This window comes from Lissotriton helveticus, chromosome 2_1 (assembly GCF_964261635.1).
Source record: "Lissotriton helveticus chromosome 2_1, aLisHel1.1, whole genome shotgun sequence".
Taxonomy (NCBI): Eukaryota; Metazoa; Chordata; class Amphibia; order Caudata; family Salamandridae; genus Lissotriton; species Lissotriton helveticus.
The window spans coordinates 1,802,693,672-1,802,765,760 of NC_136059.1; positions in this window are offsets into that span (position 1 = coordinate 1,802,693,672).

The following is a 72,089-nucleotide window of genomic DNA, read 5'->3' on the forward strand; positions in this document are numbered from 1 at the left end:
ATACGCAGTTCACCTCCATACTGGGAGCATTGTAAAAAAGAAATATTTGCAATGTTAAGACAATTAGGAGTTCCAACTTTTTTTTTAACTTTATCAGCAGCAGAAACAAAATGGTTTCATTTAATTAACATATTATTACGTATTAACAATAACAGTCAATGCACTCAAGAAGAATTTGCAAATATGTCATGGGAAAGCAAATGCACATTAATACAACAAAATCCAATCATATGTGCACGGCATTTTGACTATCAAGTACGGCAATTATTTAATAGTATACTATTACACAAAAGTAATCCAATTGGGAAAATTGTCGATTACTTTTATAGGGTAGAATTCCAACAGCGTGGATCACCACATATACATGCCTTGATTTGGATTGATAATGCACCTAAATATGGTGAAGCAGAAGATGAAGAAGTAATACAATTTATTGATAAGCACATAACATGTACTAAAAGTGAAAACAGAAACATACAACCTTTACTACCATTACAGAAACATGGCCATACTAAAAATTGTCGCATAAAGCATAAAAGGACATGTAAATACCAATATCCTAAATATCCTATCAACCATACGGTAATACTAGATCCATTGCAATTAGAAATAAATGATGACATCATTAAGCAGCATAAAAAAATAATTCATACAACAATGAGCATGCAAGAATTTCCTAGTTATACATTTGAACAATTTTTAGAACAAATGCAATTAACTGAAGAACAATATATAACATGCATACAATATAGCATAGAAAAAACAACCATACTTCTAAAAAGGACACCAGCTGAATGTTTTATAAATAACTATAACAATATTATACTACAAGCATGGAAAGCAAACATAGATATACAATATGTACTAGATGCATATGCTTGTGCTGTATATATTGTATCATATATAAGTAAATCACAAAGAGGATTAAGCAAAATAATTGCACAGGCTACTAAAGAAGTATCTAACAATCCAAGTATCAAAGAACAATTAAGACACATAGGGAATAAATTTTTAAATTGTACTGAAATTAGTGCGCAAGAAGCAGCGTATCTCATATTGCAAATTCCATTACGTAAAACTTCACGATCATTTGTATTTATAAATACAAATAAACCAGAAAAAAGAACATACTTAATGAAAGATATAAATACCATTAAGTCTTTACCAGACGCATCTACTGAAATACAATATGACAATATTATTGTTAAATACAGCCAACGCCCATCAACATTAGAACAATGTACTCTTGCTGACTATGCATCTAGCTACAATGCAAAACAGAAGCACAAAAAAAAGAAAATCACAAACACATACGATAGTTTACTTTTAGAAACTAACTTTTATAGCTCAGATGAAGAAGAACTTCAGATTCATAAAATACAAAACAAAACACAAAGCATAGTATTTACAAAACGAAGACAACAAAAAATAATCCGCTACTGCAGATTCAGCAAATTGAATGACTCAGAAAATTATTACAGAGAGTTATTATTATTATATTTCCCATGGAGAATAGAAAACAATATAATTGGTGAAAAAGAAACATACTATGAAAGATATCTACAAGTTCAAAAAGAAGTAGATAAAAACCATGACATGTATAACAAACAAAAAATAATACTTAAAAAAAGTAATATCTCAACAAACAATGATCCAATGCTAACACCTACATTATCACCTATGCCAGATAATACAGATGACACACAAATATATAATCAAGAATTGCAATATGACATATCATTAGATTTAGGAATTAGAAATACCACAGAAGAAGAAACATTAATTAATAATATGTTACCAGAAGCTCAATACAATGAAATCATGCAAAATGTAACATTAGAGCAAATGAACTTTATATACCATCACTTAAAAGCCATTAAAACACACAATGTACCATTTTACACTTTCTGTACTGGAGGAGCAGGTGTAGGCAAAAGCTTCCTCATAACTGCATTTCACCAAACTTTGTTACGCTACTACAATACTAAAGCAGGAGAAAATCCAGAAAACATTCATATATTACTAACAGCACCTACAGGTAAAGCAGCACATAATATAGATGGAAAAACACTACATAGTACTTTTAAAATACCAATATCGCAAAGTTTAGCATACAAACAACTAACTCATGAAAACAGGAGCATACTTCAAACACAGCTTATGCATTTAAAAGTATTAATTATAGATGAAATTTCGATGGTAGGTGTTAATATGTTTAATTTCATACACAATAGATTGCAAGAAATTAAAGTTTCAAATGAACCTTTTGGAGGTGTATCAATATTAGCAATTGGAGATTTCTATCAATTAAAACCTGTTTTTGACACATACATATTTCAAAATTCAAAACATTTATATGGCCCATTAACCACAAACTTATGGCAAACACATTTTCGATTATATGAGCTTACAAAAATAATACGGCAGCAAGGCGACCCACAATTTGCAGAAATGCTCAATAGACTAAGAATAGGTAAGCACACAAAAGATGATGTAATAAACATCAAATTACGACAAATAGAACCTCCCCTAAGTATTATAAAAAGCATACCATATATAATGGCAACTAACATAGAGGTAAATGAAATCAACAAAAAAGTTTTAATGCAGCATATACAGCAACATGCATTTTATACAACAGTAGCAATAGATACAGTTGCCTCCGATGTTAGTGAAGAAGTAAAACAACAAATATTGCAACAATTGCCAACAGACTCAACAAAAACAATGGGATTACCAAAAACACTAATTATTGCAATTAAATTACGTTATGATTTAACCGCTAACATTAATGTTAATGATGGATTAACAAATGGAGCTACAGGAATAATACAATATGTTGATCATACAAATAACATACCAATTGTAGTATGGATACATTTTGATAACTGTAATGTAGGTAAAATATCAAGGCAACAAAACAAACATCTATACCATATTAATATTTCAAAAAACTGGACTCCAATACTACCAATATCAAGACAATTCCAGTTTACAAAAAAATGTATTACAATAATAAGGAAACAATTCCCATTACGGCAATCATCAGCACGTACAATACATAGAACACAAGGCGAAACAATAGAACCACTTTATATACACTTTAATAATAGCAAAATACATCATTTACATTATGTAGCTATTAGTAGAGCCAAATCATTACAAAACATATATATAAAAAACTTTGATGAAAGTAAAATACTAATACACCCAAGAGTACATGAAGAAATGTTCCGTCTAAGAACATATATGCCATTAGAAATATCTATAACACAAATAGCACAATTTACAAACAACTTTACAATAATAGTACAAAATATACGCTCAATACAAAAAAAATTTAAATTACTATTAGCTGACAGTAATATATTGAATGCTGATATTCTATGCTTTACAGAAATAAATACAACACATAAAGCACAATCTAATGCGTATCAAATACCTCATTACCAAATGCTAATATTTGATAAATACCATGGCCAACAAACTAATCATGGAATTATAATATACTACAAACAAAAACACATACTACACCCAGTATTCACAACTCAACAGCACATTGACATTTCACAATTTACTATTCAGATAAAAGACAATACTTACCTTATTTTAATTGTATACAAACCACCAAGAGTAGCAATACAAATACTACTGCAAATATTAACTAACATTTTAAACACTTACCCAGATCATCAATATATAATAATAGGTGATTTCAATGTCGATCTGCAAAAAACAACACCTACTAATAATCTATTATTAAACTACATGGCAACAAACTTTCACTGCATACAAAAAATAAGTAGTATTACCACAGACTACAATTCTTTATTAGATCATCTATTTACAAATGCTAATATACAGCATTATGGCACATTAGAGTCATATTACAGTGATCATAAACCAATATGGATAGCTATTTAATGAAAATGCATTGTAATGTAAAACTGTCAAATGTATAAAGTGAATGTTTTATTTAATATTAACAACTACTTTATTCAATTCCACAGATGATTTCCATTCAAGAATTAAAGGATATGAAACAAGATAACACCAAGCCATACCAAAAAGCTATTCGTGTAAACATTATTACATGTTCAGGAAAAACATACTATCGAAATGCAAAGCAAGAAAACAAAGTAATGTATCACCTAGCTTTAGCAGATCAAACTACATCAATCAAAGCTACTTGTTATAATGAGGAATTTTATACTCAAACAAAAGAACAACAAGGAATGTTAATACGCAATTATCTTTTCAAAAATGATGTTTTAATTATGACAAAGCAAACAAAAATTTCAAGGATGCCACCAATTCATTTAACTGAGGATATTATTCAAGAAGCTACAAAAATTTTGCAGCCACAAGCGCCACCACTGTCCCCCCTAAAGACAGTAAAGGATGTAAATCTAAAGACACTAATGAGTGTCTCAGGAACAATAACTGAGGTAAGCACCATTTTAATGTTTTATATATTTATTGTTATTCTTTGTTCTATAACAAAAAAAAACGCTATGCAACTAACTGTTACAACTTATGTTTATAGGCAAAAAATAATATATAAATATTAATGTATGCATATTAATAACTGTTAATACAACATTTTGAAAAGCAAAATAAAAGCAAAGTGCATAACAGTATTCATATATAGTTTGGATATAAGAATAATTTTGTATTGCTTTTCATTCATTTGCATCTTATATTGTTTATTGTATGCTATAACTTATAAATTAAAATGCCCAAATGCAACATAAACTATGTTAATTATGTAATATAATAATGCGACCACTATCTCATAATGAATAATTATATTTTACAGGTAAGTAAAATATCCCCAAAAATGTATACTGTTGGCATCTTTAAAGTATAATATAAAAAATAGCTATATATAATAGGTAAGTAAAATTCTATACAATAATAATATTTAGCATTAAATATATTAACTACTATACAGTTAATACAATACTGCACTATTACCTGTATCAATAGCTACTAATACGATAATTGCAACACGTTATAAAAGGTAAGTACTTTTATTCACATTATTGATAATGCGTTCACAATATGTATATTTGTGTTTTATGAACTAAAAAAGATGGTACGCAAAAAACAACAATTGAATCCTCTACACATGGGTACTCACAAACTTTCTCTCGGGGGCCAAATTTACAGTGTGGTTTGTGGCTAAGGGCTGCACTGATGGGGGTTGGGTCAGAGAGAAAGTAAGCGGAGCTAAAGCAAACAAAAATATTGACCATGACATTAAACACAGGTCCCTGCAGCAGACATCTTCATCCACTCAGCCACCAGACCTGGCATACACACATCTTTCTCTTTCTCCCTCCTTCTCTCCCTCCTTATCTCTCTCTCCCTCTCTCTCCCTCCCTCTCCCTCTGTGTCTCCCTCCCTCTGTGTCTCCCTCCCTCTGTGTCTCCCTCCCAGTGTGTCTCCCTTCCTGTCTCCCACTCTCCCTCTGTATCTCCCTCCCTGTCTCCCACTCTCCCTCTGTGTCTCCCTCCCTATCTTCCACTCTCCCTCTGTATCTCCCTCCCTGTCTCCCACTCTCCCTATGTATCTCCCTCTCCCTCTGTGTCTCCCTCCCTGTCTACCACGCTCCCTCTGTGTCTCCTTCCCTGTCTCTCACTCTCCCTCTGTCTCTCCCTCCCTGTCTCCCACTCTCTATTTCCCTCCCTCCCTCTCTGTCTCCCTCCCTCCCTCTGTGTCTACCTCCCTCCCTCCCTCTGTGTCTCCCTCCGTGTCTACCACTCTCTTTCTCTCCCTCCATCTGTGTCTCCCTCCCTGTCTCCCACTCTCCCTCTGTGTATCCCTCCCAGTCTTCCTCTCCCTCTGTGTCTCCCTTCCAGTCTCCCACTCCACCTCTGTGTCTCCCTCCCAGTTTCCCACTCTCCCTCTATGTCACCCTTCCTGTCTCCCACTCTCCCTCCGTGTCTCCCTCCCTCCCTCTGTCTCTCCCTCTCTGTCTCCCACTCTCTGTTCCCTTCCTCCCTCTGTGTCTCCCTCCTGCCCTCGCTCTGTGTCTCCTTTCTCCCTCCCTCTGTGTCTCCCTCCCTCCCTCTGTATCTCCCTCCTTCCCTGTCGTCTCACCTGTGTGTGTGTGTCAGCCCTCAGCCCGGGCTGAGACAGCATCCCTGGCCATGCGCACCAAGTACTTCATGGGTCTTTAAAAGACCATTTAAATGTTAATTAAGCTTTGTTGAATTTCACCTCTTAGGCCCCTGCAGCTCCCCTCTGACAATCACTGGAATACCCCAGGCCCCCACAGACTAGAGTCTAAGTCCGCGCTGCTGCAGCTGTATTTGCAAACACTATTTAATTAATTTAATTTTAAACACAAGTGTCTGCAATGTCCGCGGGCCGCCCAGAAAAGCTTGCCAGGCCGCCACCGGCCTGCAAGCCGTACTATGAATACCCCTGCTCTACCCTATACCACACCACCCGAAAACCATACTATGTATTAACAAGTAAGTAAATTTGCAGAAATATAATAAATTGCAAATAAAATGTATGAATTATACAACAATTATTTGCCTGTTGACATAAATCATATTAAAGTTTCATTAATGCAAGTCTATTATACAAAATAAAAGGTAAGTAAAATGAAATATACACATTACTATTAGACACCTGCTATTTACTATTAGTTTTGTTAAATAAAGGTAAAAATAACATCTCATTAACAAAACTAACCCTTGTTTTCTAGAAACAAATATTACAACAAACTAACACCTTGACAACAAACACTAATATAAATGGCATTACACGCTACCATACAGTATACTACTCAAAATTAACCTATAAGTACATATACAAAAAACACAATAATTAACACTGAGTAACACAATTATTTTTCATATAACATCTACTTGCTCTACTACTATGCACTACACATAGTTCTACACAATATAGTGCTCCTACGTACTTCGCAAGTTGTAGCACGCCCCAGTTTCTAGAAAACTGGGATGGCCCCAATGATGAAGCATGTCACTGTGGGGCAACCCCAGTGAGTGAGGGGACTCTAAAAAAAACCTTTCTTTTTCATATTTCTCTCAAAACGCTATCTACTACCAAAAATATACATACATACACATAAAACAGCTTTTTACCATTTACTAATACAATCTTATCCAAATCACACACACTAAATAAATTACATAGCACAACACATAGCCCATTACAATATAACATTTTGCAAACTATACAACTTACAACACATACTACCTAATCAAAACTATTATAACTACATCGCAAACACATTATTTTTCAAAACAAATACACCTGCTTGCCAACACTATGCACTACACATATAACTCACACCAAGTACTCCTATGTACTTCATAAGTCATAGCATACACTAATTCATACAACTAATAAAATTAATAATAAAGAATGCCACTATAGAAGAAACAAAAAAGTAACACAACTCCAATACATTATATCATAACTGGTACTATGCATTTACTAATACTAATTCAAACATATTCTCTGTGCCACTAAATATTAACAAACATAAGAATAAACTACTTAAAAGGTAAGTAATCTAAATTCCTATTATTTTTGCGCCATTATATTATTCTACTTCACATGCATCATTTTAATAACTTATGTTCACTGGAAACTTCCATTTTGCATTATACATCTATCTCTACATGCAACACTAACAAAAAAACCTTTTTTCAACAGGAAGAAGAACCTAGAAATATAATAATTAGTGGACAAGAAACAACATTAAAAAGTATCACATTAAAAGATACAACAGACTCTGTAAAGATAACTTTATGGAGAGAAGCAGCAGAATTTCCAATAAGAATTGGACAATATATACAGCTAACACACTTAACAGTGCATGAATTTAATCAAGAGAAAATCCTAAATACAACACGCCATACTAAACTACAAGTAAGTATCATTTATTTATTATCTTACCATAAAAAAATCACAAATAAGTACAAAAATAATAAAATAATGTCTCCAACAGGTAGTGCAGCCACCAAGAGAAAATATTAATGTTACAATATATGGATTAGAAAAAACAGGACAAGAAATAAGCACTATAACTGTGCAAGTTGAAACTACTGAACATTTTCAATCTATGGAAATTGACAACATAACATTGATGGACTTCTTAAGCATAAGTACTGAAACTGAGGATTTTTCTGACGCATTGATGGATTACCTACCAATTTCTCTAAATGTAACATTTTGTAATGGATACATCATTGAAATAATTCGGAAAAATTAGTATCCTTTATAAACACAAAAAAAATAACTATTGCATATTCTAAAATAATTGCTGTTTAATATAAAAAAAACCTTCTAAAATGTGAAATGACTATTTGCTATGTACTAATAAGTACAACTACTTGCACAAACTTACAATGCATGTAATACGTCAAATGTTTACAACATTACAATCTTTTCTAGGAAATTATTTAGACGGTGCTGTTTTTTATGTAATAAGTTTGCTATTTGCATAAAAAAACTACTTCTTTAAGATGGTCATTACGGTTTACTATTTTTTCCCATGCTTAAATATATTTACGTATATACTGCCTTTACAGTTCATTGTTTTTGAGAATGTTTTCACTTACAATGTATACAGTTTCAGATTGTATTATTTTTTATGTATGATAATTTTGCCATATACATATATATCACCAATATATACATAAGTTTCATTTTATAATTGTTATAAAAAAAACTTACTTATTAAAATTTAAGAAAGCAACAACAAAATTGATAACGTTTTTATTTAGAAATCACTAACACAATTATTAATAACATTGTTCACTATTAGACCACTAACTAACAAAGCAAAACAACTTCACTATGACTGTGTTTCACAACATTTTCTATAAATTAACTACTAACGACTTGCAAATAAGCATCAAACATACAATACTGAAACAAAATAATTTATGCAAGAAATTATTATATACAATGCCAAAAACTCAAACTTTAATGCTGCGAGACCTATTGCATTGTAAATGCTTGTTCCAATTTGAATGCGTGCTGTGCAGTGCAGCACATTTGCAAAGTCCGAAAAGTTTGGAGAAATCAAAAAATGTTTTCCTTTTTACTGCCTTCCTCAGTGAGATGATTTTTTCTTATGCAAAGCAATGGTTATCATTGTTAGTAGATAGAACTTTGCATTAAAAACCATGATTAGTGGGAGGCGCACACAATGTCCCACCATTGGAAGGCCCCCTTAAAGCAAAGCGTCATGTTATTTTTGGGTTAGTTTCCAGCACAAATGAAGTTTTGCTCTAGAAAGTATATCACAAAGTAACACTTTGCCCCAGTTTGCATCACTTTTCTGACACAAACCTAGCACAAAGTGTTTGTAAATGTGCCTGTAGTGTGTATATGTATTTATTTACTAAGCACAAGCACAGTTAATAAAAACCATTGCATACAAAAGAAGCTTTAAAAGTAGTGCAATCATTCATATCATAGACCAATTATTAGGCTTATGTGGCTGCATAATATACCAAAGAGATACATAAAACTGTGCGTTAAAAGTTTGGGAAATATAATACAAGCAAAGGAATACGACTCAATACTCTATTAATAAAGCCATTACATACAAATACGCTGACAATATTTCAGTGGTACACGTGAGTGCCATACCTATAGAGCTACTTTTGTTTTTATCAATTCATAAAATCAAGTGGCTAGGGAAAAAGTGTGACAGTAGGATTCTAAAAGCCACGTTATCTAAGTAAGGGAGCTAATAGGCAGATTGGTGTGGTGATCATCTTTTACTCAAGTTTTTCAGGAAAACGCTGCTGGTTAGTCTTTTAATCTCTTTGCTGAGCAAAAACAGGAATTTGACAAAGTGAGCAGTTAGTCTAAGAGATATGGCTAGCACAGACTCAAACACTGCTCTTCCTCATGACCTGATTTCTCTTGTTATGAAGATTGATTTGAGCCAATATCTATGCTCTGTCAGTAGAGCAAGGCAGGGGCATGTTATGTGTTACATCGTTTCCCAGTGGTGGTTACATAGCTGGCATTTCTTCCTGCCGTTTGAATTCCTCCATCTTGGAGACAAGTCTAGAGTTAATAGGTCTCCAAGTAGATACCTGATGATCTGCCTTTTCACCATTGAAAAGAGGTCAGCTGCCAGATAGTGTTATAAGTGGAGGGCCTGGTAGCTGTTTATAACCAGATAAGCGTGTGATCGCTTTGCCAGCATGCTCTTGTCAGTAATGAAAGAGACACTGTGTGACTTTATTTACTATGGTTTTAAATGCCAAGAAAGTAACTGCCTGGTTATATACAGCAACTACTTAAAGAATTACGATTGCCTGATCCAGGTATGCCGTGGTTGCGAACAGAATTTTACAAAGGAGCCTATGCGCATTACTTTTTGGTTGATGAGTCCAAACTCCAGCTGCATTTGGGATTGGGATACCCTATGGGGTAATAAAACAATCTTCTTATAAGTACTTAAAACCTGAGTGTTGAGGAGCTGCGCATCCCCACCATACAGGGCTTATGAGCAGTTTGAAACTGTTGGTATCAGTTTTGCCCTGAGTACCGCTAAAAAAGGGCTTTGAGGCAGACCCAGGCAGGTGCTTTGCCAAGTTTCTAAAGACATGTAAGAGAGATCCTGCCCTGTTATGAATGTTTTTTTTCTATGGCAGGTAGGATCCTTTGGTGTCAATTTGGACACCCAAGTACATACAGACTACCCTTATGCGCACCCACCTATTTGTATGCAGCTCCATAATTGCCTTGTGTAGATGTTGTGGAATGCAGAGGGCAACCAGTTTTGTCATACAAGAGCTCTTCGGACAGATTCAAAGGGTGCCTTGAAGTCTACAAAACAACAGTGGAGAAGGGAGTGGCTTAATTTTGGGTCTCAGTCATTAGTGAGATGGCCACTAGGTCAATTGTAGTGCCCATTCCTTTTCTAAATCTGGTCTGTTTTGATGATGTTGCTGTCATTTACCCAGGTCTTCAGATCCTCTAGGAGGAGGCCCTCATAATATTTTGCATTGTTATCGAACACCAAAATGTGCTGGTAGTCACCTGGGATTAAGGGATCTCTGACTTTAACGATTGGATGTATGAGGGCCCCTTGCCTGAGTCTGGGATATGACCATTCATGAGCGCTTGGTTGAAAAGCAGTTATAGAAATGTGGCCCTTTAGGTGGGCTGGCTTTAAAGAATGTCACAGGCAGATTGTTGAGGCCGGGAGCACTGTCTGCCTTACTTTTAGTGATAATGCGCTCTATTCTTAGTTCTGTGCACATGATGGTTAACGTAGGTCTGAGAGGGTGGTAGACAGGCTCAGATGGAATCCTGGTGTCCCTCAGATGCCCCGAAGATCAAAGATGTGAAACCCATGCGTCTTCTGAAATGCTGGTATTTCAAGATTGGTTATAATCCCCCAGAAACTTTTTTGAAGCTATGACTTCTACAGGCTGCAAGCAGTTTGGCCCAAAAGATATCTGCATGGTTATTCTTGTACTCTCAGATCTTGCATTTATAGTGTCTTCTTAACACACCGACCTTTGCTTTGTTGGTTCTTTTATTAAACTGTTGCAGGATAGTAGTTGTAAGTCCCTGTTTAGAGCCCTTTTCAGGGGTCTTAGTGCTGGCGAGAGACTACGGGCCTTGCCAGGCTAAGAGTCAGTTGATGAGCGTTGCCAGTTGCTGGTTTTTGACAGGCAAGTATAGTTGTTATTAAGGCATCCTCTATATTGATGGGATTTTGGGGCTTGGCCTATGACGTGGCTAAGAATACTTAAAGCACTAACTTAATTGAGTTTGCGATTGAGTCCCTCCAAACTAACCTCTTCAGATTCATTGTATGAGGTGTAGATCCCAGAATCTGGGATACATTATGAGTTGGGATAACAAGGTTGATTTTGATGTGCTGTGGAAAATGATAACCTTCTGTACGCTGGTCTATTTTGAATGAGTCAATGAGGGAGAACAGTGCCCTATTCACAAGTGTGTAAACAAGGATCAACTTTGAGCGTGCAGTGCAGCGTGTGGGGCACGTTGGCTGGTCATCCTTTGTTTGGCCATTAAGGACTCTTGGGCTGTTGAAGGTACAGTGATTTATGGATGATTCGCCCAGATTATCTTTTTTTTAAGTGTGTTGGTTTTACTTGGAATGATGTCCCCCAATGAGAGTCAGGTGAAGAGATTCATGTTTAAGTCACCTGTGATCAGCAAGTAAGAGTCCATAAATCTGTTGTGGGTGCTGGAATAGCTGTTTGTATGGTGCAGACGTGGTCTTTTGTGCTTTCTTAATGGGTTTATGTAGGCACTCTGGGGCCCATTTTCAAAGTGAAATACCCATTGCAACCAGGAGTCTGATGATTCTCATCTGGCAAAATTTAGGGTTAGCTTGAATGAGACATAGGTTGAGATGCCTCCCTTTGGTTTACTTTTGAGATTGTATTTTTTTGCTGGAGTAAACAGTTTGATGTATTCAATCAGGGGCATTGACTCAACTGCCCATGGTTCCTGATGGGTCGGTATATTGCATTTCTGAAGATAGGGCATGACCTCTCTATCACTTAACACTGACTTCAGGCCACTAACATTCCAAGAGCGAATTGTCATCATCAGAGCGCCCGCAGTTTTAACTTCAGTCTTCCCTAGGTGGTAACAAGGCTGATGACAACCAAGACCAGGAAGAGACAAGGGAACTGGAAGTTGGAAAGCCTTATTTGAGTTTCACTAGCCACTCTTCTGCTTGGAGCGTACTCCCCATCCTGCGTACCGGCCAATGACTATGCCACAAACAGAGCTTTGTATTACAAATCTCTATTCATCTGCGTGTAGCTGCGTGTAACTGTAATCTCAACATACTAAACCAGTCTTCATTGCAGTCTACTCTACAAATTACATCAAAGTTCTATAGAGTCTATCAGGACCCAAAAGGGTTCCATTATTCCTAACTCACAAGACATTAGATTTTATATTCAATTCAATCTATATTTTTTTCAAAATATATAGCCATGAACAATTAAATCTCTACAATCAATCTTTTTGACACTTTCATTGTTTGATCTGATCTATTTCATTGAAACTGTGAACTGTCACCACCACTATCCATGATCTGCATCAACATTATAGTGGCAGCAGCAACCACTGATGCTTCAGGTCCAGTCCCTTCTTCAACAATTAGATCTTATGAATGATTAGTTAAGTGCCTGAAATGAGAAGAGTCTCTGGTAAGAGACTTTCCAGGGTGCTTGGTAGTCACCATGTGTCCTTTAGTAGACACCACTTGAAAAGGTTCTGAATCAAATAGAGTATCAGAATAATCTTTTCTCAACATTTATCGTGAGAGCACGGGATCTCCTTTCTTAAAGATGATGTTTTTCGCATGCTATCTTTTGTCAGCATACACTCTCAACTTTTCTTTGTAAATCAAGACCTTCTCATGAGTTGCTGTCTCATCTTCCTTACTCTCATTGGTCCATTGAGGTACCTTGGTGTTCATTGCTCTCCCGAACATCAATGTTTTAGGACTTTTACCTGTGGTCGAGTGGCGTGTTGTACGATAAGCTCTCAAGGTAGAATACAATTCCATTTTCAAATCGAGCTTCTCAAGTGTAGCACACAGCACTGCTTTCTTTAGCATGCTTATAAGACGCCATTTAGTCTTTCAATGACTCGTTCCGGAGTAGTAGATGAAAGATCTTCAATTAATGGAATTGTGAGTTTTCATCCATAATCACCAGCAGGTGATGTACATTGTCAAGTCGACCGAAAAAGTAAATGGCTATTCTCTCCTAACCCTGGGCGTAGTTCGCGTAGTAGCGCTATGCGTAGCTACGCGAAGTGTACTTCACACTACGTGAGCTACGCGAACTGCATAGTGACCTGTGCACAGTGCTGTTCGCACTGATTGCACAGTGTCAGATACTTGTCCGCACTGTGTGATGTGTGCAAACCGCATCTTTTCCAGTGCAAATGGTCGTTTTCTGACACTCGAGTAAATTTCTACTCGAGCTGCAGCTTTCTCAACGAGGACTGGTAGTTTCTCATTGTGACCGGCCGCGAGCATATGCGACCACTTGCAATGAGAAACCTCACCTCCCCGCATTGAGAATCTCGCCAGGAGGTTTATTTTCCACGCTCACGATCGGCAACTTGATGTTGCTGATCGCGAACAAGGAAAAAGTCTCGCCGGGATGTCATTTTGCTCCCTCGCGGTCGCCAACTTGATGTTGAGGACCGCAAGCAAGCAAAAAATGACCACTATGCTACGCCTGTTTGCACTGTGCTACGTGCAATTTGCATAGTACGAAGTAGCTCAAACTTCGCAAACTACGCAAGCGTAGCTTAGTACTTCGCCCAGGGTTATTCTCTCCCATGCATGCTTTTTTGAGGTTCTGGCATGTTCAAGGTGTGGTGAGTAGTGTTTGTAGAAAGGCAGTTGTATAGATGACATGCCTGTAATTCTTTTCTTACCCTGTCATTAAGATAAGGAAATCAGACTCAGTCTCAGAGAGCTCGTTTTGTAGCAAAGATTCCAAGATGTTCTTTATGGGCCACTTCAATTATTTTGACTCTCCGGAATCGGAATTCTCGACCCTCGTATTATAACTTTGATTATAACTGCTGTGTAATGATTTGAAATTGAGTTTATATTTATAAAGTGTGGAATAATGCACAGGGCGTTTAGGCGCCACAACCAGATAAGAGGATGATTTGAGAGAGAATAGAAAAAAATCAGAAGAGAACTCAATCAGTTGTAGACAGTAGCTACAGAGTAAAAAGACAGGTCTTAAGGCCTTTCCGAAATGGGAGTAGTTCTGAAAAATTCCTCAAATGGGTGGGTAGGATGTTCCAAAGTTTGGACAGAGGTACCAAAGCTTTTGCTTCCACACTTAGATAGCTGGAATCTCACAACCTCAACCAGATTGGCCTTGGAACGATATCCTTCAACTTTAACATGTCACTATCATGCCTCATGGCAATGATAATCTGGGCTAACGAAATGGCAGCTGGTGTGTTTGATTGTACAAATAAGTTAATACAAGCTTCAGCCATCTTCGATGGAGTACCATGACCTTGTATAGGCACACTGGAAAAGTTGTCAGCAGGGTTCTGATCCTTTCATTGATGATGTACAATGCTATAATTATACCCTTGAAACTGTAGTACCCATCGTAAAAAAGGTACAGGAATACATGGAAATGTTCACAGGTCCATACCAGGGCTGATATTTATTTTTCTGGTTGTGAGTAAGCATGATCTATTGACGGCAAACTTTTCCTTGCTATGCCACAATATGCCTTAGAGCATTCGGGCATCCACTGTGCTGTGCAAGGATAGCGCCGAAACCGACTGGGCTAGCGTCAACAACAACCTCTGTATGAAGCTTTGGATTGAGATATGCCATTTTGTTAGCATTCTAAATGGCTTGTTTGATTTTCTTAAAACTTTTCTCACATTAATGTGACCAATGAAATGAAACATACTTTTTGTCAAGTCTTCAATGGAGCACTTACAGTGGCAAAATCTTGCATTTATATCTTGTTGGGGATCAGCATTTAACAGTGCTTGCACTTTAGCAGGATCTGGTGTCATGCCCCTATCAGAAATATATAAGCAAATATTTTTAGCTTTGTCTTGTGGAACTCACACTTGTCTGCATTCAAAGTCAAAGAGATTCAAAAGGGGATGATGGACGGAGTGTTTGAGCAAATCAAACACTCACCCCCAGTCAACTGATCTGGGTTTAATCCATCACCATTCTTTAGCTCACTCGGCCACCCCAGTTCAGACATGGCTATATGCAAATCAGTCTGACCCTGTGCCTCATGGGAACAGTACAGCCCGAACTGCCAAGCCATGTCTTCCCTGGACCGGAAACAAGCATCCTGGGACTGGTTTCGGATTCATAATCCTCATCAGCCAGGCTATCTTGAATCCAGTGGCCAAGTGAGCAAGGGACTCACATCTGAGCATACCCTGCCACACTTAGGGTGAACAAAGCGATTCAAAAGGGGATGATGGACGGAGTGTTTGAGCAAATCAAACACTCACGCCCAGTCAACTGATCTGGGTTTAATCCATCACCATTCTTTAGCTCATTTGGCCACCCCAGTTCAGACATGGCTATATGCAGATCAGTCTGACCCTGTGATTCATGGGAACAGTACAGCCCGAACTGCCAAGCCATGTTTTCCCTGGACCAGAAACAAGCATTCTGGGACCGGTTTCGGATTCATAATCCTCATCAGCCAGGTTATCTTGAATCCTGTGGCCAAGTGAGCAAGGGACTCACGTCTGAGCATACCCTGCCACACTTAGGGCGAACAAAGCGATACAAAAGGGGATGATGGACGGAGTGTTTGAGCAAATCAAACACTCACCCCCAGTCAACTGATCTGGGTTTAATCCATCACCATTCTTTAGCTCACTCGGCCACCCCAGTTCAGACATGGCTATATGCAAATCAGTCTGACCCTGTGCCTCATGGGAACAGTACAGCCCGAACTGCCAAGCCATGTCTTCCCTGGACCGGAATCAAGCATTCTGGGACCGGTTTCGGATTGCTTTGTTCGCCCTAAGTGTGGCAGGGTATGCTCAGACGTGAGTCCCTTGCTCACTTGGCCACTGGATTCAAGATAGCCTGGCTGATGAGGATTATGAATCCGAAACCGGTCCCAGGATGCTTGTTTCCGGTCCATGGAAGACATGGCTTGGCAGTTCGGGCTGGACTGTTCCCAGGAGGCACAGGGTCAGACTGATTTGCATATAGCCGTGTCTGAAATGGGGTGGCTGAGTGGGCTAAAGAATGGTGATGGATTAAACCCAGATCAGTTGACTGGGGGTGAGTGCTTGATTTGCTCAAACGCTCCGTCCATCATTCCCTTTTGTATCGCTTTGTTCGCCCTAAGTGTGGCAGGGTATGCTCAGACGTGAGTCCCTTGCTCACTTAGCCACTGGATTCAAGATAGCCTGGCTGATGAGGATTATGAATCCGAAACCGGTCCCAGGATGCTTGTTTCCGGTCCATGGAAGACATGGCTTGGCAGTTCAGGCTGGACTGTTCCCAGCAGGCACAGGGTCAGACTGATTTGCATATAGCCATGTCTGAAATGGGGTGGCTGAGTGGGCTAAAGAATGGTGATGGATTAAACCCAGATCAGTTGACTGGGGGTGAGTGTTTGATTTGCTCAAACGCTCTGTCCATCATCCCCTTTTGTATCGCTTTGTTCGCCCTAAGTGTGGCAGGGTATGCTCAGATGTGAGTCCCTTGCTCACTTGGCCACTGTATTCAAGATAGCCTGGCTGATGAGGATTATGAATCCGAAACCGGTCCCAGGATGCTTGTTTCCGGTCCATGGAAGACATGGCTTGGCAGTTCGGGCTGGCCTGTTCCCAGGAGGCACAGGGTCAGACTGATTTACATATAGCCATGTCTGAAATGGGGTGGCTGAGTGGGCTAAAGAATGGTGATGGATTAAACCCAGATCAGTTGACTGGGGGTGAGTGTTTGATTTGCTCAAACGCTCCATCCATCATCCCCTTTTGTATCGCTTTGTTCGCCCTAAGTGTGGCAGGGTATGCTCAGACGTGAGTTCCTTGCTCACTTGGCCACTGGATTCAAGATAGCCTGGCTGATGAGGATTATGAATCCGAAACCGGTCCCAGGATGCTTGTTTCCGGTCCATGGAAGACATGGCTTGGCAGTTCGGGCTGGACTGTTCCCAGGAGGCACAGCATCAGACTGATTTGCATATAGCCATGTCTGAAATGGGGTGGCTGAGTGGGCTAAAGAATGGTAATGGATTAAACCCAGATCAGTTGACTGGGGGTGAGTGTTTGATTTGCTCAAACGCTCCGTCCATCATCCCCTTTTGTATCGCTTTGTTCGCCCTAAGTGTGGCAGGGTATGCTCAGACGTGAGTCCCTTGCTCACTTGGCCACTGGATTCAAGATAGCCTGGCTGATGAGGATTATGAATCCGAAACCGGTCCCAGGATGCTTGTTTCCGGTCCATGGAAGACATGGCTTGGCAGTTCGGGCTGGACTGTTCCCAGGAGGCACAGGGTCAGACTGATTTGCATATAGCCATGTCTGAAATGGGGTGGCTGAGTGGGCTAAAGAATGGTGATGGATTAAACCCAGATCAGTTGACTGGGGGTGAGTGTTTGATTTGCTCAAACGCTCCGTCCATCATCCCCTTTTGTATCGCTTTGTTCGCCCTAAGTGTGGCAGGGTATGCTCAGACGTGAGTCCCTTGCTCACTTGGCCACTGGATTCAAGATAGCCTGGCTGATGAGGATTATTAATCCGAAACCGGTCCCAGGATGCTTGTCTCCGGTCCATGGAAGACATGGCTTGGCAGTTCGGGCTGGACTGTTCCCAGGAGGCACAGGGTCAGACTGATTTGTATATAGCCATGTCTGAAATGGGGTGGCTGAGTGGGCTAAAGAATGGTGATGGATTAAACCCAGATCAGTTGACTGGGGGTGAGTGTTTTATTTGCTCAAATGCTCCGTCCATCATCCCCTTTTGTATCGCTTTGTTCGCCCTAAGTGTGGCAGGGTATGCTCAGACATGAGTCCCTTGCTCACTTGGCCACTGGATTCAAGTTAGCCTGGCTGATGAGGTTTATGAATCCGAAACCGGTCCCAGGATGCTTGTTTCCGGTCCATGGAAGACATGGCTTGGCAGTTCGGGCTGGACTGTTCCCAGGAGGCACAGGGTCAGACTGATTTGCATATAGCCATGTGTGAAATGGGGTGGCTGAGTGGTCTAAAGAATGGTGATGGATTAAACCCAGATCAGTTGACTGGGGGTGAGTGTTTGATTTGCTCAAACGCTCCGTCCATCATCCCCTTTTGTATCGCTTTGTTCGCCCTAAGTATGGCAGGGTATGTTCAGACGTGAGTCCTTTGCTCACTTGGCCACTGGATTCAAGATAGCCTGGCTGATGAGGATTATGAATCCGAAACCGGTCCCAGGATGCTTGTTTCCAGTCCATGGAAGACATGGCTTGGCAGTTCGGGCTGGACTGTTACCAGGAGGCACAGGGTCAGACTGATTTGCATATAGCCATGTCTGAAATGGGGTGGCTGAGTGGGCTAAAGAATGGTGATGGATTAAACCCAGATCAGTTGACTGGGGGTGAGTGTTTGATTTGCTCAAACGCTCCGTCCATCATCCCCTTTTGTATCGCTTTGTTCGCCCTAAGTGTGGCAGGGTATGCTCAGACGTGAGTCCCTTGCTCACTTGGCCACTGGATTCAAGATAGCCTGGCTGATGAGGATTATGAATCCGAAACCGGTCCCAGGATGCTTGTTTCCGGTCATGGAAGACATGGCTTGGCAGTTCGGGCTGGACTGTTCCCAGGAGGCACAGCATCAGACTGATTTGCATATAGCCATGTCTGAAATGGGGTGGCTGAGTGGGCTAAAGAATGGTAATGGATTAAACCCAGATCAGTTGACTGGGGGTGAGTGTTTGATTTGCTCAAAGGCTCCGTCCATCATCCCCTTTTGTATCGCTTTGTTCGCCCTAAGTGTGGCAGGGTATGCTCAGACGTGAGTCCCCTGCTCACTTGGCCACTGGATTCAAGATAGCCTGGCTGATGAGGATTATGAATCCGAAACCGGTCCCAGGATGCTTGTTTCCGGTCCATGGAAGACATGGCTTGGCAGTTCGGGCTGGACTGTTCCCAGGAGGCACAGGGTCAGACTGATTTGCATATAGCCATGTGTGCAATGGGGTGGCTGAGTGGGCTAAAGAAAGGTGATGGATTAAACCCAGATCAGTTGACTGGGGGTGAGTGTTTGATTTGCTCAAACGCTCCGTCCATCATCCCCTTTTGTATCGCTTTGTTCGCCCTAAGTGTGGCAGGGTATGCTCAGACGTGAGTCCCTTGCTCACTTGGCCACTGGATTCAAGATAGCCTGGCTGATGAGGATTATGAATCCGAAACCGGTCCCAGGATGCTTGTCTCCGGTCCATGGAAGACATGGCTTGGCAGTTCGGGCTGGACTGTTCCCAGGAGGCACAGGGTCAGACTGATTTGCATATAGCCATGTCTGAAATGGGGTGGCTGAGTGGGCTAAAGAATGGTGATGGATTAAACCCAGATCAGTTGACTGGGGGTGAGTGTTTTATTTGCTCAAATGCTCCGTCCATCATCCCCTTTTGTATCGCTTTGTTCGCCCTAAGTGTGGCAGGGTATGCTCAGACATGAGTCCCTTGCTCACTTGGCCACTGGATTCAAGTTAGCCTGGCTGATGAGGATTATGAATCCGAAACCGGTCCCAGGATGCTTGTTTCCGGTCCATGGAAGACATGGCTTGGCAGTTCGGGCTGGACTGTTCCCAGGAGGCACAGGGTCAGACTGATTTGCATATAGCCATGTCTGAAATGGGGTGGCTGAGTGGTCTAAAGAATGGTGATGGATTAAACCCAGATCAGTTGACTGGGGGTGAGTGTTTGATTTGCTCAAACGCTCCGTCCATCATCCCCTTTTGTATCGCTTTGTTCGCCCTAAGTGTGGCAGGGTATGCTCAGACGTGAGCCCTTTGCTCACTTGGCCACTGGATTCAAGATAGCCTGGCTGATGAGGATTATGAATCCGAAACCGGTCCCAGGATGCTTGTTTCCAGTCCATGGAAGACATGGCTTGGCAGTTCGGGCTGGACTGTTACCAGGAGGCACAGGGTCAGACTGATTTGCATATAGCCATGTCTGAAATGGGGTGGCTGAATGGGCTAAAGAATGGTGATGGATTAAACCCAGATCAGTTGACTGGGGGTGAGTGTTTGATTTGCTCAAACGCTCCGTCCATCATCCCCTTTTGTATCGCTTTGTTCGCCCTAAGTGTGGCAGGGTATGCTCAGACGTGAGTCCCTTGCTCACTTGGCCACTGGATTCAAGATAGCCTGGCTGATGAGGATTATGAATCCGAAACCGGTCCCAGGATGCTTGTTTCCGGTCCATGGAAGACATGGCTTAGCAGTTCGGGCTGGACTGTTCCCAGGAGGCACAGGGTCAGACTGATTTGCATATAGCCATGTTTGAAATGGGGTGGCTAGGTGGGCTAAAGAATGGTGATGGATTAAACCCAGATCAGTTGACTGGGGGTTAGTGTTTGATTTGCTCAAACGCTCCGTCCATCATCCCCTTTTGTATCGCTTTGTTCGCCCTAAGTGTGGCAGGGTATGTTCAGACGTGAGTCCCTTGCTCACTTGGCCACTGGATTCAAGATAGCCTGGCTGATGAGGATTATGAATCCGAAACCGGTCCCAGGATGCTTGTTTCCGGTTCATGGAAGACATGGCTTGGCAGTTCGGGCTGGACTGTTCCCAGGAGGCACAGGGTCAGACTGATTTGCATATAGCCATGTCTGAAATGGGGTGGCTGAGTGGGCTAAAGAATGGTAATGGACTAAACCCAGATCAGTTGACTGGGGGTGAGTGTTTGATTTGCTCAAACGCTCCGTCCATCATCCCCTTTTGTATCGCTTGTTCGCCCTAAGTGTGGCAGGGTATGCTCAGACGTGAGTCCCTTGCTCACTTGGCCACTGGATTCAAGATAGCCTGGCTGATGAGGATTATAAATCCGAAACCGGTCCCAGGATGCTTGTTTCCGGTCCATGGAAGACATGGCTTGGCAGTTCGGGCTGGACTGTTCCCAGGAGGCACAGGGTCAGACTGATTTCCACATAGCCATGTCTGAAATGGGGTGGCTGAGTGGGCTAAAGAATGGTGATGGATTAAACCCAGATCAGTTGACTGGGGGTGAGTGTTTGATTTGCTCAAACGCTCCGTCCATCATCCCCTTTTGTATCGCTTTGTTCGCCCTAAGTGTTGCAGGGTATGCTCAGACGTGAGTCCCTTGCTCACTTGGCCACTGGATTCAAGATAGCCTGGCTGATGAGGATTATGAATCCGAAACCGGTCCCAGGATGCTTGTTTCCGGTCCATGGAAGACATGGCTTGGCAGTTCGGGCTGGACTGTTCCCAGGAGGCACAGGGTCAGACTGATTTGCATATAGCCATGTCTGAAATGGGGTGGATGAGTGGGCTAAAGAATGGTGATGGATTAAACCCAGATCAGTTGACTGGGGGTGAGTGTTTGATTTGCTCAAACGCTCCGTCCATCATCCCCTTTTGTATCGCTTTGTTCGCCCTAAGTGTGGCAGGGTATGCTCAGACGTGAGTCCTTTGCTCACTTGGCCACTGGATTCAAGATAGCCTGGCTGATGAGGATTATGAATCCGAAACCGGTCCCAGGATGCTTGTTTCCAGTCCATGGAAGACATGGCTTGGCAGTTCGGGCTGGACTGTTACCAGGAGGCACAGGGTCAGACTGATTTGCATATAGCCATGTCTGAAATGGGGTGGCTGAATGGGCTAAAGAATGGTGATGGATTAAACCCAGATCAGTTGACTGGGGGTGAGTGTTTGATTTGCTCAAACGCTCCGTCCATCATCCCCTTTTGTATCGCTTTGTTCGCCCTAAGTGTGGCAGGGTATGCTCAGACGTGAGTCCCTTGCTCACTTGGCCACTGGATTCAAGATAGCCTGGCTGATGAGGATTATGAATCCGAAACCGGTCCCAGGATGCTTGTTTCCGGTCCATGGAAGACATGGCTTAGTAGTTCGGGCTGGACTGTTCCCAGGAGGCACAGGGTCAGACTGATTTGCATATAGCCATGTTTGAAATGGGGTGGCTGAGTGGGCTAAAGAATGGTGATGGATTAAACCCAGATCAGTTGACTGGGGGTTAGTGTTTGATTTGCTCAAACGCTCCGTCCATCATCCCCTTTTGTATCGCTTTGTTCGCCCTAAGTGTGGCAGGGTATGTTCAGACGTGAGTCCCTTGCTCACTTGGCCACTGGATTCAAGATAGCCTGGCTGATGAGGATTATGAATCCGAAACCGGTCCCAGGATGCTTGTTTCCGGTTCATGGAAGACATGGCTTGGCAGTTCGGGCTGGACTGTTCCCAGGAGGCACAGGGTCAGACTGATTTGCATATAGCCATGTCTGAAATGGGGTGGCTGAGTGGGCTAAAGAATGGTAATGGACTAAACCCAGATCAGTTGACTGGGGGTGAGTGTTTGATTTGCTCAAATGCTCCGTCCATCATCCCCTTTTGTATCGCTTTGTTCGCCTAAGTGTGGCAGGGTATGCTCAGACGTGAGTCCCTTGCTCACTTGGCCACTGGATTCAAGATAGCCTGGCTGATGAGGATTATAAATCCGAAACCGGTCCCAGGATGCTTGTTTCCGGTCCATGGAAGACATGGCTTGGCAGTTCGGGCTGGACTGTTCCCAGGAGGCACAGGGTCAGACTGATTTCCACATAGCCATGTCTGAAATGGGGTGGCTGAGTGGGCTAAAGAATGGTGATGGATTAAACCCAGATCAGTTGACTGGGGGTGAGTGTTTGATTTGCTCAAACGCTCCGTCCATCATCCCCTTTTGTATCGCTTTGTTCGCCCTAAGTGTTGCAGGGTATGCTCAGACGTGAGTCCCTTGCTCACTTGGCCACTGGATTCAAGATAGCCTGGCTGATGAGGATTATGAATCTGAAACCGGTCCCAGGATGCTTGTTTCCGGTCCATGGAAGACATGGCTTGGCAGTTCGGGCTGGACTGTTCCCAGGAGGCACAGGGTCAGACTGATTTGCATATAGCCATGTCTGAAATGGGGTGGATGAGTGGGCTAAAGAATGGTGATGGATTAAACCCAGATCAGTTGACTGGGGGTGAGTGTTTGATTTGCTCAAACGCTCCGTCCATCATCCCCTTTTGTATCGCTTTGTTCGCCCTAAGTGTGTCAGGGTATGCTCAGACGTGAGTCCCTTGCTCACTTGGCCACTGGATTCAAGATAGCCTGGCTGATGAGGATTATGAATCCGAAACCGGTCCCAGGATGCTTGTTTCCGGTCCATGGAAGACATGGCTTGGCAGTTCGGGCTGGACTGTTCCCAGGAGGCACAGGATCAGACTGATTTGCATATAGCCATGTCTGAAATGGGGTGGCTGAGTGGGCTAAAGAATGGTGATGGATTAAACCCAGATCAGTTGACTGGGGGTGAGTGTTTGATTTGCTCAAACGCTCCGTCCATCATCCCCTTTTGTGTCGCATTCAAAGTCAAACCTGCTTTGTCATGTGAATAACATACTTGTGAAGGAGCTTTATCGTATTATTTTTGTGTAGCTCCGAAAAACAATATGTCATCACTGTAATTGAACGCATTCATGTCAGGCTGTATGATATGTGAATTGGCGTGTTGAAACAGTCCTGCAGCGGATGAGACTTTTTTATACAAACAGACCAACATGTGTAGAAAAGGTTGTTATGTACCTGCAATAGTCTTCAAGTTCCAACTGATGATAACCTTTATTTAAATTAAGGCAAGAGTAGACCTTTGCATCATTTAGTTGTGTTATCATGTCAGCGATGTGTGAACCTGGATGTCATTCTTGTTCAAATGCCTTGTTTGCCTGATGCATGTCAATGCATATGCATACAGCTCCTTCACTGTCCTTTTTAGGCACTATTACTATGAGAGAAACCCATGGCGTTGGACCAGTAGAACGCTCAATAATATCATGCTGAAGTAACGATTCAAGTTCTTTCTCAACAGCTTCCTGCAAATGAAAAGCAATTTGTCTATGTCTTTGAGCAACAGGATTGATGCTCCTTGATACCTTACCAGACATTACCACGGTAATCGTTATGGGTGATTTTAACATTACATTTGAACCGCTTACCTTGGAAGACCCTATATGGGCTGAGGCAGAAGATAGGAAGTGGTCGGTTCCAACGCTTGAGCTGTTGCCAATCAGGAAGTGGACCAATGTGATCATTCAGATGAATAGTATTTGCATTGAACGAGGCCTAAGGGCCTTGAATGGCCGTACAAAATCAACAGGCTCGGTTCACCAACCTTTAATAATGGGTACTCTACAAGCAGAATTGATTACATACTGGTAAGTCTGAGTTTATGGTCATCTGTGGAGGACATGATGATTATTGATCGAGTGGAAAGTGATCATAACCCGCTTTATTGCTCAATGTTTTGAACTTGCTCCTTGCCTGACCTACTTCACGGAGACAGTAGTTAAATTGGGGAGATTGTTCAAGCCAATGACCTGAGGAAACTCAAGTGGGTCCAGGTTAAAGAATCTCTAACTCTCCTTGATAATATAGCGCAAAGCTTGCAACTTGCCACTAGAAAGCTCGAGAGCAGTGCATTACAGATTGGAGCCATGACAGCTCAGGAAACATTCATACTGTTTTTAATCTCTTACGCACTTTTTTTGAAAGGAAGGGAAAGAAACCCAAAATGCCCACACCAGTTGAGGGTTGCTGGTACAGTGATGAATGCCGGAGGGCACGTGAGGCTCTAGAAAAAGCGATTAAGGGGGGTATTCCACTTAAATTACGTGAAGCACAAGTACACTGTAAGGCAGCACAACTTAGGGCCAAGAAAGCATGGGAAGATCAAAGATGGCAAGACCTGCGGGTGGATTGTGCTTCTAAGGACCCCAAGCTGTTTTGGAACACATACAAATGGTCAAACAGGGGCCAGGCTGAGCGCCCTCAGAATTATGTTTCTGTCAACCACTGGGTCAGTGGGTCAACCACTTTAAACCTCAATATTCTGCTATCCCCCTGGAGGGAGAAGTAGAAGTTATAAATGTGTTGTATCAGAGGAAAACCTTCACCCTGAGGGAGGTTGAGATTGCACTGAGTTCCATCTTACCTGGGAAAGCGCCGTGGCCCGATGGCATACCGGGCGATACCATGTTATATGACAAACTAAGCTGGTGCCGATACATCTTTTTACTTTCCAACACAATTGCCCAAGGGGCATTGATTCCTGCATCCTGCAAAAATGCAGAAATCATCCCTGTTTTTAAAAAAGGGGACAAAGACTGCCCTGGGAGCTACAGGCCAATTAGTCTTATTGACTGCTCCCAGAAAATAGTTGGAAGGATGGTGCTAAATAGACTCCAGGGGTGGATCAAGGAATTCAGAATCTTATCTCCTGTCCAAGCCAGATTCAGAGTTGCAACAAGCACTATCGACCAAGTTTTCCGATTTATTTTAGTTTACTGGAAGCAAGTTATTCTGGGTAAAGGTAGTCTTTATGCCGCCTTTGTAGATCCTAGGGCGGCCTTTGATTTAGTCCCCCGTTGGAAGTTAAGGCTTGTCCTAAAACAACTAGGTCTTCCACTGGATCTCATAACCCTCATCAGCAGACTTCATGAAGGTAAAAAGGCCTAAAGTAGATGGGGGGACAGGAGGAAGTCACTGAATCATTTCCGGTGGAACGTGGTGTTAGACAGGGCTGTGTGATGGCCCCCACGTTGTTCACGCTATATATTAATGGAATAGTTGAATGCATGAGCAAAAACTCGACCGATGCCCCCATATTAGCAGGTGATAAGGTATCCATCCTGATGTTTGCTGATGACACGCTGATTCTCTCCAAGACCCCGAGTGGACTTAAGAAAGCTCTTAACATTTTTGAGGATTTCTGCTGTGAGAGGGGATTGGAGGTCAACGTGTCTAAGACAAAGCTAATGGCATTTAATGCACGAAAGGCAAACACGAGAGGTTTTGCAATGAAGGAGGGCCCCCTAGAATTTGTCAATGAGTTTACCTATTTGGGAGTTAACTTCCAAGGCAGTATGAAGTGGGACTAGCAAATCGATCTAGCCTCACTCAAGCTCAGACAGATATACGGGGCTCTTTGTCAGGAGCATAACCGTTCCATATCAAAGCCCATCAGCCCCATCCTTGAAATCTATAATCTGAAAGCCGTTAGTTCAGCATTGTATGGTTCAGAGGTATGGGGCTGTGAGAATCTTGTTGCCCTTACCTCGGCAGAGAATAGGTTTCTAAGAAATATAACCAGACTTCCCCAGAGCTCTACAATGTGTCCATTATTACTAGATCTAGGCAAAAAACCCATTGCAGCCATAGCCAAATTGCGCCCCCTCTTGTATTGGAGGAGACTGTGGACTACTCCAGAACTTGTTGGCTATGCCCAGGGTTTCTTAGACATTATTAAATCAGACACATAGCATCAAATCAAATGGCTCAGGGCAGTCCGAAATCTTTTAGGGGAGCTAGGATTGACAGCATTGTGGACCGACCCTGCAAATTCTACTTTTCCATCTAAATCAATGCTGAAGGCTAAGTATTGGGAACTGTTTGCATTGAATAATGTCAGACAACAAACGTCTTCCTCCCTTACGGGCCACTTTTTGTATTATAAATTGGACCCCAGGCTGGAATTATACTGGGATGAAATCCCGAAACCCATGGATCGTAAATTGTATTTTCAGTTCAGGGTGGGGTCTCTACCAGTAAGATCTTTCACCGTGAAATGGTCATCACACTCGTCAGCTGGGTGCTCAGGATGCACTGCCGAAATTGAGACCACGGCGCATATTCTTTGGGTTTGTGATATCTATGCTGCCCCACGTCGGGCCTGGCTGTTACCAATATGCAAGCTACTTGGTACCAGGGTAGCGGCGGAGGCTGATTGAATTTTGCGAACAGATACATCATTACCCATTGTACTAGCTATGGCGAAATTTCTAGGCTGGGCCTGGATCTTGAGGGCGCGTCAAATTGCACATTGTCCCTGATTAGATTTAATAACTTTTTATACTGTTTTTGTAGTGTGTATATGTCCAATGTTTTATTCTTTTAACCTACGGTTTTTACTGGTTTTAAAGCTTGTTTTTATTCATGGGGTTTTAAATGAATTTATGTATGATATTTGTTTTGAATCAGGACCCTTATGTACTCTTGTGGCTTTATATGCTTCTATGATTGTAAAAATCGAATAAAGCTTTATGATCTGCATTTAATTAATTGATGTTCTGATTGATTTGCAACTGTACTTTCATAGTTTTAAGCTTTTCCATGCCATGGAATAATGAAGGGAACTGACTTACTATTTCGTGGCGAGCATACATGATGTAAATCACAGAAATCAGTCCCATATCAGTGGCTGTGATGAAACACTGTGCCTTGAAGCACATGGAAGGGTGCTTGCTCCTTTGTTTTCTCATATTTCATTGTTGCTACAAATGAACCTTGACCTTTTAAGGGTGTTGATGCAGCCCATGTATACACTTTGGTTTTCAATGGCAATAGAGATAAATCATTAAAATTCTCCTCAGTTATAATATTTATTGATGCACCACAGTCGATAATGAAAGGTATCAAACAACCATATACTTTCAGTGACCATGTTTGAAGGACTTTGGTGATTTGACCTGTCGATCATTCTTTGACTGACCTTTTTCTTCGCAAGTGGCTAAACCAACATGTGCATGTTTGTCTGGGATACACATTGACATGGCACAATCACTTTCTTCATTTTCACTTGATACTGATTCAGAAGAACTGTTTGAGGATGACTTACATGATGATCAACTTTGTTCAGTGTTGATTTGTCTTAATTGACATCGCCTGCTTGGCCTTGTGGTGTGTGTCGAATGTTGCTTCTGGTGCATTCTGGTGGCCATTTTGTCTTCGCTCTATGACACACTTACTTTTTCTTTTGCATTGCAAACTGTCACAAAATGGTTCCCCTTCCACAACCTTTACATATCTGTCCAAGAGCAGGACATTTACCTTTGTGTGTGTTAGATTTGGGGGTCTCCAGTTGGCACCGGTAGGTACTTGTGACAAATAGGGACCCTTGCCTCTAGTCAGGGTAAGAGGGTACATTCCTAAAATTAACCCTGCTCGCCACCTTGGTAACTTGGCACGAGCAGACAGGCTTATCTCAGAGGCAGTGTGTAAAGCATTTGTGAACACATACAGCAATCCAGTGACAACACTACATATGGACACCACACCAGTTGTATATTAAAAATGAGTATTCTTTATATAGATTTAACACAAGACCACAAACGACAAAAATCCACAATACTGTACTTAGAATGGTAGAATTGGCTTAGTTCTCTCTAGATCTTAAAACGTGACAATTTGAGTCAATGTACCTTAAGATGCACTACGTAGGACAATGAAAGTGTTGCAGGAAAGGTGATGTGGTAGTCCCTGGCACGCAAGGACGGTGATGCGTTTAAGATCTGATGCAAAGAAACAAAGATGGCATCTTCTTCTTGATGCGGCACGCTTCTCCGATGCTGCGAGATGTCTCAACTTGATGCGTCAGCTGCAGCGGCTACGCCCTTGTTGAGCGATGCGACGACAGCGGCTTTGGTGACGACACTCTTCACCCTCGAGCCTGCCGCTCGATGCGACAGCTGCAGCGGCGACACCCTTGTTCAGAGATGCGACAACAGTGGCGACGACAGTGGTACCCTTCTCCGTGGATATGAGGCACTTCTGCGGTACAATGCGTCAGCTACAGCAGCGACATCCTTGTTCAGAAATGCGACTGCAGCGGCTGTGACGGCGACGCGCTTCTTCGATGTTGTGAGACGTTTCTTGTGATACGGTACAATGCATCAGCTACAGCGACCACACCCTTGTTCAAAGATGCGACGGCAGCGGCTGCGACGGCGACACGCTTCTTCTCCGTGAGTCGCGCTTCCAGCTCCTTGCGACACGCAGTCCCGCAGAAGGCCCAAAATAGCAGCAGGCTCTTCCAAAAGAACTCTTGGGGAGCTGGTGGTTGAAGTCTATTGTCCCAGAGTCTTCAGCAGGAGGCAAGCTCTTCTCTCAAGCCCTTGGAGATCCTTACAAGTTGATGAAAGTACACAAAGTCTGTTTCTCCTTTCTTTGGCAGTCAGGCAACCACTGCAGGCAAATCCCCCAAGCAGCACTCCAGCTTAGGGATAGTCTCTCCTCAATTTCTTCTGGTTCCACTCCTCAGCAAAGGTTTCTTCTTCTTGTCCAAAAGTGATCTAATTCTCTGGGGTTTGGGTCCCCTCTTTTATACACAGTTTCTCTTTGTTCTCTGAAGGCAGAGAGGCCTTTGCCTAGTCCAAATCAGTTCTGGTCAGTCCCGGAGCACTCTGTTGACACGACTCCTTCTTTTGCTTTCACAATGGAGGGCAGAGACATCAGACACACTACAGGAGGTGGCGCCTGCACTGTGGAGGGAAGGCACAGCCCTATTCAGGTCCCAGGTGCAACTCCTCCCTCCCATCTAGATGCAGATCTCTCTATTCACCACTGGGCTGACTCACCTTGTCTCCTGGAATCCCCCAGCCCCTGTCACTCAAACTCCAGACAAGGAATACACAACCTAGCAGAGGCAGGCTTGGATAGTTAGACAAGAAAATACCTACTTTCTAAAAGTGGCATTCCCAAACACAGTATGGTAAAATCAACTTCACTAAAATATGTATTTTATCATTCTGAGTTCAGGCATACTAAACTCGAATTTCTACCATGTTCCCTGAGTCAGTTAGGATCATAAGATGTGATAATCGAACTGCCCAATCTGGCCTATGGGAAATAGGTAGCCTTGCAACAGAGAAAAACGAAAATGGCTGTAATTCACTATTAGGACATGCCACACACATCAGGGCTTGTCCTACATTATACTTACAATGCACCCTGCCCTTGGGCCTACCATAGGGGTGCCTGATATGAAGAAAAGGGAAGGTTTAGGGACTGGCAAGTGGGTGCACGTGCTCAGTCAACATAGCAGTACCAGACTGCACACAGGCTCTGCAATGGCAGGCCTTAGACACACTTTTACGGGCTGCTTCTGTGGGTGGCACAACCAGTGCTGCAAGCCCACCAACAGCATTTGGTTTACACACCCTGGGCACACCTGGTGCACTGTACTACGGTCTGACAGGTAAACCAAACCAGCCAATCATGGAATCACTGAATCATACATGAATTTGCAATAGGGAGCACTTGCACTGTGGCACTGGGCAGCAGTGGAGCAGTGCCCAAAGCATCTTACACCAGCAATAACACATGAGGCAACAGCAAAAAGGAAGGGAGACCCACGCCAAGGTGCCAAGTCTAACAATGTGGAAATGAAAAAACACATCTAAAATACAACTTCTTTCTACATATAGACATCAGTTAGTATCCTTCAGCCTTTTGTTTTGGCTTACTTTTCACACTTAAGATAGATTTATCTGGGCACCTCTGGCCTCCATGTCAGCAGCTTGTCAATTAGCATGCTCGTCAAATCTAGCAGCTATTAACACTGGCTCCAGATAAGAGTTTCTCTCAGCATTTGTCTTCTGAATGAATATGACAAGCATCCATCAATAACTCTCAGATGCAATGCTTCGTGATCATTAAATTAATTAAACTTACAAAGTCTGATGAGTGTGTTGAGTTGCTCCACATATTCATCAATGGTTTTGACAACTTTCTGACGCTCTTGGTTGAAGATGTATCATTCATAATCAACATTTGGCATTGAATTACGCTTGAGATTCAATACATCTTTAATTTGAAGATATGTGACTTCATCAGTCAGATGTGTAGCTCAGACGTGAGTCCCATGCTCTCCACACCACTGAGAGTCAAGCTATCCGGGCTGAAGATGGCTGATAGCCAGAAACCGGTCCTAGGATGCTTGATTCCGGTCCAGGAAAGACATGGCTTGGCAGTTCGGGCTGGACTGTTCCCATGAGGCACAGGGTCAAGGCTGATTTGGCCATGTCTGAACTGGGGTGGTGTGGAGTGCAAAAAAATGATGGATTTAGGCCCAGATCTCTGTACTGGGGTGAATGTATGACATTGTTCTGCATTCTGTCCATCAATTGTTTTTTTTGCATTTGTCACCCCGAGTGGGATGGGTATGCTCAGACGCGAGTCCCATGCTCTCCACACCACTGGAGTCAAGCTATCCTGGCTGAAGACGGCTGATAGCCAGAAACCGGTCCTAGGATGCTTGATTCCGGTCCAGGAAAGACATGGCTTGGCAGTTCGGGCTGGACTGTTCCCATGAGGCACAGGGTCAAGGCTGATTTGCATATGGCCATGTCTGAACTGGGGTGGTGTGGAGTGCAAAAAACGATGGATTTAGGCCCAGATCTCTGTACTGGGGTGAATGTATGACATTGTTCTGCATTCTGTCCATCAATTGTTGTTTTTGCATTCATCAGTCTGAGGCATTTTCTTTATAACTTATTTTTCACCATCACCAGCAAGATTTTTGAAATACTTGATAATCTTTTTCATATCAGTCTCATCAAGTGCATAAATGAAATCATAAAATGTCTCTATCCAAGCAGTCTATCTATTGCCGAATGGTGGTGGTGGTTTCAGGAAAGCAGCAGCATTGTAGCCATTTCTGGGAGTGCCTCACATTGAGGGTGGATCTCTCTCCAACACAGTCTGCTGTCCGCTAATCCCTACTTCACACATACCATCTCTAAGACCCTGTGTTGTTCGGGCCTCTGGGTCATCATGGCCAGTCGATGGAACCGTTGTCTCCCTCTTGGTCTCCATGCAAGCCCTTAACTTTTCTTGAGACCTCTGGAGTTGTTCTGAACCACCACCCAGTAGTATGATGGCATGCCACTTCAGATATGAACAGCTCTGTAAACACAACCCCAAACACTTCTTCTGGGTCTGCTCTACTCAACTCTGTGGTATGACTCTCATTGTTCAGTTCTGGTTTACAGATGATCGTTTCTTCTATTTGACCTGCATTGTTCTTAGGCATCACTTTGTACTGCCTGACACCTGGCTGATCTCTGCCTCACAGTGTTATCTTGCAATTTGCTGTCGCTATTTGTTGCTCTTTCAAAACCTGGTTGCATCTGTATTTAGTGTTATCACTCTGTATTATGTGTGACTGTTTATTGCATAGTAGCGCAGTACCTTAACATACAATCTGACCAGCAGTTTCTCAGTCACTGTTAAGTAAATTTCTTTGTAATGCTTTAGTTTTCAACTTTTTTACAGAGGCTGGAGTTGTGATTTGACTCCACATGCATTAAGCGTCGATTTTGTAATTTGACTGCAACACATGTGGCGCACGAGCAGTTTGCTTGTACCGTAGCAAACTTAGAGAGAGCATTGTGTATCTTTGGGTTACTTATCCCATAACTCGTCACCAGTTGTAGCGCCCTGCCCAGCCTGGGTAACTGCCAGTGAGTCACTGCATCTAACTGCAAACCCAACATTCTAAACTGGTCTGAATTGCATTACGCTCTAACACTTACGTCACAGTTCTACTGCGTCTATCAAGAGCCAAAAGGGTTCCATCATTTCTAACTCGCAAGACACTACACTGCTGCTAGAGAATCCTTTGTACACCAATGCTGACCAAACTGTGACCTCTTGCAGTGTAGTGAGAGTGTTTTTATAATTCCCTTCTTTAGGTATGAGGATCTTCAGTGGCAATGTAGATGTACTTTAGTCAGAATGCAGGTATGCCTCGCTTGAGCCTTTTTACATGCTTCTCCACCATGCTCCATAACAAGGGAATGTTATTCAGGTGAGAGGATGTGGCCTAACGCCTAGGGCGGTCAACTTTAAAGCTGGGGAATCGGGTTCGAGTCTCGTCAAAGAGGCTTAACATCCTGTGATTCTGGGCAAATTGCGTAATCTCCCCGTACCTAACTAAAATAAATGTGTCTGTCTGCAACACAACTGGTGCTCTTGTAAAGTTCTCTGATACCCTTGGGTCTAGTTTGTGATATTTAAAATTCTAAAACAAATCCAGTTACTTTAGTTCTGCAGTCCCTGAGATCAGTGTTCTTCAGCAGGACATGGGTAGCAACTCTGGGTGAGGCACATGTTATCAGCAGCCGAGGCCGCTGCAGGTAAGAGCAGTGGGGTGGTGGGCCAGGTGTGGGGGGATTTTGAGAGACGACCTAGAGGGAAAATTAAATAAATAATATATTTTACCTTGTGGTCATCTCTCCAAATACCCCCTCACCTGGCCTCACCGCCCCACTGCTCTTACCTGCAGCGGCCACTGCTGGTTATCAGTGTAGGGTCTTTATCCTGTTTGGCACAACTCAATTGGAGTTGTACCAATTTGATGTGTTAATAGACCATCATTAGAAATTGCAACTTGGCGTTCTATCTCCCTCTGTCTTTCCCACTCCTCTCTGCCTCTGTTGATTTTGTGCCTCTTTTTCCCAGTCACCTTCTTTGTCACTATCTCACACTCTGGGGCATATTCACAAGGAAGTGGCGGTGAGAGGCGTTAGCCTCCTTGGCTTAACTCCTCTCACCACCACTTTGGAAACACCAGGCTATACCCCATTCTCAAGAATGTGGTGCATCTTGGCGTTTCCCCCTGCTACAGTGCTAAGTCTCACAACTTAACACCAATGCAGGCACCCTTGCAACAGAATGCAAGGGTGTCTGCGAGCAGGAAGGTTTGTTTATGTACAGGAAGGTGTCCCTTCCTGCACATAAACAAACCTAAAATGCTGTTTAGTAACTTACATGTGTGCTGCTTCATGCAGCACACATGTACGTTACAAAACGGCATTTTTTAAAAGGTTTGTTTATGTACAGGAAGGGACACCTTCCTGTACATAAACAAGCAATGGCATTTTGCTACAACCATGTGTGCTGCACAAAGCAGCACACAGGGAAATAGCAAAAATGAGGAGAAATTAAGCATTTATCCTCGTTTCTCCACCTTAAGACCAGGATTTTTCTGGTCTTAAGTTCAGCGCTGCCACCTATTATAACCGCTCTTGATAATTGAGGACAGTGTCGAATTCCAATGGGAGTTGCGGTGGTACACCCACCGCATCACACACTGCACGCCCCCTTTCACGCTAAGTTTAGCGTGAAAGGGGCTCTATTCTCAAGCCAGCGTTAAGCCACTAAACGTGGCTTTAAGCCACATTAACTGGGTTAATGCTGCCTTGAGAATAGGGCGCTGGCCCTTTCGCTACGAGAATGTAAAAAAAAATGACAGGCCATATTATCAAGAAAGGCTGATACATTATCGCCACTTTTATCGGCAGGAAACTGCCGCTAAAGCAGCGATAATGGGCTTGATAATATGCCCTTTTGAATTCCCATAGACGCCCAGGTTAACACCAGAACCCGGGCTTCTATGGGAATTCACAAGTGCATATTATCAAGCCCATTATAGTCGGTTTACCGGCAGTTTCCTATCGATAATCAGCGGCAATAAAGTATCGCCCTTTCTTGAAAATATGCCCCTCTATGTTTAGCTCTGTGTTGTTCTTCTCTAGTGCTCTCCTTCTTTCTGTCAGCTACTCTTTATTCTCCTCTTCTCCTATGCCTTCTACTTCGTGCTTCCTCTCTTCGTTGCCTCTTTGCTATTCCTTTGCTATCCCGTTTTCTTTCTATTGCCATTGTCTTGCTGCATTACTTAGTTTATTAACCACTAATCTTACACCGAGCACCGGATTTATGGAGCAGAGCATTATTATTTCAATATTAAAATGTGGATTATGCTTAGGGTCTGTAAGTGCGGCTATCTCTCCACATATTTCCTAATCAATTCTGATTAAATCTAAATGAAGTTTCATATTCATTCATAATGGTTCCATTCGCCCGGTTAAATCCGTTGTACGCGCTTCACAGGTCCAGGGCAGTCAGTCCCAAGGAAGTGGTGATGCTGTGCTCCCTCGCGCATTTAATATTTCCCCTCCCCACCCGGGAGCCAATTGCCCCGCGGCCTGGCCCCATTGACTCTCATGACGCACTTTGCATCCCGCGGCCTGCGTTGCAATTTTGAACGCTGTCGCCTCCGGCCCGCTGAGGGATGAACTCGGGGTCCCGGAGTCTCTGTGTGTCCGGCTGTGGCTGATGGAATTACATTCTCAGTGGTCCCTGCGCACACAGCAAAAATGAGGACGCTGCACTTCCCTTGCAAAAGTGAGTTAGTGAATACCAGCGTCCGCCGCATTTGTTGTGGTAGAAAAGCGAACATGAGAATGCTGAGCACACAGACAAAAGTTTTATAGGAGATGTAAAATTATGCAGAAACCTGCGAGTGTTTGTAGAGGAATCATGAATATTTATATTAGACCCAGAAGTGCACCTGAGGGAATAAGAAGATTGCAGTCACCAGTTCTTCTTTGCTATGCATAAGTGTCTAAACTTAACATCCCCCTGGAGATTGTCTTTCAAGATAGCGAACGCGTATGTGCTCTTTCCGCTCATCAACTCTTTAAAAATATTTACCAGTTAAATGTTTATTCTACGCTCCGCCGAAGCGGCTTCAGTTTATGTCAACACCGGTAATGGCGCCCTCTCTCATATTTTGTGCGCAGTCCTCGACACCATGCGCTTGCACCATGGCCCTGAATACGGCAACCACATTGGGCCAATTATTTTATTATATTTTATTTTATTTATGCGTTTTTATATAGCGCGGACTTTACCCGAAGGTGTCAGAGCGCTTCACAAAAGGAACAGTAATGGTACATGAGGAGAAATTTCCAAGTGAACAAATGACAACAGCAAACATTAAGTTACATGAGGCAAAAGTGACAAATGTGAGCAAACAATATACAAGAGGTAGCAAACGATACAATATAGGAGGAAAAAGTGACAGGTGTGCAGGTTACAAAGGTATACAAAATACAAGTAGCGGTATAATACTGCAATAAATGGAGGACACTCAAACACAAGAACAATCGTTACGTAGGCAATGGTGGCACTTGTGCTGGTATCTAAAGCAAACAAAACGTAACAGGTAGCAAACAGTGTGTTACAAGAGAAAAGTGACATGTGCATGTTACAAAAGAGTATCAAACACAGGTAGAAGGATAATGCTGCAGTACTTGGCAGACACTCAGACCACAAGAACACACTTGGAAGGCACTTCCATAGTCATGGAGAATAGAATTTTCTGTAATGGAAGGTCTTCCTTCAGGTCATAGAGAGGGCGTAAATTAAATTTGGAAGTGTCTTTGAAGGAGGCGAACCTTGAGGTCAGTTTTGAAGGCCTAGGAGGAGGTGGTGGTCCGGATCTGAGGCGGAAGTGAGTTCCACATTCTCACCGTGTTGCCTGAAAAGGATTGGGCCATCGATCTTTCCTTCTTGAAAGTGGGAGGTTCGAGCAATACATTTTCCGCATTACGTGATGGTCTAGAGCCTCCAGAGAGTTTCAGTTTATTCGCCAGGTAGCGAGAAGAGGAGGAATGCAAGGCTTTGTGGGTGATACAGGCAGTCTTGTAGATAGATCTTGCCTCAAAGGGAAGCCAGCGGAGGGTGGATAACATGGGTGTGATGTGGTCGCTTCTTTTGACTCCAAAAATGAAACAATCTTCTGAATGGAGAGCAGATTTAAGGTGGGACAGATGGGATTTGAGGAGGCCAGTAAGAAGAGAGTTGCAGTAGTCAAGTCTGGAGGGTACCAGTGATTGGACCAGTGTTTTAAGGTCTTGCTCAGGGAAGAAGCGACAAATTCCCCAAAGAAGGCGCAGTTGGTATCGAGCAGACTTTGCAATGGAATTGATGTGGGAGATTTGATTGAGTTTTTTGGCGAGTATGACACCAAGGGATTTTGCGCTGTCGACAATGATGGGTTTACTGTTAAGTGGATTCATCTGATCCATCCATGATTGAGCCGGGGGAGGAGAAAGCGAGGAGGAGAGGAGGAGGAATTCAGTTTTGGAGGGATTCAGAATCAGTTGATGAGTTGACATCCAGTTTTGAATGGAGTCGAGAGTAGAGCTTAGGATGGAGAGATCGTGCGTGGAGGCAACCTTGAGGTAGATTTGAGTGTCATCTGCATAGAGATGATAGTGGATCCCGGATTTACTAAGGAGATTTCCCAGTGGTTCTAAATAGAGATTGAACAATGTGGGTGCAAGTATAGAGCCTTGAGGAACACCTTAACCTACTGCCAAAGGAGATGAAACACTGTTCGCTATTTTGATCATTTGGGATCTATCGGAGAGGAAGGAAGCAAACCATTTAAGCACAGTGCCCTCCATGCCCATTCTCTGTTGGAGAGTGTTGAGGAGGGTGTTGTGATTGACAGTGTCAAACGCTGCAGAAAGGTCTAGGAGAATTAGAAGACAAGACCCCCCCGAGTAGAGTATCCGCAGCGCGTCATCAATCACTTGCAGCAGGACTGTTTCAATGCTGCAGTTTTGGATGAAGCCAGACTGAAAATTATCCAGAAGATCATTGTCCTTGACATGATGAGAGAGTTGTTTCGCTACACATCTTTCTGTGATATTCGCCAGAAAGGGTAGGTTAGTGATGGGGTGGTAGTTGTTGAGGTTATTCGCATCTGCAGTGGGTTTTTTAAGCAGAGGGGTGACCTGCCCAGTTTTGAAGGAGACAGGAAGGGAGCCTTGACAGAGGAAGAGGTTGACCAGAGTGGTCCAATAGGAAAGAGAATGGGTATAGAAGTCAAAGGCAATGGCACTAGGGATGGGGTCCAGGGAATGGTTGGAGGGCTTTGTGTCGTGGATGCAGTTGAGTAGGGCATCTTCAGAGATGGGGTCAAAGTTCTGCCAAATGGCTAAGGATTTGCGCTCCTCTGGAGGGGTAGGATGAGCGACCTGGTCCACCAGTGATTTCACTTTTTCGTCAAAGAATATGGCAAAATCCGCGGCTTTCTTTGTAGAATCCTCCGTCTTGGAGGTTGGGGGAGAGCAGTTAGAATTCTTGATGAGATCGAATAGCTTTTTGGGTCTATTTTTGGTTGAGTCAAGGAGGGTTTTGAAGTGTGACGCTTTCCCAAGGAAGATGTGCTTGTGGTACTTGGATCTTGCTGAGCGAAGCCTGGCCAATGAAACATGGACTCATCACCGTCACATCCAGGGCAAGTAAAACTGGCTACTGAAGGTGGTTATCCCACTCACGTGCCCTCTGTGCAAGTCAGGAATTTCCCACCCTCCTTCCCTTCACTGTTGAATCCCAGAAATCAGCTGCAGAGGTAAGCACCGCCTTCAAATCAATACAAGCAACCATTATTCTGTGTTAAAAAGACAAATGGACACCTACAGCCAAGCTATAATCAGACTAGAGAAGCAGAAGTGTAAAAAGGAAAAATAAATATGGTTACAGGCCTACTTTATGTATCCACCCATGATCTGGAGAACACATGGGCATCCATCAGGACCACCACTTACTCCTCTTCAATTTTTAAAAGGGTTGAAGTCCCGCCTTTTTAAAGTACACCACATCATGACGAAATAGCAGACAACTCCCATTCTCAGATAAAAGGTTTCCCTCCAATCACTCACTGATTATGTCTTTGGCCCTGTACATCACCCTGTTGTATAAACGAAAGCATACCTAATGGATGGATGGATATGGATGGATGGATGGCTGATTCATCTGATGAAGTATCAGTGGGTGGGTGAATGGATGAATACATGCATGGATGATAAATAAAAATATCATTGTGTGATTCTTGACTGAAGAGACCACTGGCCTGGAAATGCCAGAGATTCAGTCCTTTCTCACTCATTAGTGATGTGTCATGAGCAAACCAGTGCCCGATTTGTTGTGCTGTAAAATGTCCAGTGCACATTTTGTTCCTGGGAGGGTTGGTACAAGGTCTGAAATGCAGGCCCCAATGAGGCAAAAGGAAATACATAAAATAATTACAAAAACACCATATGCTTACTATGATATCAAAAGTAGGAGTTATACTAACATACTCATCATGCAGACACAGTTCATCATGATGAGGTCAGTATGTTAGTGAAAATTAATGCAAAGACTTATGGAGCGGGAACACAATGACCTCCTCCCTCCACACAGAAAGTTATAAAAAAAGATATAAAAAATCGTGATAGGGGGTATTGACAGAAGGGGGGCATTCTGCTTACAACCCTCTCCCTTTTCCTTACAGAAAAGTAATAAGATGTAGCACACTTCACGCCCACCAAGTACCCCTTCCACCAAATATTATCACCTTGACTCAAATGTGTAGATTACCTGTCACTCTCCTTGAAGCCATACACGGGTTACAACATGAATGGTGAAGCTGGTAAAATCAAGTTGCTAAATGCCATAAATGTGTTATATCTGCCATTCCCAAGCCCATGCATGACCCCCTGTAAGAAACTACAGGACATGTGCCTTAGTCTAATCTGTTTACCTTGTAGACAGAATATATCACTAACTGTTCTATTGACAGAACTGGTGTCGCTTCTTGCTCCCTTTACACCTTCACTTCTCAAACTGCCGGCTTCATTAGTTACTATTTTTTACCTGAAATGCTTGAACTAATGCACTGCGTAAGCCTATTTGACAGGAACAAAATGGCACTTTCAACTCTATTTACTCTCTTTTACCTGCTGGACCTAAAACACTGCACATTCCATTGTAGGGCAAAAAGTACTCTACTAAAAAGAGCTCATGTGGGGTATAAGAGTGAATAGATCCTCACTGGATCAAGGAAGCACAACAACTTTATTTGGTGACACCCAACAGCCATTTTCTGGTATTAAATGATGTGGGAAAAAGTACTTCCAGCTTTCTAATCGCTCACCTTTGCAGCTGAGTCGCCAGCTAGTGTGTTCACAGTAACACTGATGCCATCAATTCTAGAGGAATGCATGCCAAGCCAATTGGGGCTCAACCAGTACTCAATAGGAAGTCTTCTCTCCAAGCTGCCCTATTTTCAGATTCTTCTTAGCCTCTCAATGCTGCCAGCTCATTCACCAAGGGCAGATCTTGAAAGCACTTCAGGAGCTTCCTAAATTATTTTTATCCAAGGCAGCAATCAAGACTTGAAATACAGTGTATTGCTGTACGGTCGACCACATTCTACAATGTTAGTCAAATTCAATTTTAGTTGATGACAGAAAGTGATCCTCAGCTCCTCGCTGTAATCCGAATTTTTCACACCAATACATGGATAAAAACCCTGATTATGACATTGTAAGAGAACCAGGGGCATATTATCAAGATACAGCGTTATAATTATCACTGGTTTAGCAGCAGAAAATAGTCGCTAAAACGACGACAATGGGGTTGATAATATGCCCTTGAGAATTCCCATAGAAGCCCAGGTTCTGTCGTGAACATGGGTTTCTATTGGAATTCTCAAGGGCATATTATCAAGCCCATTATCGCCGCTTTAGCAGCAGTTTCCTGCCGCTAAAGCGGCGATAATTTTAACGCCCTTCTTGATAATATGCCCCTTAGTTTTTACCCAAATAACATCTGCATGTTACATTGTATACCTTTCCATTTTCGTCCGTCAAATTCCAGCATGATTGACATGCAGAAATGTAATCCAGGGTAAGGTATTTAATGTAAATTGCAATTACCAGGTGCAGTTAATAGTGCATAACCCCAGAAAAACAGGGGTTTGCTCTGCAGTCACAAAACACCGACACACTCATAATCAGGGCAAAGAGTTTATGTGGCTGTGATGGTGTATGCTGAAGTGAGTTTACCACACTCTGCAACCTTAAGATAGGTTGTGTGTTGAACCCAATTCTATTTAATATATACTTAGCTGACTAGCCTGAAACCCATAAGCCGGTAAAATATTTTCTCAGGAACTCACAAGATTCCAGCTGCTGGAAGATGTAATTCTTAAAGGGCACACTTTCCTAAGACTTTAACTGTTCTTAAATAGACTTAGTATTTTTTTTTACAATTTCTGGAAGTTGAATAGTCAATAAAATCAAAAACTATAGAATTTTGCCACAAGTATCCATTGAGAAGTACAAAGTTACAATTGTATGAGACATCTTTTAACCCTTTTTAGGTCTCGCCTAGTGATGCAGCGCATGCGCTACTCGATTTGGCGAGACCTACAGTCGTGGCTTTTGCTAGCGAAGGTAGACAGTGGATGGCGGGTGCCCGGACAGGCGATGTGCACGCGCATGCACATCTCCTGTCCGCGCTCGTGGCTTTTGAGCAGAACGCGCGCCGTGCGCGCTTTCACTCTCACGGCAACAACTTGTTAAAGAAAGTCCAAGGCGTCAGTGTTCACTCGATTAATTCAGCATTCTTGTTTGCCTGCGCTCTCCTTCCCTCTGGCTAAATTTTGGTGACGTGTCCAGTCCAGCAGCCAGAGGTAGTAGCATTAAAGCCTCCTGCTTCTAGCCAACGAGGTGCCACAGATGCAACGAGTTCAGAAAGATAGCGGACACAAGTACAGGCCAGAGTGGTCTTTGCCCAATCAGAAGTCAAGCAGGGGCGTGGCTTCAAACGCTTGAATTAAGATAGCAAAGTAATCCACAAATCACCTTCTCCGATGTATTTGGAAAAACCCAAGCAACATTTCTCCGAAAGTTAATGTAACATCATACTGAAAAGGCTAAATAAATGTGCTAGTGAACGCATCTGTCTGCAATAGAAGGGTTTTCTACAAGTAAAAAATATGTCATCAATACATAAACTACGGATAGGTCTAAATCGATGTAAGTAACGCACAGTGCATATATTTATTGATTTGTAAATATTTGGTTAAAATGAAAGCTCGCTTTAATATGGATACTGAGATAAGGGATAGAGAGACCGTAAATAATTTTGACTGTACTTTTGTAAATACCCAGTAGGTCCTTTCCAAGGTGCACACCTGATTATGCATTTCCGTAGTTCTCCGTAAGTCTGGCTGTGCCGATCCAGAGCGCAAGTGCAGGATCCGAATCTGCTCCACTGTGCTTAACTCAGCTGGAAGATGTCAATGGAGCACAGGGAAAGAGATGGAGCTGCAAGTATGAAGCATTATTTGGGTACACAGCTTTGAAGAGTACAGTGTCTCAATGCATATGAATATAATGCATAGATATAAAGTGGTAGTCAGTGGGACGAAAAGTTCATAGGTATTCATATTTTGTTGCCATGAGCTGCGTCCTCAGTGAATCACTTCTGTAGTACAAAATCACCACTTTTTTGAACCGTTGCTTTAAAATTATTATTTTTTTAGCTGTCCCCAAACGGGGGTGCCAGATGTGTAGACTGCCAACAGAGAACGGCACGTCCTGGATATTTAGGAGAGTCAAAGGAGAAGCAAGTGGCGCAGCTGTGCACAGGGGGACAAGAAAAGCAGAGGAAGCAAAACTCAGCGAGGTAGTAACAAGCATTTGCAATGCAATAGGTCTCGCAGTTACGCGAGTTTGAGCTACTGGCATTGTAAATTGTTTTGATTTTTAAAACATAAATAAAAAGACATTGTCATATACAATGGCAATAGCTTAAACTCACGTAAATGCGAGGCTTATTGCATTGCAAATGCTTGTTTTAACTGCGGCCATCAATACACTGCATTGTCAGTGACAACTCAAGCACCAACGAACAGAAAGCTGAAATTTCAGGAAATGTACTACCCGTTTGCAAATGGTAGTTACAATAAAGATATACTTTGTTAGTGGGCAAGTGTCAAATACAAGTCCTGTATGTTCTCTTCTACAGTGCATCAATAATTTGTCATTAACACTGACTATGATTTTATCTTAAATAAATTGCGGTTACATCTTAGACAAAGATTGACCCATTGAAAAAACTATGTAAGCCTTGTGTACCGAGTGAGCCAAACAATTTTACTCTGACGATGTTTTTTAAATTGGAGGGCCTATCACAGATGACCTTTGGATTCAGGCAATGGTCGATGCTCAAATATGTATCATTTCATATTTAGTTTTGGAATATGTGCATGATTTTACGATTGCATTATTGTTACTTGCTATTTTGATCTAATAGTAATAATGTTTGAATTAATTTATATTGGTCTATTCACTTGTGACTGTGACTATAGTACACTTGAAATTCGTCATCACCAAGCAAATTCTTGAATGCTGTAAAATTCAAGGAGAAATTGTTCCTTCCCTTAAGAATTCAAACTGGCCCACTGAGCGTGAGAAAAGGCTTCAACAATGTAGTTTTTGGGTCCTTTATAAATATTTTCAGGGAAATGAATTCTTACACACAAACAATTAAAATCCAGGGACCTCATTTATGAGAAATGACGCATCGCTGCGTGAAAGCAGCGATGCGTCACTTCTCAGTGCGCACTCCTTGCGACATGATTGATGCGTCATATTTACAGTATGACGCATCATGTCACAAGGAGTTACAGATACGTCAGTATTTCTGACGTATCTGTAAGCGCAAAAGTCACGCATTGCTGGAATGTGTCACAAAAGTGATGCAACTACAGCAATGCGTCCTTTCACATGAGGAAAGCCCCATGTGAAAGGGCTTGCATCAGTCTTACGCCTGCTGTGAGGCAGGCGCAAGATTTTGACGCAACAGCGTCCTAAAAGTGATGCAGTGAAATCTCATAGATTTCACTGCGTCACTATTACGAGGCTTTTTGCGGGGGAAAACCCCCTCTGCATACATTATACCTGACGCAGGTATAATGTAGCGCAGGGGTTTACAAAGTGACGCATCTGCTTAGATACGTCACTTTGTAAATAGTGCACAACAGGAGGCATGTTTTACGCCACCGATGCGTCACAAAAAGTGACGCATCCGAAGAGCAAAACTGACGCAAGGCCTCATAAATGAGGCCCCAGAAACCTCGAAATGTGCAAGCAAAGCACGAGTCAAGTCTTATACCCTCTATTGAGCGAATCCCTGCAGACACTTACACTTCCGGGAATCTTTTTGTTTCTGCACCTATTCTTTCAATGCCCCTTCGCACCCACCTAACCCTGTATAGATTCGATTCACAGTCTTCCCGCGAAGTTTGTGTGTTGCTCCAAATTTCCACGGATCTCCTTCACATCCTTCATCATTGGAAAAACATCAACATGTTAAAATGCTGAAATTATGTCACTTTTTCAAGTCCTATTTAGTCACTTTTGTGAGCCCACTTAATTGATGCCTGTGTTTAAGATCCCGTCTTACTCTAGACTATCTTTCGGGAAATGGGAGACCTGGAATTATTACCCTCCTAGCAGGACTTATCTACTAATCTATAGATTACTGAAGTCTAAGCGCCAGGATACCCGTTGGGTGACAGTCATTGCGCTATACAAGTATGCCAATACATACATACAGATAAACAAAAAAAGAAAGGTTATGTGAGTCTCAAAAGCCACAAAGGAGGAGCGAAGCAACTGGGAAATCACACACCCGCTTTGGGTGGTTTTAGAAGGCCCTCACACACCGACCTGGTCAGTGTCATGCTTCATCATTGGGCCCCACCAAAGAGGCCGAGTGCCTCTTTGGTGTGCTACGACGCCAGGAGACTGCGGAGCTGGTTGTGTGGAAAGGGCGTGCAGTGAGGTATATATTAAAAGTGTCTAAAGGGTATCTAAAAAGTTATTTTTAATGTGTGATCTAAGACACGAATAAAATGAATTATGTGTCTGAATAAGTTGCCAAAGGTAATGGATTGGTAATTCAGAGTATTTAATTTAGTCAGTCAACATGTTTCTGCCTTTACAATGGTTTAAATTTACCTAGGCATTCGTCAGGACTAGATAAACCCCGGCGGTTTGGACTCTCTAATCATCGACCCTAACCTGGGGACGTGAAAGTAAAAAAGTCAAAAAGGTGATAAAGTGCATGAAACAGTGGGGAAGAGCGGTTCGCTCATTCCAAAAAACTCCAAAATCGGGAGTATGTCTGCACCTGTAAATGAAACAATACAGACAAACACAAAGAAGACATACATACATCCAATTAATCCAATGTATAAGTCATAATGTTTGTCCAAGGTGCTCCATAATTGTGGCATAGATAGTGTTCCCAAATAGACACTAAAGTTAACACCATCCATATAGCCCTGCAGGGATATTAGCACTAGCTCTGGGTTGGTGAAGTGGAAAATCTTGTGCCTAAAACAGATAGTGAGCCTAGAAGGGGTTAAAAACATGATAAAACACTCCGTAGGAGGGATCAATGGACCAAAGGTCTGTGACCCCACCGCGATAGTTAAGGATATGAGGAATATCTCACTTTATAGGATGGCGCTATTTGCACCATGGGTCTCGGGAGGGGGGTTGGAGCGTACCTGGCACATCCTAAAAAGAAAGCGAAGGATATTACTACATGCGATCAGATTTTACTTAGCTCGATCATGTCGATGTTGGTACTGCAAGCAGGGTCAGTACTCACGCCCTCAATGCTCTCAGCCCGCGTCTGCCACCTAGCATACCCTCAGAACCGGACCCCGACGATGGTGAGCGGGGCCGGTAACTGAGTGATAAATGTTTTGCCGCTGGGCGCTGCTCTTCCGGGTGGGCGTGGCCGGCACCAGAGAGAGGCTTGGGGCGCGTCGGCCCCGGAGAACTGGGCGTGACGTGCCTCAGACCGAGGCTTGGTTTGCAATGCTGTCCGTTGCCATAGTAGCACAATTGCTACTAAAAACACACACAGACTCGCTTCGAGAGTCAGTGAACACCGCGATATAATACGCGACTAAAGTACGAGGATATTTGGCCAAGGGAGAGCGATAGTAAGAGAATAATACCGCCCCCGGTTGTGCAATTCTGTAGGTATAACGCATGGAAGATTGCCCCAGATGTGGTTTTTATCAATGTTCGCTAGGGGCGATTTGGCAATGGGTATCAGAATGCGGTTGGAGTTTGTTGGGCACATGCAACTAATAATTAATAGGGGTGGGAAGAAACCCCAGGGAGTGATACAATCCACTAGAAATCAATGACTTAACTGACATATTCAGATACTGCTGAGGCCTTACCATGAACACAAAAGTGGGTGGAAGTGACAGATAGTTAATCTGCGTAGGTCAAGGGGCAACGTCATTATTACCCCAGGACAGTATTCCATGGGATGTCATCATTTAAGCCTGCCGTGTTTGTCCCTAGACGGTACACCCAGCGTTTCTCTTTCTCAAGATACGCTGTTTGATCTTGCATGTGGTCATGCCAACATATCGTAAGGCGCAAGGGCATGTGATTAAATACACCACGTTCGTAGAGTTGCAGTTCGTGTGTGTCATCTTGCACGAACTGCAACTCTACGAACGTGGTGTATTTAATCACATGCCCTTGCGCCTTACGATATGTTGGCATGACCACACGCAAGATCAAACAGCGTATCTGTGAGTACCGAAGCAATATCCGGTGCAAAAAGGCGACAACGAAATTGAGTCGCCATTTCCTGGACTGTAACCACACCACCAACGACATAAGAAGGACAGTCATTGAATCAGTCACGGGTACAACTAATATCTCCAGGAGACTCTTTGAGAAAGAGCAACGCTGGGTGTACCGTCTAGGGACAAACACGGCAGGCTTAAGTGATGACATCCCATGGAATACTGTCCTGGGGTAATAATGACATTGCCCCTTGACCTACGCAGATTAACTATCTGTCACTTCCACCCACTTTTGTGTTCATGGTAAGGCCTCAGCAGTATCTGAATATGTCAGTTAAGTCATTGATTTCTAGTGGATTGTATCACTCCCTGGGGTTTCTTCCCACCCCTATTAATTATTAGTTGCATGTGCCCAACAAACTCCAACCGCATTCTGATACCCATTGCCAAATCGCCCCTAGCGAACATTGATAAAAACCACATCTGGGGCAATCTTCCATGCGTTATAACTACAGAATTGCACAACCGGGGGCGGTATTATTCTCTCACTATCGCTCTCCCTTGGCCAAATATCCTTGTACTTTAGTCGCGTATTATATCGCGGTGTTCACTGACTCTCGAAGCGAGCCTGTGTGTGTTTTTGGTAGCAATTGTGCTACTATGGCAACGGACAGCATTGCAAACCAAGCCTCTGTCTGAGGCACGTCACGCCCAGTTCTCCGGGGCCGACGCGCCCCAAGCCTCTCTCTGGTGCCGGCCACGCCCACCCGGAAGAGCAGCGCCCAGCGGCAAAACATTTATCACTCAGTTACCGGCCCCGCTCACCATCGTCGGGGTCCGGTTCTGAGGGTATGCTAGGTGGCAGACGCGGGCTGAGAGCGTTGAGGGCGTGAGTACTGACCCTGCTTGCAGTACCAACATCGACATGATCGCGCTAAGTAAAATCTGATCGCATGTAGTAATATCCTTCGCTTTCTTTTTAGGATGTGCCAGGTACGCTCCAACCCCCTCCCGAGACCCATGGTGCAAATAGCGCCATCCTATAAAGTGAGATATTTATCATATCCTTAACTATCGCGGTGGGGTCACAGACCTTTGGTCCATTGATCCCTCCTACGGAGTGTTTTATCATGTTTTTAACCCCTTCTAGCCTCACTATCTGTTTTAGGCACAAGATTTTCCACTTCACCAACCCAGAGCTAGTGGTAATATCCCTGCAGGGCTATATGGATGGTGTTAACTTTAGTGTCTATTTGGGAACACTATCTATGCCACAATTATGGAGCACCTTGGACAAACGTTATGACCTATACATTGGATTAATTGGATGTATGTATGTCTTCTTTGTGTTTGTCTGTATTGTTTCATTTACAGGTGCAGACATACTCCCGATTTTGGAGTTTTTTGGAATGCGCGAACTGCTCTTCCCCACTTTTTCATGCACTTTATCACCTTTTTGACTTTTTTACTTTCACGTCCCCAGGTTAGGGTGGATGATTAGAGAGTCCATACCGCCGGGGTTTATCTAGTCCTGACGAATGCCTAGGTAAATTTAAACCATTGTAAAGGCAGAAACATGTTGACTGACTAAATTAAATACTCTGAATTACCAATCCATTACCTTTGGCAACTTATTCAGACACATAATTCATTTTATTCGTGTCTTAGGGATCACACATTAAAAATAACTTTTTAGATACCCTTTAGACACTTTTAATATATACCTCACTGCACGCCCTTTCCACACAACCAGCTCCGCAGACTCCTGGCGTCGTAGCACACCAAAGAGGCACTCGGCCTCTTTGGTGGGGCCCAATGATGAAGCATGACACTGACCAGGTCGGTGTGTGAGGGCCTTCTAAAACTACCCAAAGCGGGTGTGTGATTTCCCAGTTGCTTCGCTCCTCCTTTGTGGCTTTTGAGACTCACATAACCTCTCTTTTTTTGTTTATCTGTACTAAATCGGGGACTGAGAGAGAGTTCCTTCAATCTCCCTGCCTCTCCCATTGTTGTTTTTTAATACATACATACATACATACATACATACATACCCTACCAACACTTTAATCTGTAATTATAGGACCTGTTTGCTAATCATATAATGCCCCAAAAATGTATGAAGGAACCCGCATCACTAGATAGTGACCAACATTTCGGTTCACTTTGTCTAATTTGATACTCAATAAACAAAGATGCATGTCACTCTAGCATATTATTGAACTGCCAATGAAACACTGAAAAGTAACACAGTGCTGATGAATTTCAATGAGGGGTTATGAGTGACATCAAATAGATAACAAGAGTGCAGTTTGAGTTGTCTTTGATGTCACTCGGAACCCTGAGGTGAAAAACATCCCCGTAATTCACCTTTTACCCATCAACAATTTTACTATGTATGGCCCCCAAAATCATCTGACACTGCTTGAACGGGGCAGACGAGTAATGAGGGAGCAATACATAACTTGGCCTTTCCTCACTGACCCATATTTAAAAAATAAATACCTTACCTGCCATCCTTGACCAACCCCCATCACCTTCCTTGCTTTCTCCCCTCTCCCCCCCTGCAGCTGGGCTTTCTGCTTTAAATCAAAGCATACAAGCAGCGCAGCTGTGCTCCCATACTCTCAGAGAGTCCTTTGAGCCTGGCCTGGAACGCCCCTATGACATGGTAACAGTGGGTATCAAGTTTTGTTATCAACTGTTGCTATGTTACAGCAAGGAGTTATGAGCTTTAGAAACGGAAATCAATGAAAGACTGTCTTTAAGAGAGCCATACATAACAATCCCTTTCAAACCATTCTGTTTCTTGCGTTGGCATCCCAGAACATACAACAGACATTGAGTCTACATAGGGCACTGCATACCTCTTTGGGAAGCACTATGCCTCATAGTGCTTCTAACTGATAGCGAAGCATAGCAGACTATTAGCCTCAGGATAGACTTTTTGACAAATGCCTAAAGATGATTGAATGTCTGCCTTTGCTGATTAAGGCCAGTTTGCTGGTCTCTTGGTACAAGTCAACTGTGTTATTTAAGCAAACAAGTTGGGTCTTGGCATGTGGAAGCTCCATCACTGTATTTTGAGTTTCCCATCACCCTGGTGGGCCAGTGTTGCTGAAACTGCTCTCATCAACATGTCAGGTTCACGTTTGACAAAATGCACGTCAGGTGAGCTGCAATATCATTGTGGCTAATGTTGTATCTGTTTTAATAATTAAGAAACAAACACAGCCAATTGGGTTTTATTTTGAAATACAAAAACATAAATACCCCTCAAATACATGAAGCTTTCTCCCAGCATGTATAGGATATTGTTTTCCTGCCTAGGTCAGCATGCCTCGCATGGCATGCTGAAGAGGAAAAAGAACACAGGAAAACCTGCCTAAACAGGGTGGGCTTTCTTATGTTTATTTATGGGTGCCTATGTGATGGTTTGCGTGACAATGAAAGCTTTTCAAATGAAGAGCCAGCCGAGATTCTGCAGTCAAAATAGTGGAGGTTCCACCATCTATTAGTGGGGCAGGAGATCCATTCATTTTGCATCGATTTACAGTGTTTGTCCCACATTGCCAAACCCCAAATGACCTCAAAGAGCCACAGAGCATCCCTTTATTCATACAACGGTTGACAGAATTTCTTTCTGGAATGAAAATATGCTGTGTAGTTTCGATCATTCACTTCCTCCTACATTTCCATGTTAAGTAATTGAAATCTTGAAACCGTGGTATGGACGGTCTCAGAATGGGCCAGTTTCCTTCGCTGACGACACCCCTTTATGTCGTAGTCAACAACAACTCTTACATTTCCTTCAAAGACATTGGATTACTAACAAACATGGATTCCTTTGACCAGTTATAAAGTACAACAAAGCACTGCTTAAAATCCCTCAGCAAACGTTTAACCTCCTTTTCATCAAGAACATGTTGTAATGCCTTTCAGCACTTGGATTGTGATAGGAGAAAGAACACACTCTTCCATTTTAGTCTCAGTCTCCCCAACACATTTTACTTCTCCCATAACTTATCCGTTGTCCCATGCAAAGGAGTTCTGTTAGTCTACAACCACAGGAGGCCTGGTGCCCCACAGATGCCATGATATTTAGACCCAATTTTCCTGCAGGAATTGGTGAAAGCATGAATCCATTTCCCTGATAAATAGGCAATCCTGATCTCAAAAGGACCCAACATGTACATCAGCTGTGCACATCACTATCTGTTCCTGCCACCCTGGTGGCTCACTTGCCTTTTACAATCTTCCAAGAGACACCTGTTGGGGTTTCCACAAACAATGATGGCCAAAGAGGCCTCTTTACTAGTTTTCTCTTCTTCGCTTCATTTCATGTCCCTGCCCTGGTTACCACTATTTCCATTGTCTCAGGAAAGTTTACTGCTGCCTTAATGTCAACAATGTCTCTTTGATAACCAGATACAATGTCCAGCATGAGATCCTTGCTGGCATCATCACTTGCATACTAAGCACCATCAACTTTTCTCAATATCTAATACCTCTTTTCTGCTGATGGTTACCTATACTGTTCCTCCATATGTTTTAGGATTTGTAGATACTCTTAGGCTAATCATTTCAATTCAATATTTCCCCCAAATTTTTGCAAGTGACAATCACTACTACATTTGAGGTGATGCCATTTGTTCTATGTATCTGCTAATCTTTGCAGAACTTTTCACTCTACTATGCAGCCAAATGTCGAGAGGAGCGTTGTCAATTTTAAAAGACACCAAACAAACTCATTTACAGCCTGGAACAAACAAATCATGTACCACATTTACAGCATATACTATCACACCAGGTTATTCTTCAAACATTGGATTTTTTGGATCTGCACCACTTCTAATCAGGACCAGATTTGACAGATTAGGAAACTGGGCACTGAGATTTGGGTGGAATATGGCTATGTATTTATCGATTTCTTTCGGTGTTTTGCAATCGCCACTCTTAAGTTACAGTCAGTACTGGAGTATTCCGTTGAAAGTTTTGGATCCGCAGTGGTAGGTAGAGATAGATATAGTCTAAATAGGTGTGGAGTCCTTTTCCAGATACCTTTGATTGAACCTCTGTTTTTGTAAATTTTCTCCAAAATGCCATCCTGTAGCCTTCACTCACCAGGTGATTTCTGAATCAAAGCAGGTTAAGTTCTGCTGTTAAAACTAGGGTAAATGCAATCCAGAGTCTGAGACACATTGTTTTGCCTGCATATTTTTGCTATATAAAGATCCATTATATGGGGAGGTGAAAGATCACCAGTCCTAGTTACACGTTCCTAGGTGATGTGTAGAGGGATCAATCGTTTTCGAATACAGCTTGCGATTGTAGTTTCCCTTTGTTAGAAATTGGGGTTCTGGTTGCAGAGGGAGCCACCATGTCCAAGCAGGAACCACAATCCTAGTCAGGGTAAGTGTAGTGCACACTAAATGTTTACCTCTGGTAGCTTGGCACAGCACAGTCAAGCTAAACTAAAGAGGCAATGTGTAAAGTATTTGTGCACACACACACACACACACACACACACACACACACACACAGACATGCACACACACACACACACACACACAGTAACACAGTGAAAACATCACAAAAGTACTCCATACCATTTTAGAACAATAGGCAATATCTATCTAAGTAAAACAAGACCAAAATCAACTCCACCATACACAAGTCAAGTTAAGAAATGTGCAAGATTAAATAAAATGCAATGTTTAGGAGTTCATAGCCCCAACGGGGGCTATGATGGTCATGCTTGACTGGGGCAAATCTAAAAATTCAGTCTGACTGAGATGGAGCACGGCTTGGATACAGGAGTCACACAGACCCGCTGACAGTGCCTTGGATGTGTCGAAGTTCAGGGACAATGCATTAAAGAAAGGAGGGGATGCCTCGCTGTCGAAAGTGATTCATCATTTCCAAAGTTGGGCAACGTCTTTGATGCATTGATGTCAAGAGCACTAGTGTCTGGCCGAGGTTTCAGTGTTGAACTGCTGTAGGTAATGCATTGGCGGAAAGCCAAGTAGAGCTAGGAATTTGTCAGAGTTGGGGATGGTGCGTTGCAGACTTTGGTGATGCGGTGTCCAAGACGCACGCAGCAGCAGTGATTCGGTGGTGCAGCGTCGGCAAAGTCGGGGCTGCATTGTAAGTCGAGGTTGTTGTGCTGTGCAGTCAGCGAGCGCTGTCCACAGCTTTGGTGAAGGCAGTGGCGATGAGTGAATATCGCAGAAACATATGCCAGTTCCGATCGACGCTTCGGTGACGATGCACTGGTGTCTTAGGTTGTAGCACTAAATACTCACTTCCAAGGGTCCAGGACTGGATTTGGCACCACTTGGCAGAGCAGGACTCACAGCAGAGGAGCCCAGGTGCCGGTGGCAAGATGCAGGTGTAGTCTCTGATATCCCTGACACTTCAGAAATTGGAGGCATGTCAACAAGCTCTTGAAGAACGTTTAGAGATGCAGGATGTAGCAAGTAAAGTCCAGTCCTTTCACTCCCTAGAAAGAAGCAGCAGGCAGCAGGCCAGCACTGCAAAGCAAGCAGCAAAGTGTCAGTCCCTCCTGGCAGCACAGCAGTTCTTCTTCCTGGTAGAATGTCCTCTGTTCCAGAAGTGTTCTGTGTATATGGTGTCAGAGGTCCATTACTTATATCCATTTTAGACTGTGAATTAGGGAGACTTCAAAGAAAGGTATTTGTAGTGCACAAGATCCTGCCCTTTCCTGCCTTCGCCCCAGACACACTTCAGGGGGTTATGCAACTCTTTGTGTGGGAGCAGGCACAGCCCTATTCAGGTGCAAGTGTCAGCTCCTTCCTCTCACTCTAGCTCAAGTAGACCTATCAGTCTGGTGGTGGGCCATCAGGATATGCAGGGAACACCTCAAATGTTTGGGCCTGGCAAGTGGGTGAACTTTCCGGAAATGGCAGTTTTAAACCTGCACCCAGAGGCTCTGCAGTGGCAGGCCAGAGATGTTTGAAGGGCTACTTATGTGGGTAGCACATCCAGTGCTGCAGGCCCACCAGTAGCATTTGATGTAGAGTCCCTGGGAATATGTTGTGCACTGTACTAGGGACTTATCATAGATCAAATATGCCAATCATGGAGAACCCAAATGCCATTACATTTTAGACACAGAGCACATGCACTTTAGCACAGGTGCACTTTAGCACTGATCAGCAGTGAAAAAGTGCACAGAGTCCTAAAGCCAGCAAAAACTAAGTTCAGCACACAGTCAAACAGGAGGCCGGAAAGCAAAATTCAGAGGAAACCACAGCAAAAGATGCCAGGTCTAACACCTTTCAAGGCCAATATCATGTGGTTTGGGCTTTTAATGCTCAATACCCTGATTTTGTAGTCCAGTATACCATGACTGTGATCATAATCATCATCACCCAATAGTTAGTATGAATATGTTTTCTGAACATAGATAGGTGTAGAGTGATAGCTTTTTTTCACATAGTAGTTAGTCTGAACACGTTTTTTAAACAGAGTTGGAGATTTGAATCTTTAAATGGTTGAAATGTGTTGAATATGATGGCATAACCTCATGCTGTTTTTGATAAAGTATTGGGTTATGAAGCTGGTGGGCTATTTGTGGGAATTTGTCTGCCCACTCAAGGATTGGTCTTTTGGATTTTAATTTGTTTAGCATTGGCGTTTTCGCTCCTCTAGTGTAGTGTGTGACCTAGGCATTTTGTGATGTGTCTCTGACTAGCTGATGTGAATTTGAGTGTTGTCCATGTGCATTTGAAATCAGCCTTATGATGCTCCAAAATGAACAGCAGGGGTGAGACTAAAACCCCTGACGGACACTTTTTGTTGACTCTTCTGCTAATGGTTTTTAGAATCCCTTGCCTGCTTGCAGACTTAAATTGTGTACGAAGATGCAGAACCATTTTAAAGATAAACCAAATACCCTTGTCCATTTTTTGAATGTTTTCAAGATGAACTTGAGATGCACAGTGTTGTCGGCAGCTGAGAGGTCAAAGTGTATCAGAATAGCCTATTTTCCTTTATCCAGGATGATAGATTGGTTTAACCAGCTGTTCACAAATACAGTCACTGTTCCTTGCAAGGAGCTGATATCTGAGTGTATGTTGTGCAGGAAATGTATCCAAATGTTGTTACCATTAGCTAGTCAGCTCTTTTTCCAAGATACGGTAGATTAGAAGTTTGTTTTAGTTACCAGGTCCTGTGGGTTTGTCACTAGTTTCTTCAAAAGACAGTCATAATGCGTAATGGTGCACATCATATGACAAGAGAATTCCCTGGTGGAAGAAGAATGGTGTAACAGGCCTTTGTGTGTAGTGAATAATTGCAGGGACAGACTGCAGGACACTGTTACAGCGCCACAAAATAGACTTCATTTTTTAAGAAAGGATCTTCTTCCTGTCTTAATACATTAATTTGAGGGAAGAGAAAAAAGCCTTAAAGGAGCATGTGAGCGCAGAACTGTATGGTGATACTTTGTTATTATGGGTGTTACTTCCTCAATTTTCCCATGAAGAATGCAAGAACATCTTTACATTGGTACAGGAAAGCACAAGTTGAGTGCCTTAAGACTTTTGATCGGTAATTTCTTGGCAAATATTTATGATTTTTCTTAGGTCATATTGTCAGGAGAGCACAGACGGTGGGGCCAGTTGGATTCGTTAAGAGATAGAAAGCTCAATGTCCCGAGCAAGCAATGCTCTAGATATAACATCTGCATCCGAATGTTGTCATTGTCTAGGCTTTCTCGGGCTCCTTCATGCACTGGCTAGTAGTGGGCAACCAGCCAAAACCTAACGCAAGGGACATGTATGAGACAAGTCTTTATACAGTGTTACACAGATATCATAATGACAATGGTCACCCAAAGGCATCCGTACACAGCACTTTTACCGATACCACAAATATGTATAGTACATAGCTACCATATCAACATTAATCATACCAGTAAAAATGCACAAACCATACCGATACCCACATGAGGTGTACTGGGCTAAGCAGACAATAAGAAGGTCATCATTTCATACATGAAAATGGTATTCATTTATGGAATCGAGTACCAGATAAAGCAGATGTTTCTACGTTATGCAGCAACTAAGGGATCCTGGTTATGCACACTAAACAAGGTTTATGAAGTGATAATGTTTGCAACGCTTTGTTGTCACCACTTTGACTGAACACTATTAAAGAAACAGAGGATTGCGTTCCAGACAAACTAAATAACTTTTTTATCTTTGACATTGTTCATGGTTGGATGGAATCATAACATTTTCACAAGCATCTACAACAGCACAAAACAAAAGACACCCGGTGTCAAGCGTTCCTTTAAAGAAAGTGGAGAGATTCTCGTAGTTCATATCTGTCAACTATGTGGACATCAGGTACAGATGCCAAACTCAGGACATTAAAAGGTCATGGCGTAGGGAGCCTAGGAGCACACCTCACTCAAAGATGAACACCGAGGTTTCTATATTTGGCATACTCCACCATCACACAAAGTTGGTCACAGGAGCAGACAAAAGTGTGCTTGCTAGAATAGCAACGACCATCTCAACTAAACTTGTTGGGGTTGATCTCCTAGACAGCCTGCCTCTGTCTCTAGTGAGGAATTGGAGGGGCTCAGTGAAGGGTTGGAACATCAGTTGTCACTGATTTTGCCTCTTCAGTAGTCTGCCTCCATCTCTCTGCGAGGAACAGAGCAGGCACAGACTCTCTTCTGCCTCTTATGTCTCATAGCTGAGGAGTTTCCACTCAGGGTACGGTCATTAGAGCTTCAGGACTGCAGACAGTTTTAGTCTTAGAAAGCAAGGGGTAAGCAGTTTTCCCACTTCATGCTATGGAATGTTTTTTTTTGCAGGAGAGCCCACAAAGTTCCTGAGCCTAGATGATGTTCATTGAGGTGCATGACACCTCCAGTCCTTATTCTGAAAACATGGTGTTGATTTATATTCCATTGGTTTTGTAAGGGGGGTCAGGAATGTGCTGGACACGGGGTCTGGGTAAAGCTGGTTTTATTTTTCCATACAACTTTTTCTTTCTTAAAGTTAGTCTCTCTTTAGCGAACTCGGCAGTATCCGTGGTGTCGGCTGGTGTGAAGACTGTCTTCCAGGACTGTCTGGGTCCGGGTGACGCTGCTCCCCAAGGGGCCTCTCTCACAGGGTTTCCGGGAGACAAAATAAAACAAAAGAAAAGGACCGATCACATTCTCGTCCTCTCAATATTCTTCAGGGGTACCAGGGAGTGAGGGACACCTTCTCGTGTTACAAGCTTTTACCGCGTTTTAGTGCAATGAAGTGAGGGAAGTATTTTACGGGGTAGGGAGGGGATGTGCAGGATACTAGGACATAGAGGGTCTTTTTACTGCGGGCCGATATCCCCTCCGTCCCACCCAGCTCGAGAACCTGTCACGCACCTGTCGGAGCCACACTCCTCCCTCGGGAGTGTGGCACGGCGCAGCGTGGTCCCGTTGGCCTCCTGGCTCGTCTTTTTCAGCAAGCAGCCCTTCGCCTTTCCCGACTTCGTCTGCTTCTCGTCCTGGCTGGGCGTTCTTCTCTTCTCCTCCCCGGCATTCTTTCTTCGCGTCTTCCTCCTCTCGCTGCACTTCAATTCCGGTGACGTCACACGCCGTTTCCCCACGTTCCGGATTCTTATCCAATGTGAGGAAGGAAACGTCACGGTGGGCTGTCACTACGTCCGTTTCACTCTGCCAGTTAAAGGGGCCGACCTGCAGGTCATCGGGAGGTACTCGCCATGAACAGTGCTCGTCCTGTGAGGAAGGATTAAGTAAGTCTTCATTAAAAGACCACCAGTCCCTTTCCTGTTTGCTGTCCTGATTACTAGTCACCGGGTTACACTCCTCCCCCCCTAGTTTCTCCCGTTCGGGGAGAATAGGTGTTCTAGATAAAAAGTCTGCGTTGGCGTTGTCTCTTCCCTTGCGGTGTTTGATTACAAAGGAAAACGGCTGAAGAAACAGGGACCATCTGAGGACTCTGGGGTTTTGTGAGGTGTTCTTTTGCATCCACTGTAATGGAGCGTGGTCAGTATAGAGCACAAAGGGACGACCTTCCAGATAATACCTTAGTTTATCCATGGCCCACCTAATAGCTAGGCATTCTCGTTCAATAGTCGGATATTTTCTTTCCCTTGGATGTAACTTTCGGCTGAGGAACAATATAGGGTGTTCGTTTCCATCATCCCCCTCCTGTGACAATACTGCCCCTATACCCACCTCAGAAGCATCGGTGGCCAAAGAAAATGTCTTGTCGTAGTTAGGGGGTATAAGTACTGGATTCGTTGTTATCGCTTGTTTTAGTGCATCAAACGCCTCCCTGGCTTCCCTTGACGGATGACTCAGTTGAGAGGGCTTGGATGCCTTACATAGTAAGTCTGTCAAGGGACTGGCCACAGCTGCGAAGTTCTCGATAAAGCGCCTGTAGTATCCTATTAGGCCTAGAAATCCCCTTAGGTCTCTTTTGGATGATGGAAAAGGGGTCTGCACAATAGCTTTAACTTTCTCCTCTTGTGGGGCTATGACTCCCTCCCCCAATAGAAAACCGAGATACTTCACTCTGGGAATGCAGCTCTTGATTTTTTTGCATTGACATGCAAACCGGCTTTTTCGAGGGCCTTTAGAACATTCTGTACATGGTGCAAATGTTCTCCCCATGTCCTACTAAAGATAACAATATCGTCTAGATAGACTGAACAATAAGTGTTATGTGTGGAGAGGGCCTCATTCATTAATCTTTGAAAAGTGGCTGGCGCCCCATGTAATCCAAATGGCAGTACATTGAACTCAAATAGGCCTTCGTCTGTAGAAAAGGCTGTTTTTTTTCTATCCTCTTCTCTCAGGGGTACTTGCCAGTATCCTTTAGTGAGGTCTAGCGTTGTTATATATTTAGCCTCCCCTATCCTCTCAACTAGCTCATCTACCCTTGGTATAGGATAGGCATCAAAGTCTGAAATGGCATTCAAGGACCTAAAATCCATACAAAAACGTGTGGACCCGTCGGGCTTTGGAATCATTACTATAGGTGATGACCAATTGCTGTGAGATGGTCTGATGACTCCTAGTTTGAGCATGTCTTCTACTTCTCTTTTTACATCCCCTCGCCTGGCGGCCGGAATCCTATAAGGCCTTTGTTTGACTATTTTCCCTTCCTCCGTCTGAATTCGGTGTTCTGTCAGATGCGTCAGACGGGGGTATCTGAGAATATAGGAGAGAACGGACTGAGAGTCTTTTTTAGGTCGTCTTTCTCCTGTACCGTTAGTTCTGGATTGATAGGTAACTGCTCAAGGATACTCTGGTGTCTGGTTACCGGCAGACCAAAGTGGGCTGCTTTAGGAGGAGGTCCTATCCATTTTTTTAACATGTTTATATGAAAGGTCTGGCATCTGGAGGGAGTTAGTTGTATTCGGTATGTAGTATGCCCTATCGTTTCTACTACGGGATATGGACCTAACCACTCACTCTTGAACTTCTGCGTAGAAGAGGGAAGCAGTACCAATACCCAGTCTCCTTTGTTTAGACTTCGCCACTTTTTCCCTTTGTCGTAGTGGTATTTTTGTTTTCTTTGGCTTTGTTCTACGTGAGAATAGGCCAGATCTCGGAGTTTTCCCAGCTTGGACTTCAGTTGTTGGGTGTACTCCAACAGAGATCTTTGTTCCTCCCAATCCTCCTGTTCCCAGGCTTCTTTAGTTATCTCTAGTAGTGACCGAGGTTGTCTACCGTACAATAACTCAAAAGAGGAACATCCCAAACTACTCTGTACTTGAGCCCTCAAAACATATAGGGCGAGGGGTAGAACCTTATCCCAGTCCTTGTTTTCTACTGTTAGCATCTTTTTCAGGTTTGTTTTCAGTGAGTGGTTATACCTCTCAACGAGTCCATCTGTCTGGGGATGGTATGCCGATGTTTTAATCTGGTGTAAATCCAACATCTTGCATACCTCCCTCATTAACTTCGAGACGAAAAGAGTACCTTGATCGGTAAGGATCTCTTTTGGGAACCCTACTCTCGAAAACAGTTCGACCATTTTATCGGCTATGTTTTTAGTAGTGGGAGCCTTTAAGGCAAAAGCCTCTGGGAACCTAGTGTGATAGTCCACTATGACCAAGGCATAGGTATTTCCGCTTGGGGACCTGGGTAAAGGACCGATAAGGTCCATCCCAACCCTTTCAAAGGGTTTTCCTATGAGCGGCAAGGGTTGCAGAGGGACAGCTTGAGGACGGGTCATATTTTTCTTTTGACACACTGCACATTTCTTACAGTACAACTCCGCCTCTTTATAAATGCCAGGCCAAAAGAAATGTCTGGTTATATTCTGTGTGGTTTTCTCTGCCCCTGAATGTCCCGCTGTGAGATGTGAATGGGCATAATAAAGGATCTGTTCCCTGAAAGCTGACGGTACTACCAATTGAGGGTTGTCTCCTGCCTTACCTTCCCTGTACAGTAAATCATTTTGAATCGTAAATCTGGGGTAAGCCTGAGAGGTATTGGTTTGCGCAGCGTGTGCAGACTCCCAGGCGTTCAAAAGAGTCGTGTCATTAGCCTGTGCGAACCTAAAATTCCTATCCAGTACCCAGGGTTCCTTAGCTAAGTAAGCAGCTTCCGGTTTGGTATCTGCTGGGAATTTATCTCGAAACAAGGACATAAAGTCGGGATTGTCAACGCCCAGAATGATATCTTCCGGCAAGGTTGCTATGACTCCCACTTTGATTTTCACAGGGGCTCTGTTTTGGGGTTCTATGATCAACTGGGCCACAGGATAGGGTCTCACATCACCATGTACGCACCTAATGTGCACCTGTTCATTGGGAAGGATCTGTGTAGGCAGAACTAACTTCTCCTGTACTACAGACTGGCGACACCCCGAATCCAACAAGCCCCTTATGTATTTATTGTTAATCAGGATACGTACATAGAACGAGGGTCCCATCTCTGCTGTGTACATGACAGCCCTGGGGATATATCCAACCTCCATTGGTTCTTCTGGTGGTTTCTTTTTTGGACACATCCGTGCAATGTGTCCCCAATCCCCACAGTCGAAACACTGGGGTCCCTTAAACTGCACGCTATCCACCCTCAACGGTCTTTGCCTGACGGGAGGAGGTAGTTCCGGTTTCTTTTTGTCTACTTTTAGTGTTGCAGTCGGCTTGGTGCTCTTTTCGGAGTCCCATGCAAAAGTTCTAGGTTGGGCTCGAGAGTAATTTGTGGCCATTTCTATCGCTTGTGCCACTGTTAACCCGGAATGTTGGCGTAGCCATCTTTGGGTTCCGTAAGGTAAGGCTTCCATGAATTGTTCCAAAACTATACTGTCCATAACCTCTTCTTTACTTCTTTGATTTGGTTTTAACCATTTTTCAGCGGCCATCTTCAGTCTCAGATATAGGGTTTTAGGGTTTTCCCTCGTCACTCCTCTTTCTTTTCTGAAACGAACGCGGTATGCCTCTGGGTCTAACCCCAGGTGGTCCAGAATGACTTCTTTAATGTTTGCATAAGGAGTATTGCCTGCATGGTTAGCTACCTGGTAGGCTGCCTGTGCTTCACCAGACAACAAGGGAGCTAAGAAAAATGGCAATTTTTCTGGGGGCCAACCACAGGCTTGTGCTGCTCTCTCAAAATTAGAGAGGAATGCGTCCGGGTCTTCGCCGGTGACATATTTTTGTAGGGAGACGCCTGAGGGATGGGGGGTTCCAGCTCTACGGTCTGTGCTGAGGCCAGGAGTCTGTGCGACTTTCTGCAGACCTTCAATCTGGGCACTAATAGCGTTTTTAAACAGTTCTCGGTCTGCATCAGCTACAGTAATTTGGTTCTTTATCGCCCATTCCAGCTTATCCTGTCCTTCTATGAGATGCTGGATTAATTGATCCATCAGAGATTGCTGGTGGGGGTCAGGCAATCCCACTTCTGACACCACTTGTAAGGGGGGGGTCAGGAATGTGCTGGACACGGGGTCTGGGTAAAGCTGGTTTTATTTTTCCATACAACTTTTTCTTTCTTAAAGTTAGTCTCTCTTTAGCGAACTCGGCAGTATCCGTGGTGTCGGCTGGTGTGAAGACTGTCTTCCAGGACTGTCTGGGTCCGGGTGACGCTGCTCCCCAAGGGGCCTCTCTCACAGGGTTTCCGGGAGACAAAATAAAACAAAAGAAAAGGACCGATTACTTTCTCGTCCTCTCAATATTCTTCAGGGGTACCAGGGAGTGAGGGACACCTTCTCGTGTTACAAGCTTTTACCGCGTTTTAGTGCAATGAAGTGAGGGAAGTATTTTACGGGGTAGGGAGGGGGTGTGCAGGATACTAGGACGTAGAGGGTCTTTTTACTGCGGGCCGATATCCCCTCCGTCCCACCCAGCTCGAGAACCTGTCACGCACCTGTCGGAGCCACACTCCTCCCTCGGGAGTGTGGCACGGCGCAGCGTGGTCCCGTTGGCCTCCTGGCTCGTCTTTTTCAGCAAGCAGCGCTTCGCCTTCCCCGACTTCGTCTGCTTCTCGTCCAGGCTGGGCGTTCTTCTCTTCTCCTCCCCGGCGTTCTTTCTTCGCGTCTTCCTCCTCTCGCTGCACTTCAATTCCGGTGACGTCACACGCCGTTTCCCCACGTTCCGGATTCTTATCCAATGTGAGGAAGGAAACGTCACGGTGGGCTGTCACTACGTCCGTTTCACTCTGCCAGTTAAAGGGGCCGACCTGCAGGTCATCGGGAGGTACTCGCCATGAACAGTGCTCGTCCTGTGAGGAAGGATTAAGTAAGTGTTCATTAAAAGACCACCAGTCCCTTTCCTGTTTGCTGTCCTGATTACTAGTCACCGGGTTACAGGTTTATATCTCATATTAGGAACACTTTAAGGGCTGTGGTTGACAGATATATGGCCAGATCAAAACAATTTGACTTGGAAAGTGAGGTCAAATTCTTGAGGCTGCAATATAGCTTGGTTTGAGATTAATGAACAATGCACTGCAGTGCTGTTGAATAATGTGAACAGAATTTCGAAAATTTCCATTCAGGTGAGCTTATGGTAATTCTGTCCCTTCCTCCTTCTTGACATTACTGTTTGGGAACATGTGTCTAACGTCTGTCTAAATCACTGTATCAAAGGAAATAATTAAGTTGTCTCTGAACCACATCTCAGACTGTGATGACAATGCAGTGATTTTCATTCATAACTATTAACTCTTATGTGACATGGAAACTTTGCTCATTGATGTTTCCCATTTTTAATGGTGGGTAGGCCTGACTTTAGAAGACAGGCCTGGCAATTGATTCAGGACAGCTTATGGTTGACACCTGAATATCCGAGGTGATGTCATCAGTGATCAGCCCGATGCAGCCTCTTTTTTGATGCCTAAAAATGACATGGTTCTCAGTGAAGGAAGAACAATGCAAGGGCCATTTGAAATGGTTGCTGGTTTTGTCCTCAATCACACTATTGTGCTGTTGTATTTCAGTTAAGTGAGACATGAGATCTTGAGAGGATGTTTGTACTGTAATTCACAAACTGCCCATAGTTTATTATGAAAAACCTTTTGATTTGGATGTCCTGGTCCACATTTTCTCACCCTGCTCACAAGACTTATCTTCCTCTCCAACCATCTGCTTCCAGATGGGGAACTCAACTCTGATTAGTTAGGGAATTCCTGGACACATTTTAATATCTCAATTTATAGCTACCTTCAAATAATTCTTGCAATGTTCTAGACTAACACAATGGCACCATCTTCTTAGATAGCACAACTGTCAAAAACCCTCTCTCCCACACACATCATATGGTTTGATCACAAAACATACTATTACTATCAAAATTCCAACACTTCAAAACATCACAGATATGTAAAGCAGACTCATCCTTATCCCCACTACTCACTTCAGCTGTTCACGAATTCAGAAGACACATTTATATCTCAGTTGATCATATGGTTCAATGACACACAACAAGTTTGCTGCCCCTTTGAATTCACCTGGGTCAAAATACTCATGCCATTAACCCCTTCCATGCTCATGACGAGCTCAGCTCGTCATGCAGTACACTGCTTGTGTGCTTATGACGAGCTGAGCTCGTCAAGAACAATGCATTTCAAGGAAGTGCAGCATCCGGGATGAATTGCCTTAGCATTGATAGTGTTAACCTTAAACATTAAAGTACATCATACTCTTCTAAAATTAAGCAGTAATATGACCGAGGTCATGGTACTGGGCAAGAATCCCCATCTCTGGGGACCTCAACATGGCCCACTACTTTAGAGGCTCTTCGGGAACCAACCCACAAGTTGAAGACCCTAGGCTTCTGGCTAGACTCCACCGTATCTATAAAACCACAGGTGAACAAAGTAACCTCAACTTTCTTTTCCATTGCTTAATAGCTAAAAGAATATCTTGTGGATACTTCCTTTTTTGGCCCAAACTACAGTTATTCAGGCCATGATCCTAACCAAGCTGGATTAAGGCAATATTCTGGATCTACGGGAAGATAAGGACGCTATAAGACGCCTTCAAGTGGCCCAGAACTCTGTCGCCAAGCTTGTGTTCCAACTTCCAAATCATACCTCTGTTTCTGGCCTCCTACGCAACCTGCATTGGCTTGCAGCAGAGAAGCAAATCCAATTTAAGGCACTTTGTTTTATGCACAAAGCCAGCTCGAACACTGGTTCAAGGTACCTGCAATCGCTGGTGGTTCCTTGCCACCCCTCCTGCATGCTGCACTCAAGCAATCGTTCCCTCTTTACAGTCCCCAGAATCAAACACACTTGGATGGGTGGCCACTCTTCCACCTATATGGGCCCCAAGTTATGGAATAACCTCCCCGAGCCCTTTAGAAGCTGCATAGCTTTAAACACTTTTCATAAGAACCTGAAAACTTGGATAATTTAATCTGTTATTATCTTTGTTGCCCTACCTGTCTCCAAAACACTTGGAAACACCATTAGGTTAACTACGTGCTATATATAAAATCTAATAATAATAATAATAATAATAACACTCCCGGTTAGTTTTCAAAGAAAAAATATATTCTCTGGAACTGTTTTAAAGCCACAATGTTCCATATAAAATCTTTATAGTGGTACAGGAAGCTGAAATGAAATATTTGGCAGCAGTTTCTCCTGATTAGCAAAGCTTCTTCCTCTTTCAACATTCAAGTCATACCCTCCTAGTATTTGTCAAATGACCCCATCTCTGTTTGCACTTGTATACAGAGGGTCAAAACTAGAAAGGAAAGTGATGGTTTTCACGATAACACCTCTTTTTGGCATGTGCTAGTATATTTATAGAAAGAATCCCAAAAGAAAATTCTTATTGTGGTCCTACAAAATTATTGTGGTGTTTATATTAGAACTTGTGTTTTAATAATGGTGGTGGTTTAAATTAACTTTATAATGAATTATTCATTAATTTAATTCTTGTTCCCTACTCAAAAAGCTGTCAAACAATATTTTGTTTTGACTAGGGGCCAGATGTATCAAACGTCTTGCTGCCAGTAGTGGTCACAAATTGAATACTGACTTTTTGCTGCCTGTCTTGTGATGCAGACAATGTACTAATAGGTGGCATCACAAAATGTCCAGTTGCAGAGCACAGCAGATCACCATCCCTAAAGAAAATTAATTTGGCAGGTTGCTATTTGCGATTACTTGTCACTGGCCGTGAGCAAAGTGATGGTGGCCACCAAAGAACAGCAGAATACCACTCCTGGGTTCATACTTTCTAACTGGAAACTTGTTTTAGGCAGCTTTTATTCCAATAATTAACTAGTGTTGCTTTCTAGAGAAAAGTGTTCCTGTTTGGGAAAATTTGAGGGAACAGGTCGTGGCCCCCCAAGGCTGCCAACACCATTCAGAAATGGGATGTATTTCCAAGAGGACACCTCACCCATTGAAACTTAGGGCCAGATGTAGGTATCGAAATACCGGTCGGTAACGGCCGAAAATACCGAATTTCGGCCGTTTCCGATCGGTATTTGGATATTGAGATGTAGGGGTCAAAAAATCGTCCGATTCGGTAAATTTACTGATTCGGTAAATTTACCGATTCGGTAAAGTTACAGAATTGGTAAATTTTCCGAATCGGTAAATTTTCCGAATCGATAAATTTACTGAATCGGAAAATAAGAATTGGTAAAATTGGTTTTTTGAGATGTAGGTGACCTCTAAAATACCGAATTTGCATGAAATTCGGTATTTAAGAGTCTGTATTTACCATGGATTGAAAGCAGGTGGTAACCAGGTGCAGGCTATAAAAAAAGGCCCAAAATGCAGCAGTGTGACCAGAATGGCGGCATTCTACGTAATTGCAAGGCGGCTACGGTTACAGGCAGAAGGAGAGAGGGTCTGGAGAAGGGAGGTGCAGGTCTACAGGCAGAGGATCACCCTATTCCAACTGACTGAGCCACCGATACTACAAAGGTACAGGCTACACCCCCAAACCCTCCTGGAGTTGGTCAGGGACCTGCACCCATTTTTAGACCACCCAACACCAAGGGCGCACGCCATCCCACCCCATGTGCAGGTGCTGTGTAGCCTACACCTGCTTGCCTCTGGAAGTTACCAGAGTGTGATCGCTGTGGCAGGTGGGGTGTCTCAGAGCTGCCTGACGAGTTTTTTCTGGAAGTTACTAGAGGCAATGATGCAGACAATGGAGCATTACATCAGCTTCCCTGAAACTCACGCAGAACTGCTGAAGACCAAAACTGACTTTTATCAAGTTGCACATTTCCCCGCATCTCATCGGCTGTATTGATGGCACCCACATCCCAATATGCCCACCTGCTGCCACAGAGTACATTTATGGAAATAGAAAGTCAACCCACACCATAAATGTACAGGTAATCTGTGATGCAAAGTACATTATCACGGACATCGTGGCCAAGTTCTCAGGAAGTACCCACGACTCCTACATCTTTCAAAACAGTGGGATCTACACACGCCTGACAGCGGGGGAATTTGGCGAAGGATACCTGCTAGGTAAAACACTTGTGACAATCCCTGATAGATACTGCAGATGTATGTGCATGTGTGCATGTGAGTAATGTCTTTCTCATTTTCTAATAGGGGATAGTGCATATGCCGTCCGCTCTTTCATCCTGACACCCTACCTCAACCCTTCCACCCCCAGCCAGAGGCGATACAACAAGGCACACAAATCTACTAGAAACATTGTGGAGCGCACCTTTGGGCTGATGAAAAGCAGATTCCGTTGCCTCCACAAAAGTGGAGGGTCACGGCAGTATACACCAATAACCTGCTGTAAGATGATTGCAACTTGTGCAATGTTGCACAACCTCGCTACTAAGGATGGCACGGAGGTTGAATTGAGTGACTATGAGGACCATGATGACGAACATGCACTGCCTGAACCCAACACAGCCGGAGTTGCGACACCAACAGATGGCAGACACAGACGGGCAGAGATCACACGCAACTACTTTTAATTAAGTAAAGAGACACAGACAGGTGGAGTATGCACCTAACGTAGTTTAATTTTGTCACTACGCAGGTTGCAAAAGCACAATTGTGCAACACAAATTGTATCCATTCAATGATGGAAGTCCTGGGTCACTTCCCCATTAACTGAACCACTCATTTGCGTCAACGCCTACCAGTGCCAGATGTTGGTGGCTGGCTGTCTTCACTTGGCTTTTGGGCTGTTGCCTCACCATGGCGCCTGCTGCTCCTTCGTGTCTCAACGACAAGGGGGCTTACCATGCTGCTCCTACTTGTGCTTCCTTCACTCTCTGGCACATCCAGAGCAGCAGTTTGTGCTGTTTGTGCATTTATCAGCACCTCAACAGCACTGGTCATCCTAACAGTGCTATATAAACAACACAGGACTCCTCCTTGAGGACACACGTTTCCTTATAGACGTGACATATTGGGATGTCCAATTTTCTTTCATTCCCTTTTATATATGAATTTTATTTATTCATATAGGTCACAGTGTCACATTTATAGACATAAAACCACACGTCCACTACCACCTACAAAGCCCACTTTCCATGCAATGAAAAACAGTGCCCCTGGACACCTCATCACTATTTTGCGTGAGTCCCTCTTGCATGTTTATGCATCTCCTGCATAGCAGGGAAGTGGCTGTGGCCAGGCGGTTGATGGCTTTATTTTGTTGCTGCGCACGCTGCCTCTCCTTGCGCCTTGATGACATTTCCTGATCTAGTTCGGTGCACAGTAGCTGCACCGATTGAGTCATATCACGCATCCCTGCAGCCATTTCCTTGTTGACATCAACTAGTTCTCTGATGCCCTTCCCTATGTCTTCCATATTGTTGTTTAGGTTCCTCATTTGCCGTTGGACAGACATGATGGCCTTCCCCTGCATCCTCTGGATTTTTACCATGTTTCCCTCAAGGCCACGGAACACACTGGGACCCTCCACACGTGCTGCTACACTGCTTTCTTGGAGCCTGCGGTATCTGGTACTGGTAAGGCCCACCTCTGCACTGGACTGCAGTGTGGCAGAGCTACCTTCCCCAGGCAAGGTGTGTGTGTCTTCCCCCTCCATGTCACCTGATGATGACTCGATTTCCACTAGTGGGGCAACTACAGGCCCCCTGCTCTGTTGTGATGCAGGTGTTGTCAGCAGTGATTCAGGCATTTCTGGTGATGACAGTAACAGTGGGGATTGTGTACGTTCTGGGGACGCCTGCAGCTCTGGAGCCATTTCAGAGTTTTGGGATGGTGGCTGTGTACTTGGCGCACCTGTGTCCTCTGATACATTCTGTGCACTTGGACCTGGCTCCTGGCTCTCATACCTCTCTGGTGCTGTGCCTTCCGTCTCCCGGGAACGCCTGCGAGATGTCTCACCTGTGGACATATGAGCGTACATTAGCTAAGCGCTACTGCCTCACAGCCACTACAATTAAATGCTTTTCACTTGAACAATGTACATTTTGCCTGTGCTTCATTATGTCTGAAATTATTTCCCTGATTTGGTGGTTGCTGTGCTGTATGACATGGTCTTTCATTTACTGACTACATGTCCCATAATGCATTGCTCCTGTATAGTGCTAGCTGTACTGGACTGGGGTTCACTTAGCCACATAGGGTAAAGGGAAGAATGATGGGGTGGGGGGGATTGCTGTGCATGCGTCTTACCTTTTCTGTTGGCAGCTCTCGCTGAGCTGTCTACATCTCCCAGTCTGCAGACGCTTTCAGGTTCGATGGTGGACACCACCAGCTCCTCCAGGTCAGTAAGGGGGGGGGGGGGGGTGCGCGGTTCTTCCCTCTGCCAGTTTTGCTTGCCTGCTTGTGGTGTTCAGCAATTTTTTTTTGTCAAGCTCCTGAGGTCGTACTACCTCTTTTTAAGGTCCTCTATCTCTCTAGGAGTAACTCCAACTGCATTCACTTTTTCTTGAATGTCCAGCCACATTTTCCTTTTGGCAGATTCAGCCACAGTGAGGGACTGCCTGCCAAACAATTTTTGGTGCACCTTCACCACCTCCTCCACAAGGACCTGCAGCTCCATGCCGCTGAATTTTAGTTTCCTCTTCCTCTCTGGATGATCTTTGTCTGTGCTGCTTGCCATTTTTCCAATTTAAAAGTAAACAAAACTTTTGCTGTTGCTCAGGGACTCAGCTCAGTTCCAACTACCTCTCTAGAAGCTTCTAAATTGTTGCAGCTGCCTGTGTAGCCACTTCCTGGTAGGGAGGGGGAGGGTGGTAGCACCTGATTGGCTGTCTGCTTCACTTTCACTTTTCTTTGCTTTCCGATTCGGTATTTACTGAATCGGTATTTACCGATTTGGTATTTCCAATGCATTCCTTCGGTATTTCCAATGAATTCCTATGGACCAAAAGGCCCATAGGAATGTATTGGAAATACCGAATCGGTAAATACCGAATGGCCGATTCCGAATTTTACAGAATCAGTAAATAATACCGATTTTTTTACCTACATTGCATTTACAGACTCATAAATACCGAATCAGTAAAATTCGGTATTTAAGAGTCGGTAAATTTCAATTACCTACATCTAGCCCTTAGTTCCACCTCATTTGAGGTGTAGGTAAGTGATCAATGGTGTGCAATTGCAATATAACCCCCTTTGGTCCCCCATGATAAATCTAACTCCTTACGGGTCGGTAACTTAATTTTGCTAGTTGTTAATATTTTTTTGAATTGCAAAATGTACTTCAAACGTATCAAAAACTACTTTTGCAGTTGCAAACCTTGTGGTTTTACGAAAAACACGTTTATAATTGCGAAATGACTTTGTACATCTAGCCTACATGCAGTAAACAAGAAGCAGAAAAGATGTTAGCTATGAGTTGAAATGCAACATGTCTCAAATTTCAATACTGAGAAAGATTTCTCACACAGAATTAGCATTAGAATTGACCAAAAGTGTCTTTATCCATGCATTAATTTACAACAAGGGGTGGTGATGGACAGAGTCTCTGAATTAAGCAGAGTACTCTCACCCAGTCAAGAGATCAGGGCTAGATCCAACACCGTTTTTTAGCTCATTGCACCATCCCAGTTTCAGAACCTGGCTGTATGCAAATTAGTCTGTCCCTGGCCCAGTGCATCATGGGAACAGGGCAGACCAGACTACAAAAGCCAATTCTTACACTGGGAAGGAAACAAGCTTCCGGGGACCGGTTTCTGCCATTTCAGGCGTCTTCGGCCCGGCTTGCTTGAATCCTGATGGTGCAATGAGCAAGGGACTCACATCTGAGTATACCCTTCCACGCTTAGGGTGGACAAAATAATTTACAACAAGGGGTGGTGATGGACAGAGTCTCTGAATTAAGCAGAGTACTCTCACCCAGTCAAGAGATCAGGGCTAGATCCAACACCGTTTTTTAGCTCATTGCACCATCCCAGTTTCAGAACCTGGCTGTATGCAAATTAGTCTGTCCCTGGCCCAGTGCATCATGGGAACAGGGCAGACCAGACTACAAAAGCCAATTCTTACACTGGGAAGGAAACAAGCTTCCGGGGACCGGTTTCTGCCATTTCAGGCGTCTTCGGCCCGGCTTGCTTGAATCCTGATGGTGCAATGAGCAAGGGACTCACATCTGAGTATACCCTTCCACGCTTAGGGTGGACAAAATAATTTACAACAAGGGGTGGTGATGGACAGAGTCTCTGAATTAAGCAGAGTACTCTCACCCAGTCAAGAGATCAGGGCTAGATCCAACACCGTTTTTTAGCTCATTGCACCATCCCAGTTTCAGAACCTGGCTGTATGCAAATTAGTCTGTCCCTGGCCCAGTGCATCATGGGAACAGGGCAGACCAGACTACAAAAGCCAATTCTTTAAGCATACATCAGTGTCACTATTCTCATAGAAATAAATACCAATACCCTTACAAGAGGAGGCTGCGGATATGTACCTCAAGAGACGAGGATGCGAAAAAGGGTGGAGCAACAATGATGTGTCAACACTAAATGAGGCTTCTCTTCATGTCAGGGAACGAGTTGCTAATGATGCAAAATCTGGATACATCCCCAATGCTTGCTGTCCTCAGTATTCTAAATAGCACTTCTTAGCGTTCATCTGAACACTGAATAGAGAAGGAAGGGAACAAAGATAAATATGAAGCCAAGTGCGTATTTTTCATAATACAGTTGAACACCCATAAGCACGCGTTATAAAAGAATCGTACCATTTCTGCTACTTTGGTGTACATTTTGTTTAATCTTCTTTGCAACGATGTAACTAAAGTAAGAAATAACATATTTTCAGCAAAATAATTTGATTTCACTTTTAAATAAATACATTTCTGACAAGTTATTTTCCGTCAGAATCAGTACTTATGGTAGCTTTAACTATTGCTCACACAGTAGGTAGATACAAACGTATTCAGTCAAAGAGGAAAATTAGAATGTTGTCACAAGTTCAGTTGTATACCCACTAAATGCACATCTCTAAACACTGTGGATATAATAAGAATCTAGAATACCATACTATTGTGTGCCACTATCTTATGTTTAGTTGTTGAACTGCGGTCATAATTGCGTTTTTTATGCATATATTGGCAATGGTAATGCCATACCCCACCTCATATTGGCCTCTATTCTTCCGTTGGTTTATATGCCTGTTCATCTGTTCACATATAGGTTCACCCATCAGTCCATCTGTTTGTCTGTGACTTCCTTTGACTATTGCCAGCCGCTCCGTGTCTCCATCCTGTCTCCTTCAATGTTGTCAACAATCTGCAGGGATGTGGTGTGGCACGGAAATCCTGGAGTGGTTGCTGTGGTCCTTGGAGCCCCAAAGAGACATCTATCTAAAAACAGGACT